This window comes from Wolffia australiana, chromosome 6, assembly GCF_029677425.1.
Source record: "Wolffia australiana isolate 7733 chromosome 6, ASM2967742v1".
Lineage (NCBI taxonomy): Eukaryota > Viridiplantae > Streptophyta > Magnoliopsida > Alismatales > Araceae > Wolffia > Wolffia australiana.
Genome location: NC_135840.1, coordinates 14,859,234 through 14,931,322, shown reverse-complemented (window position 1 = coordinate 14,931,322; position 72,089 = coordinate 14,859,234). Strand labels below are relative to the sequence as shown.

At 46.4% G+C, this 72,089-nt stretch overlaps 2 non-coding genes and 2 pseudogenes across 2 annotated transcripts; 3 read left to right on the top strand and 1 right to left on the bottom strand.

The window, feature by feature from the left end:
- The first annotated feature begins 17,151 nt into the window (after positions 1-17,151).
- Positions 17,152-20,575, top strand: LOC144704981 (nucleobase-ascorbate transporter 1 pseudogene; annotated as a pseudogene).
- On the top strand, positions 17,857-19,369 carry LOC144704405 (small ribosomal subunit protein uS13z/uS13y/uS13x pseudogene; annotated as a pseudogene).
- A 3,313-nt stretch (positions 20,576-23,888) lies between the features above and the next one.
- LOC144705077 (small nucleolar RNA R71) lies at positions 23,889-23,997 on the bottom strand. Its single transcript, XR_013581976.1, has one exon. It is a non-coding gene; the product is annotated as a small nucleolar RNA R71 (small nucleolar RNA).
- Positions 23,998-43,567: 19,570 nt separating this feature from the next.
- On the top strand, positions 43,568-43,676 carry LOC144705075 (small nucleolar RNA R71). Its single transcript, XR_013581974.1, has one exon. It is a non-coding gene; the product is annotated as a small nucleolar RNA R71 (small nucleolar RNA).
- The last annotated feature ends 28,413 nt before the right edge of the window (positions 43,677-72,089 follow it).

Sequence of the window (72,089 nt, the reverse complement as noted above, 5' to 3'; positions counted from 1 at the left end):
TACGCCGTAGATCAAGTGCACTTAGTTGAGGTAGAAGGCTGAGATAGATCCTAAATTTCTCCTGTGCTGGTCAAGTTCAATTGCTAAAAATACTCCTTGAAAAGAGCATGAATCAAAGCTATCGGAAGTCGAAAGTCAACTTGAGATCATCTTTTATTCTCACCTGCATTTCATTACTAAGGGACTAGTAATGATCTAAGTTGAGGGGTGTTTGATGACTCTCAAATATGTCATCAAATAATTAAACTTTTTAGTTTTCATTCATCAAAATTATAATGTTAATTCATGCTAATATCATGCATATGCATCATTTTATGAAATCACTAACCCCACTTGATCCTTCGAATCAAGTGGAGTATATTTAACATTTTATGGTTAGTAAACATTCAGAGACAGGTTAAGAAGATCAAGGAAAGAGACGAGGATCAAGAGGAGCGGGCAAAAATTCAAAGAAGCAAAAATTACGAAAATGCCCCTGGGCATGACTTAAGAGAAACCTATAAATACTCTCTTGAGAGTTGATTTTAGGTTGTCCAGAATTTCCACCTGAACAGGCTAGGGCTTGGAGAAGAGGGAGTTCTGCAGACCCTCCAAGGCTGTTGAGCCTTGGAGTTGGGGAGGAGAAGGAAGCTGAGGAATAGCTGAGCAAGAGGATCGCATTCTCGCCTGAAGGATCATGACACGGGGTATGTGAGATTGTGCAGCTTCAGTCTTGTGTAATCCTCCTCCTAAGACGATCTAAGTTGGGTGGGGAAGTGTTGCCAAACTTTCCCATAGTTCCAATTAGAATCGTTCATCGTTTTAGGTAATTTGATATTTCCAGTTGTTCAGAATTGTGTGTGTTCCTTCTCTGTATCTTCATTCAACCCCTCAGAGTTACAATCAACCACCAAGAAGTAAGCACAGCAGATGGCGATCCCGTGTGCAGAGATCGCCTGCGCGCAGCCAAGGAGCATGTAGGCATTTGCTGCGCATTACCGAGCAGCATACACGATCCCGTGCGCGCAGCCAACCCGCGCGTAGAGAACCGCTGCGCGCGCTCACGCACCGCGCAGCCCGCGTGCAAGAGCTGCGCACCGCGAGCCGCGCGCAGAAGCCACGCGTAGTGAGTAGTGCGCCGAGGTCCCCTGCGCGCAGCCAACCCGCGCGCAGAGAACCGCTGCTGCGCTGCCCACGCAGCGCAGCCCGCTGCAGCAAGAGCTGCGCACCGCGAGCCGCGGCGCAGAAGCCAGCGCGACAGCAGTGCGCTGTGACTTGCTTCGCGCGCCACGCCACACGCAGAGATCCTTCGTGCGCGCAGTCTTGCCGCGGCGCAGAAGTTCTCGCCATGCAAGTTACAGCGCACGCCGAATCGAGCTGAGAGCGTGAATTCCTCTTCTGAAGATTAGATTGTCTATATCTAATCTTCTGAAGTAGTTCTTTAAATCTATTTACTGAAGATCATTATACTCATTGCTTAACTATCTTTATATAAACTTTTGACTGAACTAAGTTGAAACACTATAGAAATCTTGCGGAAAGTCTTACCATCCTGAGTTGCTCAAGGAACATTTCAGGATTTTGCTGGCAGTACTTTAACTGATTGTTAGATCTGAATACAGAGATCTAATAATATAAATTGAATTGAAAGAAATTGCTATTGATTTATCTGCTCCCTGTGGATCGACACCCCACTTGCCCTAAGGCTGTGAGGTAAAAATTAGTGTTGAATAGCTCAATTCCTCACACGACTAACCCGTAAATAACCAGTAAAAAACCATATTTTGAGCTTATCACGCACGCGGGTGGCTCGGACAGCGGCGATGGAGGCTGGCGACATAGCTTCTCTTCCCTTCCCTTCTTCTCCCTCTTCTCTTTCTTCCTCCTCCTCCTTCCTCCTGGATCGTGACCGTACTTGTCTCTCGAGAGATTTATTTTGTTCAAAAAACAAGGGGTAAGTTTTTAGGGCATCCAACGTTCCCTTTTATAGGAGACGTGGATGAACCCCCTAAAACATAAGTAAAAAAAAACACATAGAAGGGAAGAGGGGAGGTGCAATCCCTTGGATGATGGAGGGGAAGATCCTTATAGTTTGGATCTCCCCTCACTACTACGTGATCATAATTGGTTCCAGATGACGAAAATGAACTAAACAAAAACAATGAACTAAAACGAAAACGATGAACTAAAACAAAAACAGCAAAGAAAATGATGAACTTAAAAATGGAAATAGAGTGCCCGTTACCCGGAGTACTTGAATCTGGGCATATGTACCGTCACCTTAGCTTGCCAGGCGGGCTGAACGTGTACCGTCAACGATGTCGATGATCAAGGTGACATTTCCAAAGATGTTTTAGGGGGCTCGGGCTATGCTGCGCCATCATTGAACCAATAGTATAGAAGGAACAGGTATCTAAACACAATAGGAAAATTGGTTTAGGGAAACACTATGCTCAGGAGAATTGAAAGATACGGATTTTATGGTTGAATGATTTAGATGTTAAATTTAGAAAGGAATGTCATAAAAGTATTACTATGGAACTCACCAAGGAAACCTTTTCACTAATGGTCATCTTTGTCTATGCATCCTGTCATACGTCAGTGAGAAAAAACCTATGGAATCATCTCATTTGTTACTTCAGTAACATACTTACTCCTTGGACCAAAGGGGGGATTTTAATATTATTCGGAATAAGTGGAAAAACTAGGGGGCAGTTATTCTAATCTAATAGCAATCGAGGCCTTTAATTCACCAATTACTTATCTGGATCTGATAGAACCTTCACACGAAGGAAACAGATTATCATGGTGTAATTGTAGACAAGGAGCCTACAAAATATATGAAAGATTGGATACAGTTTTAATCAACTCAGCTGCTCAATCCCTTTATCTGATAGAAATTAGATATCTACCCAAAAGACTATCAGATCATGCTCCCATGCTTCTAACATCTAAACAAGGAAAACCAAAAAATTCAAAAACTGTATTAAGATTCCAAGTGATGTGGACTAAATATCATGCTTTTATGGAGTTTATAGAAAACAAATGGAACACAATACAGGACTCAGACCATGATTGATCTACCTTGGAACTAGGCAACTTAATACGAGCCTTATGTAATTAGAATCAAAAAATATTTTGAAACATACATAATGAAAAAGATAGATTCCATGCAAAAGTAGAGTCTCTAGACAAGGAAATAGAAACGAGCTGGGATGAATAGAAAAATCTCCTGTGGTAGATAACTACAAATGGAGATCTTTTTTCCAATTCACAGGACATCGTCTATTCCAACTACGTAGGACCAATGCAAATGGAGAAGGGTGATTTGGATAACTACAAACAACTACTTCCATCTAAGACCGTATGTAGAGATCTATCATTATTTGACATTATCCAACATAAAGTAACACATGAGGATAATGTAATGTTCAGTTGCATCCCAGATTTCAAAGAAATACACTGTGCACTATAGACGAATAACCTAGATAGTGCCCTTGGGGCGGATGGATTGAAACCAAGGTTTTATTCTTGCTGATGGGACATTATCCAATACAATGTATATAATTACATAGAGCATGGAAAGCCACTTTCATTCAGTCATACCAAAATACCAAGCACCCACATCCCTTTCTAAAATGAGACCAATTAGTTTGTGTAATGTGAACGATAATATCATTAGCCAAATACTAAATCTGAGTCTAACGAAGACATTAACAAAACTTATATCCCATTGTATTTTTGCGAATGATTCGATTGTGTTTCTAACTTGCAAGAAGAGGTCAGTGGAGATTTTGATGCTTCTTCTATCAAATACTGAAAGTTTTTCAGGCCATTTTCACGCCCGCCTGTATTGCACTCAATCCGTCGATCCCTTGGGACGCCGTTTTCCCATTGGTCGTAATCTTCACCGCCGCTTCCGCCGGGGCCTTCTCTGGTCCGCACGAGAATTCCGCGGACTTCCCGGCGAGAAGAATCCTACTTACTCCGCGCGCCTGTCGGGTGTCTGTGCTCTTTGGCGGCCAATAACTCCCTGTGGCGCCTGCATTCAGCCTGGACTTCCGTGCCGCGAGACGTTGCCCAGCAGCCATCTTGCGCCCGACGCTCCCCTGTTTGCGCCTTTTGCGCCGTGCCCCTTGCGTGACGCCACAGTCCCCACTACACGCCCGGTCGTCGGCTCTAACCGCCCTACCATCCCCGCCTCCGTCCTGCTTCTGACCTCTCACCGACGCCGACCACCCCCCCGCGAGCTTCGTCGACACGAGGACAACCCCTTTTCGTGCGAGTCCCAGGTACGTCGTCCCCTATCATCTCGTCTCTTATTTCTTTCAGTACGTTTTTGGTGGCCTCCTCCGTGCTCGGGTTAGACGTAGGTGAGCGAGACAGGCGATTGAAAACTTACGTCATATTGAGCGTCTCACCTGGTTCTTGTACGAGTTGGTTCGCCCGTCGCGTGCGGGCAACCTCCGGTGGGAAATTCCTGTTCGACGACCTTGCAACTTTGTCCCCCTAGACGAGGGTCAGAATGTCCCCCCCGTCCCAGGTGACCCCGTCGACCCCGGTTATCGGTCTCTTTTGTTCGTCGGCAGCTGCGCGTACTACACCCCTACCCGGCCATCGTCATTCTAGCTCATCTCCGTAGGACTACCGTGCCCGACGAACCCCGGCTCTCATCACGCACTGACGCGCCATCGACACAGAGTACGAACCCTCGGTGATGGCAGTACTTCGTCTCAGACGTGGTCCTGCATGACAAGGGAGCGGTGAGGGTGATCGATGGCAGTCGCGGGAGCAGTGAGGGTCATGATGGGTGGCTATAGGGAGCCCAAGCGCGGCGCAGGGCGGTGACATGTAGTCGAAGGTGGCTGGGGCTGGGAGAGGGTATCCTAGGGCAGCAAAGGCGCATGCATGTAGTGCTAGGAGGACTGTGAGGTGGCCAATGGGCGGCCACGCGGGCGACCGAGGCAGGGCCACACATGCGGCAGATGGCGGCCGTGCAGGTGGTAGAGAGATGCTCGTGCATCCCACCGAGAGATGACCGTGCGACCAGCCAAGGGTGAGGCCACACGAGTGGCCAAGATGGGGCCAGGCGGACGCTAGAGAGTAGCCACACGGGCGTAAGGGTGCGGCCATGCAGGCAGCAAAGGGTGGCCGCGCGGTTAGGAGAGGGGCCACGGGCGACCACGTGGGCTGCCGAGACAAGGCCGCAAAGGCAGCCGTGGGAGACCGTGCGGCGGCCACCGGAGTCCGCAAGAGGCTCCGGGAGGATTTGGCGGCCGCGAAAGAGACAGTGGCGGTAGGGCTGCACGGGCGACCATGAGTGATGCCGGACGGGGATCGCCCTGCGCAGTTGTCGGTGGAGTGTCTTGGTATGGTCCTGTGCGAGGTCCTCATTTTGGTGAGCCAAAGGGTGTCTCTATCTTCGTGTGGGCGAAGATCCTCGGATAGTCGGCGATGCGCTGGTGGAGGCGTCGGTGAACGGCGTTAGCGAGCGGCGTCAGCAAGCAGCGTCGGCGAGCGACGTCGGCGAACGGCCTCGGCGAGCGGCATCGGCGAGCAGCGTCGGCGAGCGACAGCGGTGGCATCGAGCGGCGGCGGCGGCATCGAGCGGCGGCGGCGGCGGCGAACGACGGCAACGGCGACGCGTAAGCCGCGCGATGGAGAGGCGGCGGCGGTGGGCGGATCGCGCTGGGCCGCACGTCTGGACCAAGCTAGGCCACACGTCTGGACCGCGTGCTGGGCCACGACCTGGACCGCCGCTTGGACTGCGGTTTGGATCGCGGTCTGGGCCGCGGTTTGGGTCGCAGTTTGGGCCAGAGTCTGGGCCTGGGCTGGGCCACTTGCAGGACCGCGATCTGGGCCGACGGCCCAGCCAGAGGCACCCAATAACCCAAGCCAACAAGGGCTAGGGCTGACTTGGCAGACCCGGGTTGCGTGCCCACCCGTCAAAGAAACTGCGCCTCAGGACGCGAGCCGAGGCAGCTAAGCAGCTGGCGAGTGGCGCCTCGCAGCGCGGGAATTCGGCGCCTCAGTGCGCGACCTCGGCGGCTGGGCCTGGTGGGCCTTGCCGATTTGAACCGACCCATTAGGCCGAAGGGCCCATTGGGCCGATTGACTTGACCCGGGCGCGCGGTGGCGCTGGCAGTGTCCAGCGGCCGGACACGCCTGGGCGGCGCGGGCAGCGCAGAGGGTGGTGCCAGGCAACACGGGCGGCACCGGCGGCACGGGCAGCGCTGGGCAGCGCGGACCACTCCGGGTGGCGCAAGGGGGCGCGGAGCGACCCCAGGCAGCGCGGGGCGACCCGGGCAGCGCGGGGTGACTCCATGCGGCACGCGAAGGCGCGCGGGTGGCGCGGGCATCGCGGGGCGCCGCGAGGCGTGCGGGCGCCGAGGCCGACGTGGGGCAGCGCGGGTGCAGGGCTCGGCGAGGTGGCGCGGCGCGGCGAGGCGGCGCGCGGCGCGAGGCGACGCGGGCGCGACAGGCCAAATAGGACGGCGCGCAGCGCGGCGATGCAGGCAGGGCAGGCGGAGGAGGCGGCGCGGAGCGCGGCCAAGCAGCACGGGCAGACGAACGGGGCCGGCAGCGGCGGCGCCGCTAGCGGCGGCGGAGCCGCTCTAGGTCACTCGGACCTTCTTCCAAAAATCACTTTCTCAAATGAAAAAATCTGAAGTTCTCTTACACGAGGGGTTCCTTTTATAGGAATCTTGAGGAAAATAAGGGAAAAACAATTAACCTAAAAGATGAAAATTTATACTACGTACGAAAAAATGGTTGCAGATGCGTTGAGGGCTCCGCCATCAGTGAGGAAGGCTTGGGCGGCTGCTAGGGGGCCGTTGGGGGGCGTATGAGGCCGTAGGAGGCTACGCGAGAAGACAGCCAGAGCTTTGGTGAAGGGGGCAGCACCGACATTGGTTTTTAGCAAAGCGGACGCCAGTTTCAAGTGAACTCTAGGGTTTTCCTTCTATCTCCTAACTTTGTAGTGGCATTTTTTAAAATATGGCAAAAACTCAAAAAACACTTAAAAAATCAGGAAAAATTTAAAACAATCGCAGTTTTTCAATGTTTTCTTCTTTTTTCCGCCTTTTATTTGGGAAATATGGGCCTCCCCTTAGAAAAATGGAAGAAGGCCTAATTAAGAGTAATTAGGCCCCCCTAATAGGGGACAAAAACTCATTAACATGCCCACACATGGACTCACACACGTGCAAACAAACAAAAAATAGACACATACGAGGCTGACATACAAGGCCTACTTAGCAAATAAAACATAAGGAAAGATAACATCAAACCTTTGTGGCTTGTTGGTAAGGCCGGGTACTCTGAAAGCTGGGTCTCGCACATGAGTCCTCGCTCGATGAACTGGTTTGAAGGGGTCTTTCGAAGTTGGATGGTCCCCCATCATCTATGACGGATTGGAAACTACCCAATATTGTTATGACGGAGCTAAATATTATAGTCCTACAACTCCTAGATCAAGATTAGGGAAACTACTTACAACAATATATTATACTAACGTACTAAATTTCCTGAATGTACTTTGCTATTTAAAAGGTTACATGTTGTCCATATGATGGAATAACCATAAGTATTTATTAATATGTGATCACTAAATTCCATTTCATGCATCAATTCCCACATTCGTTAACTTTCTTATTTTGAATGACTTTGGCATGACTATTACATTGAATGTGACCTGATGAGTAAATTTTTGATGAAGTTGAAAAGAAACAAGATATAAATAAATAAAGAAGGTTGTGACCCCGAAGGAGCCCCCAAGGGCTATAACTACAATCGCAAGTGCAGCCCAAGCGCTAAGGGCCATGCAACTGCAAGCTGAAGCTGCATCAATAGCCATAAGAGTATACACAACATCCTTAAGGTATGCACACACGCATGCACAAGAGAACTTCCATCGTCTACGTTTGAGAAATTCTAATTCTTTTGTCATGGGATTAACAATTTAGAGTTTTCAGAAATTTTTTGGTTCGGCCAGGGCAGAAATATCAAATCCTTATCAGGCATGCGGGTAGCCATAGTAAAAATTCCCAGAGAGAGAGTCGTTCGGGCTTCATAGTGATACAGCCCAAAGCCCCAGCTGGGATGGGCTTTTCTTAAGTTTAATGATTTAATCCCAATCCGGTGATCTTCTTTTAGAATATCAAATGATTAGATACCATGTGTACTCTTTCATATACATATATATACATATATATCTGTTATGTGTGAAAATTGAACAGCATTGGGTGACATAGACAAATGAAAAGCAGACACTTGGAGTTGAGCAATGACGTAGACGATGCTGACAGTGAGTGGCCCTCCAGTTATTAGGATGATACACAACCATGATGCAATCGTAGCAGTTGAGCCCTATAAAGTGTAGATCAGACGGGTGGAGGAGGAAAACAGCCTTCTTCAACCTCTCGCTGCTTCTCTGTCATCATAGACTTCACTCCATGAATGAGAAGGCAAATCTCCGCCAACTTGCCAAGTATAAACTAAATCACAACATAAAATTCATATCGGGTAAGTATATAGTTATTTATATACTTTATATTCTTGGAAAATGAGTGCATTGTTAGGGGGACGTTTTGTCCCAAGAAAACCTTAAAAATAGAAAAGAAGAACATGGCACATACTAACACCATTTAAAAATTTGATGTAACTCAGTATGACTCTATAAGGAAAGTTTCACCTCTAAACAAAAATCAGACTATGATTCTACATTGAAATTTCTAACTATCAATTTAAAATTAATCTATTTCCCACTTATGGCAGTGTTTGAACGGAAAAACCTTGAAGGTGTATTAAAGGATTTGGGGAGTATGAATATTTCTGGAATTAAATTAGATATCCCAATTCAGGAAGGCCTCCTACAGTAATTATTTGCTATCTACATACCACAGCAAAGGGGGAGCTAGATAAATAATAGTAGAATTTCAATGAGCCGCCCTGATTTGGCTAGAGCAGCAGGGATTAATGGGAAGAAGTAGAGGCTTGATATAATATGAATCAAACTATATCAAGTTTGGAGCAACTAAAGGAAAATATCTGTCCTTTGTTGGAAAAATGAGACTAATTTACCTGTTATAGATGAATTCTCCCAAAGTGTTACTACATCAATCCAGGGGCATGGATATTCGGTGATGCTTACAATCATATATGCATCATATCACCATGAGGTGAGAGTAGAATTGTGAAAAAATCTAGTCAGTAAATTTAGTAATGTATCAATCCAATGGATGATAGGAGGTCATTTCAATATTATCAAGCACGTGGAAGAAAAGAAAGGAGGAAAGGTTCCCAATACTAGAGATATGGATAAGCCAATAATATTATTATGCAATTACAATTGTCTAAGGCCCCTAATGGAGGAAACCAATTATCTTGCTGCAATTGGGGTGTGGGGATACGTAGAATATATAAGAGGCTAGACCAAATACTAATGAATGTTCACATGCATAATCTTCCTGCATATGGCATTAACTATATTCGAAAAAGACTTTCAGACCATGCCCCAATGATTATTAGATTTCAACAAATTCCAGCCACACTACAAAAACCAGCATTCCGATTTCAGGCTATGTTCCCATCACACTATAAATCCTAAGTTTTATGAAATAATCGCTAACTAGGTAAGGTGGGTCATTCTAAGCCATACATAATTTAAGTGTTAACTTAGATTTGTAAAAGTGGTGCTGAAGCAACAAAATATAACAACCTTTGAAAATACTTATACTGAAAAAGAGAAACTGAAAAACAAAATTGGTATGTTGCAAATGGACCTACAAAACTTATGCGATAAAATTAAGCACACTCTTTGGAACACATTGAAAAAAAATTCACACTATGAGAGGACCAATTTGAAATGTTCTTAAAATAAAATTCAAATAAAAAATGGCTTTTAGAAGGGGTAAAATTACAAAGTACTTTCATCCATTGTAAATGCAAGGTCAAAAGTAGAAATTATAAGAACCCAAAACAATTGAAAGAAGGTGCGACAGAAATTTTACAAACATATGCTCTCATCACAACCTATCTGTAGTGATCCTACTTTCATTGAGATGATTCCAGCTGACTTGAGTCTAATGGACAATGAAATGCTTTGTAGCACACGACTACATTTGAAATTCAGAAATTGAAATCAATGAATACTGATAGTGTTCGTGGACCAGATGGCTTCACACCAGGATTTTTTGTTGACTGGTGGGCAATTATTTAGATTGATTTTTCTAATGCAATTCAACCTTTTTTTCACTTCAAGTACTTGCCAAGATCATAGAAAGCTACATTCATATCACTGATTCCCAAAAGTCAGACACCAAATTTCTTTCTGATCTTAGACCCATGAGTTTATGTAATGTTACATATTGAATCATTACAAAGCTTCTCAACCATAGATTAAGTAGCTTTCTTCGAGATAAATTTCAGGGGAACATTTTGGTTTTGTCAAAGGCAAATCCATTCACGAGAGTGTTACTTTAGCCCAAGAAGTTATGCAATCCATAAATCATAAAATTCCAGGAAAGCATATAATTCTTAAGTTGGATATGGAAAACGTTTCTGATCAAGCAGAACGAACTCGTACTTGATGTGTGAAAACAAATTTGTATTAGTGATTCATGAATTGAGATGAATCGTATGTGTGTGGAACATAACACATTCTCGGTGCTTGTGGATGGAAATTCTTCCCATTCTTCAGGGATCTCAAAGTCTTAGACAAGGAGGTCCAATCTCTCCCAGCTTATTCATGTTTGCAGAGGAAATACTTAGTAGAAATATAGAGAACTGTAATAATAATAGAAATTTAGAGACATATTTCACTAAACGCGGGGCTCTAATCATATCACGTAGTTTATTTGCCGATGATACAATTTTATTTCCATCAAGAACATGATGAAACTACTAGAGAGATATGAAATGGTGTCACGTCAAAGAAAAAAAAAACTTAAAGTGCATTTTACGTCTTTGAAAATGCCTACACATAAGAAAACCAAAATAAAGACTATATAGATATTCCTGTCAGATTGTTTCCATTTGCATACTTAGGACATCCTGTCTTTACCGGCCAAGTTAAATCTGCTTATTTTGATGGACTTCTTATGAAGACTAGATGAAAACTAGAAGGATGGAAGGGTAGCCTTTTGTCCCTTGAGAATGACTAACATTGATAAAGTTTGTTTTAAATGGTATGCCCATTCATGTTCTACCGTTTTATGATTTAGCACAAAATGTTTTTACATCAATTAATAGGACTTTAGTACAGTTTTTATGGGCCAATAGTGGAGGCCACCAAAACCATCATTGGAGATCTTGGGAAAAAACTTATTTTTCTAGAGATAAGAATGATTTGGGGACTCAAAATCTGGATGAGATTCTGAAAAGTCTTCGTACAAAAAGAGCTTGGTATTTTCATACGAAAGGCCCCGTTTGGACTAGATTGCTCAGAATCAAACTTGGAAGCTAGGATTTGAATGACATAGGGAGGTTGATGCCTAAAAGAATTCAAAATATGAGGTTCATAGGGCAATAAATGAATGAGGTTAATCAATGGAAGGTTGGGAAGGGCCACATCAACTCTTAATCAACAAATTGGTCCACTTTAGGATAGCTTGAGAGTTTCCTTGTCACCACATGTACAGATCCCCACTTAACTGTTCAATATTTTTTACAGCAAGGTAGGGAAGAATACCTTAGGGGTTAGGGTTTTTCAGACATGATCATTACAGAGATTAGAGATAGGAATATTAACCTTTCAAGGGAAAATGACAGTGCGATATGGAGTATTACAACGCACGGTATTTTCACAACCAATTCTGCTTGGCAATATTTTTGTACCAAAAACCTATAATATACTTTAACTGATGTAATGTGAAGAATGAAGGTGCCAACTAAAATCCAAATTTTTATGAGGAGATTGTTAAGGAATACATTACTGCTGGATACATCTGTTAAGAAATGAGGAATTTCTATGGCGTCCAAATGCTTTTGTTGCCTTAGGAAGCCACAAATTGATGATTGGGAAATCTATTTTTTTAAGGAGAATTGCCACACAAACTTGGAAATGGATTCTTAAATCTTGGGAAATTTCAAACATGTAAGAATTCTCACTCTTACATTGGATTCAGTATTTTCTAAAATTAGAGAGAAAGCAAAGCCACTCTTCTTCATCACTATACTTGGGTATTTTTATAGTGGGAGATATGGAAGAAACGAAATTCACCAAAGTGGGAAAATATAAATAGAGGACATTGGTCCATCATCGAATTTGTAAAGGTGTGGATTAAGACTCTAGATGAGATTATCAAACAGTTCAAAGTCATATCTTAGATAGAGATGGTAAGATTACAAAATGGAAATCTTCCCATTAGTCACGCCATGTATATTCATCAAGTTTTTTTTTTTTGATTGGCGTCCCCTATTAAATGTAGAAGAAGTTAAATGTAATCATATTATGATTATAGCTTTTTCACATTACTATTCTTGAATAACAAACATGGAAGCCAAATGCTGGGTGCTTTAGATGGCATGATCATCTGTGATGAAATGGGAATTGAGCATATGATAATAAAGCAAGTCTGTAAATCATAGACGTTACAATCGTGGTGGGTAAAAATAAATTCTTATTACCTGAAGATATTTAGCATTGAACATATATTTCGTGGTGGGCATTCTATAGCTGAAGGCTTACCTAATCATGTGATTAGACAACAAGGAAATCAGTTTTTTTTATTTTACTGGAATTACCACCCAATGCAAGATAAAGCTATCATAGTCGGTGTAACACGATGTGCTGGGATCGAACGGCTCTTGTCACACCACAGGGAACAGACAAGAATGCATGATGACGAGAATGAATGATGCGATTCGTTTAGGAAATTTAAGGACAAGTTTGATGGAAACCTACTGACCCAGAGCGTAAGCACAGATCACAACACAAGACGTCAGGGCACGGACAAGCTCCCTATGACCCGAGTGATTGGTTCCAAGGCCAACGGAGTGGGGGACATTCACCATCCAAGAGCGTCCACGCTTGTCACCGTGAGGGATGCCGACACAACACTAATGAAAGAAAATCCCTAACATGAGTTCGGTGACTAGTCCTATAGTGTACAAAATCTCTCAAGGAAGTGGAGCAAGCGAGCACGTCACTAAAACACGTAGTAATAATGAAAAATAAATAAGAATGGATGAGTGAACTGGGGCCCCGAGCCCTAGAAGTTGGTGATGGTCACAGGTCCCGTTGAAGGACAAAGTGGTGATGCTACCACGAGAGGAGTTGCTCGACGAGGCGGGAGGGCAAGGGAGCCGGGATGGACACGCAAAACAAGACCGGTCGACAGTTGATGGAGGACCATCTCGAGGATGACACCATGATGACTCGCAATAAGTCATCAAATATTTAGACTTTTAAGTATCAAAGCATCAAGAATATTTAGTTAATTCATGTGAGTTGCCATGCATATGCATTATTTTACAAAATTACTAACCCAACTTGATTCTTCGAATCAAGTGGATTATATTTGACATTTTTTGGTTAGTAAGTTCAGAAACAGGTTAAGACAACCAAAAGAGGACAACAAGAATCAAGAGGAGTTGGCAAAAATTCAAGAAGAAGAAAATTCCGAAAATGCCCCCGGGGCATGTGTTAAGAGAAACCTAAAAATACTCTCTTGAGAGTACATTTTCTCTAAGGAAGCTAGGACTTGGAGAAGAAGGTGTTCTGCAGACCCTCCAGTAGCTGATGAGCCATTGGAGCTGGGAGGAGAAGCAAGCTGAAGAGTATCCGCTCAAGAAGATCGCCGACTCGCCGGACAGGACGTGACACGAAGTCGGAGTGATTGAGCTGGTTCAGCTTTATATTCTTCTCCCTCTTGGACAATCTCTGTTGGGCTTGAAGCAAACTGCAAGGCTCTTCAGCATTCTCCAACCAGAGTTGTTTATGTTTTAGTTAATCGAAAGTTTTTTTTGGTTGTTCAATTCATCCTACTTCTTGTTTTCCCTCAAAAATCTACAGCTCTCTACTGAATTTGCACAAGAAATTCTCACACGCAGCCAGCAGCCAAACCGCCAGCGACCCAGGCCTCAGCCTAGGTCGCCAGCAGCTCAAGCTACTAGCAGCACTGCGTGCGCAGCAGCTGCCCACGCGCAAACGCCACCTACAGCAGCGTAGTGCACAGCACGCCTGCGCGCAGCAGTTGCCCGCGCTCAGCTGCCGCTTGCAGCAGTGTCACGCGCAGGCACGCCCGCGCGTAGCTGCAGCCCCTACGCAATTGCCGCTTGCAGCAGCGTCGCGCGCAGGCACGCCCGCGCGCAACCGCCGCTTGCAGCAGCGTCGCGCGTGGGCACGCCTGCGTGTAGTAGCTGCCTGCGCGCAGTAGCTGCCTGCGCGCACACGCCGCCAACAGCAGCCACGCGTAGGCACTAGCATGTGCACAAACACCCGCTGGGTGTTTGTGAAATTGCCCCAAGGGGCAAAAGCAAATCCTCAGTAAAGGAAATCCTTACTGAAGATTTGCTGCACCGAGACTTTTAAAGAAAACTCTATCGTTTGTACTGAAGATCATTTACCAGAGTTTATACTTGAGTATTGAGATTTAAAAGAACTGATTTGATAGAAAGAATTCTTCTGCTGTTTTTTGCCGTTTCCTTGTGGATCGACCCTCACTCGCCCTAAGCTGTGAGGTTATAAATTTTGTTGTATAAGCTCAATCCTCACACGCATTAACTGATAAATAACCAGTAAAAACCACTAAAATTGAGATTATCACACTACGATGATGAAGAACCATCTCGAGGATGACGTGACGGGACGTCGTCAGCCACGCCGAGCAGCTCGCGCCGACGCTCGCCACCCGGGGTTTAAGTACCCCGCCCGCGTAAGAACTTTTATCTTTTTACTTATGCTCATTTGCATGTGTGTTTGTATTTTCGGATTCGTGGACTGGGCCAATGTTGTTGGGCCCCGTCCTCGTCGTTTTTACTTTTTATGTTTGTATTTTGAATTTGTAAGGAGAGGCCGAAACACGTCTTGCGACAGTTCGTCCTTTCCCACGTTCACTTGGCACCCATCCTCACTATATAAGGGGATCGCATGCCCAAGGAACACCTTGGAGTCATTGTTGAAAAGTTTATTCACAATTCGTCTCCCCCTATCGTAGAGAGTAGTGTAGGGGGTTTGGCTAGCCCCACCCCACGTCGAGATCACTCCGTGGGTAGAGCTCACGTTTCTTCCGTCGAGATCACTCCGGGAGGATCGTGCTGAAGCGTGCCGTCGAGATCACTCCGGCACGGGTTAAACATTTTCAAGAAGTCGCTGTCCTTCAGGGCTGAGAAGAGTCCCCGTCGAGATCACTCCGGGAATTCTTGGAGGTTCCTGAACGTCATCGACACCGCGACCAAGCTGGGAATCCACTCCATCGAGGGAGCATTGTCCCGACCATGAAGAACCCGACGCCAACCAGGTTCTTGATCCCCTGCCCCTCTTCTTCTACATCCACCCCTCCCTTCTCCTTCATCCTGCCCCTCTCGCCCACCTCTCTTTGGACGCCACTCTCCTTTCCCCATCATTTCTTGATTCCCAACCGCCTCGTCTTGCCTTTCTTGATCGCCTATCCTCCTTTTCCCCATCGTTTCTTGATTCCCAACTGCCTCGTCTTACCTTTCTTGATCGCCCACCCCCCTTTCCCCATTGTTTCTTGATTCCCAACCGCCTCGTCTTGCCTTTCTTGATCGCCTACCCTCCTTTTCCCCATCGTTTCTTGATTCCCAACCACCTCGTCTTACCTTTCTTGATTTCTTGATTTCTTGATCTCACCATATCTCCTTGATTCCCCTTCGTCCTCCCCTTCGCCCTCCCCTCGCCCTCATCTTTCTTGATTACTTGATTCCCATCCTCTACGCCATAACCGATTACTTGGTTTTCTGCCCCACCCACACAACTATTCCCACGATACTTGGTTCGCTGTCTTGCCCGCCCACTCGACTACGCCGTGCGTCAGCCAAGCGCGCACCTTGTGCGCCCTCTGCTCCGACTCTTGCTGCACGCCACCCGTGGACTCAGCTCTCTGCTGGTACTTATGACTGCACCGTCCGCACCCGGTTTTGTCCTCGTCAACGACACTCGTCCGCACGACCCGACACTAAGCCTCCGCTCGACGACTTGGATGCCTTGGACTAAGCGATACAAAGGTCAGTCTCGTCTCCCCTCCATAAACTCCAGTATTATTATCTTCGACAATCTCGTCTTCCCCTATCGCGTCCGCTACCGTGATATTCTCGAACATCGTCAGATAGGACTAGCCACTTTGTCGAGCGTAGGGATTCTTGTGGTAGACGGATTGTCATCGGACTTGGACACCGAACGCTCCAGGGCTGTTAGACGCCCCTCACTTAGTAGACGTCTAGTAGGTCCAGCGGGTCATTGGGAGTTTGATCTTAAGATCACTCCTCTCTCGTTGATCGGTACGGCCGACGTCGCTATCTGTCAAGTCCTTATCTGCTCATTCGTATTTTCTCATCATTCGGCTTGCATCCCTTACATTCGCATCATAACCCTGTGACGTGAAACGCGCCGATCAATCCTGGCCGTCGTCATTTCACATCAATAGTCATCAGTGGTGCAACCACATCCTACGGGCCCCCAAGGACACCAACCACTTGGATTATTGTGGGAGGAATGCGACACTGGACGCGATCCGTAGTGATAATTATAGGTGGTGGGGGGGGGGGGGAGATGAGGATAGCATGTAGGAGGGAACCAGGTGCAAGAAGGGGGGGGAGGGAAGAGCACGAGGCCCCTCCCACCATCAGGGCATTGATTTTTTTTTTTTAACATTGGGGAACCACTTGAAGTGCTAGTATAAACTTGACATAGCTCTTCCGAGTATCAGGTGCTAGGGGAGAGCACTAGTGGGAAATGGAGAGAAGATTCAACAGAGAGTAGAGAATGGACATGGCAATGGGCGGAGCCGCCGCCTTGGGAGACATAATAGAGTAAGAAAAGCCTCATTGAACAAATGCACTACATAGGTATTTATATCCGTCAATATGACCGTTGAATGGTTGATGTGGTTCCATTGTCGGGACATGAACCTTGGTCTCTCGAGTGGGAGTCGAGTATCCAAACCAACTAGACTACAACAAAGATGCCAATTATTGAAATGCCGATTTTTGATGTATGCCTTAATTTTGACTACGGGAGGAGCATACAAGGACAAATCGCAAATAACACAAGATTGTTGTCGCACAGACATGGCCAATCTCATAACATCTGCTCCTTGGTTTAAGTTTCCATATGCTTTGCAATGGGGGCCACCAATGTTTAATGCTGGTTATAGTGTCGCAATGATGGCTGCCATCCTAGTTTCACTTATAGAGCCAACGGGTGCCTACCTGGTGGCTTCTAGATTGGCTATGGCAATGCCTCCGCTAGTGTATGCCTTAAGTAGAGGCATTGGGTGCAAGGAATAGGTGTTTTGCTTGATGGTCTTTTTGACACAGCTATAGTTCAGGGACGCATATGAGACAAATTTTTCATCTTGGGACAAAAAAATCGTCCCATCCAAGGATACAAACAGAATGGATGAAAATTTGTCTAGGGGACAACCGGATTGAGCAGTTTTCATCTTGTGGAACAAAAAAACTCTCCGTTCGGAGGTCTCGGATGATGGACAAACAAACCTGGACTAATAACAGCCAGACTCACATTCAACGGCTAAGATGTAGCCACATGGCCTCACTTTGACAATTCATATTCTCTCTCCTATATAATTCCCTAAAAAATTAGAAAATATATATTAATACACTAATATTAAAATATGGGCTCAACTCGTGAGGATGGCAGTGACTGGTAACGAGGAAACTCAATCTGCCAATGCAATGTCTCTCATCACCAATGAAGATTTCCAGCATATTCTCTGCTGACTCAATACAAATGTCGATGACAAAAAGAAGGTCATGTTCGCTCTGACTTCCATCAAGGGTGTTGGGCACCGTTTCACCAATATCGTGTGCAAGAAGGCCGATGTGTACATGAACAAGAGGCTGGCAAGCTCTCTAAGGATGAGATCGAGAATCTGATGACCGTCATTGCAATCCTCGTCAATTCAAGACCCCTGACTGGTTTTTGAACAGAAAGAAGGATTACAAGGATTGCAGGTACTTCAAGGTCATGTATAACTTCCTGGACATGAATCTTAGGAATGATCTTGAGCGCCTAAAGAAGATTAGAGACCACCGTGGTCTGAGACACTACTTGGGCCTCGATGTTTGTGGAGAGCACACCAAGACAACCGGGCACAAAGGGAAGACTGGCAATGTCTCCAGCAAGCCAATCACACATTCCACATCTCGTTCCATATTTATTAATAGAACATATTCATTATAGTGCACGTGTGATGCTTATAATGAAGTCCATGAATACATGATCGGACATAGTGAATTATGATGAGATCATAATGCGGAGATCACTAGTCTTTAAGCATGTGTTCTAAATACTCCTATTCAAAGGATACGCGAGAAGGACATCGAAGTATCCGAATAGAATAGCACTACCTCACTCGTATGATGAGTATGGCCGGTCTCGTAGCCCTTAGTGTGGCGACACTAAGGATAGATAGTGGGTGCTCTTTGTGGAAAGACTTCACTGAATTTATTCGTACGAATCCCTGAATGGTATTATACTGAACTGTCAATCAGGTTGATTCATGTCACGGTTGCGTAAGTGGTTCTTAGACCTGAGACACCAAAGACGTCTTGTGGATGGACGGTTGTAATTTGGCTATGGCCAATAAGTCTCTAGTCATGGGATTCTAAACGGTCTTAGTTCGAGTGCATCAAGAAGTACACAAAGGCGATTGAGGGGTTAAGATGGGATCGTCCACCCTCGGTATTAGAGGCGATAGATGGTGATCTAATATCCTTATTAAATCTCTTGCGTGTGTTCCTTTTTTTGTCAACGAGCCGGGTCGTAGAATTATTATTCTTGCTTTTTTTTAATCCATCATATTTAGTTAGACTTTGAATCTGGGTTTTGAAGTAACTTGAGGTTCCTTAAAAAACAAATACTAAAATTAAAGCCAGATGGCCTTCTTCTTTTGTCCAGCGATGGCGCTCCACTGGGACGACAGATTATCTCCACTGAAGGTTGTGCTACGGGTTGCCCCCCGACCACTACCTTCTCGGCGCAGCTCTCCGCCACTAGACCGGCCAGCTTCTAATATGTGGCGAGCAGGAGCTCCTCACCCTCACCTTCAAATATTGCTTTGCCGCTTTCACCTTCGTCATTGCTGACCTCGTCAACTTCTTCTCCAAGTGTGGCCTCCCCACTATAGCCCTGCACCTCTTCCACACCCTCCCTCCTCCTCAGCGCACCTCCAAGTCTGTCCTCTAGCATTTATTGGCAGCTGGGCTGGCATGCAATGGTGACCCTATTGGTGCCCTCCACCTCTTCCTTGATATGGCGTCCAATGGCATTCTTCCCAATGGCTTGTCCTTCCCCATCGTGCTCACCTCCGTCACTGCCTCCTCCCTGACTATTGTTCTTCAGCTCCAAGCCTCCCTCCTATGATCCGACCATGGTGGCTGCCTCTTCGTTTGAAGCTCCCTCATTGATGCCTACGCCAAGCGTGCAGACCTCCCCTCCGCTGAGCTCGCCCTGCACAAGGGTGATGGCCCCGTCGCCTAGGGCTGGAACTCTATACAAAATGGGTTTTTTTCCATCTCAAATGAGGGACGCGATGGGTTTTCCCTGGATAGGACAAAAATTCATCCCACGAGGACTGGAAAGAACAACTTTCTAACCGTTAGATGAAAATTTGTCCCGTCCTTCATCCCCGTACTAAATCTAGATGTTGGACATGATGAAATTTGTCCCATCCTTCATCCCTGTACTAAATCTGGATGTTGGGCGGGATGAAGTTTGTCCTGTCCTGTCCATTGTCCACGTCTAGGATGATCTGGGACTGTAGGCACAGCCTCAGGCTCTACAGTCTCTATAGAGAATATTGGGCTTCTTGGAATTACACGAGTTGGTAGTCAAAGGGTCCTCCAGATCTTTGGTGGCTTTATGATCTTCTTCTCCATTACGGGGAAGTTTGGCACTATTTTGGGGTCAATTCCTCTCCCTATTTTTTCTGGTTTCTACTGCATGTTCTTTTGACTGGTGGCTTTCGTCGGTTTATCCTTTCTCTAGTTCACTAACATCAATTCCATGAGGAATCTCATCGTCACTGGTCTATCTCTCTTCCTTGGTATATCTATCCCTCAGTCCTTCAACAATTCATTGGTTTCTTCTGGCCACAACCCAGTCAACTCGCATTAAGGATGGTTCAACGTGTTTCTGAACACCATTTTCTTGTGGACGTGGACTGTTGGGCTGATAGTTGATGACTTCTTGGATAATGCAATGGAGGTAGAGAAATAAAAAAAAGACAGGGGAATGCCTTGATTGGTCAAATTCAGGAACTTTAAAGGAGACAATAGGAATGAAGAATTCTACTCTTTGCCCTTCAATCTCAACAGGTTCTTCCCTCAACTTAGCCTAAACTGCACTTCTAGTAACTCAATCAACAATGCCCTGGGAGACATAATAAAGTAAGAAAAGCCTCATTGAACAAATGCATTACACGGGGATTAATATCCGTCAATATGACCGTTGAATGGTTGATGCACTAACCATCGTTGTCCATCCTCTGTGCAAATATAAGCAATTGTCGTTGAAGCCCTCTTTTGAAATGTCAGAAGCAATGGTTGTCTATTCTTTGAGCGAGGTCGACCGTTACTTCCTTATCAGCTGAATTTTCGCAGTGTCTCTTGAATAAAGATTTACAGTATTCTCATTAATAGGGCGGATGGGCCCAACTAGTACCATTAGCCAAGACGTGCAATGATCGTACCGGCGACAAGCCGGAGACCATGTACACAAAGGACAAAGGGGCCCGTCGAGTTGGTGTGGAGTCGTGAAGCTAGTGCGAGGGGATCTGAAATCTACAACAATCATGATTTCAATGTCGCTAATTCAGTGAAAGAGCAGGCGCAAGGGGTGTCGACCTTTATCCATGCAGGTTTGGATGGAAGAGCGGCCAATGATGGACAGCTCTGGGCGGTCGTGGTTCACGGTCGATGTTGGATGAGCTCTCTTCACGTCCAGTGATTCTACTCTCACAACAAAGTGATTCTGTATGGAGGAGAAGGATGAAACCCTAGAGAACTGTCCAAAAAAATGCTTCTTTTTTATTTCAAAAGGTCTCTCTAACATAAAGTTCACCCCCCCTTCTTCTTATACAGAAGGGGAAGGTATGGGTGCCCTAATGGGCCACCTTTCGGGAGGGTACAAGGCCTTCCCCCTAAGGAACAAAACAAAATAAAGGAAAACACACACAACATCGGAGGAGGCCAAAGATGATTGGGAGGGCCCGCCATAGTGAACAAGGGATGATAGAGGTAAGACCCAAAATGAAATGAAAACTCGAATAGTTCTCTATACAACCACAATGACCAAAAAGGCACAAAAATGCCATAATACATAAAACTCAGAAGTCATCAAAATGTGTACCAAAATGTATAGTTCCGTACGTCGGCTCGTGCTCTGCGACGTGGCTGATGATGAGTCTGGACGTGCTCAACTAGATGGTCCTTTATCAATATGGAGAAGATGGAAATCCTATACATGATACATTAACAAGCCTTATCGGACTCAAAACCAGAATACATGACATAATGATGACTCTCAATATGTCATAAATTAGTAAGGGTTTTTTTATCATCATAGTGTCGGTTGCATACATTTAGTCCATATTAGTCACGTTTCATGTGCATTATTTTTCCTACTTACTAACCCCACTTGATTCTCTGAATCAAGTGGATTAGATCTCACTTATTGGATTAATGAGTTCAGATGTGGATGAAGCACAAAGAAGAATGCATTTGACCAGGAGGAGCTGGCGAAAATTATGAAGAAGAAAAGCCCTAAAAAAATTCCAAGAAGCACAAAATTAGAGAAACCTATAAATAGCCTCTTGAGAGAGCATTTTTGGTTGTCCAGAATTTCCACCTGAACAGGCTAGGGCTTGGAGAAGAAGAACTCTGCACCCTCCAAGTGCTGATGAGCATTGGAGTTGGAGAGAAGGAGCAAGCTGAGGAGTAGCTTGGGCTAGACGACCTCCACCTCGCCGCAAGGATCGTGACACAAGGTTGGAGTGATTTCCCAAGTTTCAGTAACTGTGTAATTCTCTCCTTCAGACAATCTAGGTTGGGTTGGTAGATTCACACCAGTGATCTTCCAACAATTCCAACTGATGTTGTTCTCGTTTTAGTTTGATTGAAAGTTCAGTGCTTTGTTCAAATCATTCTTCCTCTGGTTTTCCCCAAAATCCATAGTTTTTTCATAACAATCACGCTTGAAGTTTTTCCCTATAGCAGCTGCAAGGTTGTGCACAACCAAGGTTGTGCACAACCAAGGCCCCCAGCAGCAAAGGCCGCACACAGCAAGGCTGCACACAACCTAGGCTGCCAGCAGCCATAGCCACACGCAGACGCCGCGCTGCGAGCAGCCATAGCTACACGCAGACGCCGCGCTGCGAGCAGGCGTGCCCGCTCGCAGGCAGCAACCGCGCGCAGACGCCGCGCTGCGTACAAGCACCCCCGCGTGCAGGCAGTAGCCCGCGCGCAGACGCCAGGTGCAGCTGCTTAGCGCGCAGGCACGCCCGCACATAGGCAGCAGCCGCGCGCAGACGCCGCGCTGCAAGCATCCATGCCAGCGCGCAGGCAGCAGCCGGGCGCAGACGTCGCGCTGCGAGCAAGCACACCCGCGCGCAGGCAGCATCTCGCGCGCAGGCAGCATCCCGCGCGCAGTTGTTTAGCATGCGAGGCTCGCCCGCGCGTAGGCAGCAGCCCCGCAGCAGGCGCGCGCAGCGCGCGCGCCTGCGCACGCACGATGCGCAGGAACACCGCGGGTGTTTGTGCATTTGCCCCAAAGGGCAGGGGTGAATAGTTCAGTAAAGAAATTCGGTACTGAAGATTCTATTGAGTTGAATTTTCTAAAGAATATTTTGTAGGATTTTACTGTAGACAATTTAGCTGATCGTTGTAACTGAATATTGAGATCTACAATTATAAATTGAATTGAACACAATTGCTACTGTCTAATCTGCTCCCTGTGGATCGACACCTTACTCGCCCTAAGGCTGTGAGGTAAAAAATATCGTTGCATAAGCTCAAATCCTCACACGATTAACCAGTCAATAACCAGTAAAAATACCCATAATTTGAGTTTATCAACTAGCGCCGTTGTCGGGAGCACGGTATTACAGTAGTAATTTCATTCTTTTTAGTTATTGTTGATTCATTCTCCTAAAGCTGCAGGACTTGAAAATCCTCAGCTTATTGTCCTTCTAACATTCTTCTGAAGTTTATGGTAGTGACAAGGTCCAAAGCTGGTGAGAGATCTGCAGAGAACGCTGCGCGTGCGAGAGACTCCACTCCAGATTCTATAGTCACACAACCGGAAAATCGGCAGGAAAACATGGTAGAAGAAGGACGTCAACAGCATGAGAGAAGAAGAACCATGTTGGACAGATCAACATCCTCAGGAAGTTTGAGGCAAAGTGACGTGAATCTGAACATAGGTGAGGGTATAATGTTCAGGTATGACAATGCTCTCATACAGTTTTTACCTGAATTTAATGGACATTCTGCACAAAACCCTTTAGAATTTTTAGATGATTTGCACATTAGGTGCTCTTCCCAAAACGTTCCAGGATTGTCTACAGAAATTCTAAAAATGAAATATTTTCCTCTAACTTTAAAAGATAAAGCCTTCTCTTGGTATCGTAATTTAGGAATCACGTTCAATTCTTGGGATGAGATGTAGGGAAAATTTCTGCAGAAATTTTACCCTCTCTCCGAAACTCATTTCTATAGAAGGGAAATTCATAATTTCCATCCCCATGAAGGCGAAGCATTTAGTGAGGCCTGGGAGAGATTCAATGACTTGTTCAGGAAATGCCCTCATCATGGAATTGAAAACTGTCAACTAGCCCAAATTTTTTATGAATCTCTTTCAGACTTCATGAAAAATAAGGTGAATTTAGCCACCGGGGAAACATTTCATACTGCATATGAAGATGAGGTCTTTGACATTTTGGAGAGAGTTGCACAAACTGATCTGCAGGAAATTGGAGCAAACCAGAATGGAAGGAATCTGCAGCCAAAGAGGGCAGGATTACTGCAGGTCAATGAAAAGGAGGTGGAGCTGCATGCAGGCCTCAAGGAGACAAATCAGAACTTGGAGGAGCTCACCTCTACGTTGAGAAACATTTTCCTCAACAACTCTCCAATCATTAAGGCTAAAATTTGCTCTCTCTGTTTCAGCAGAGATCATGAAGATGGAGCTTGCCAACCCATGGAGGAGGAGGTGAAGGCATTCAACCAACAACATCAACCATGGGCTGGACAAAAGAAGACTAATTTCCAAAGTGGAGAGGGCTTCCACCAAAGCAATAAGCCTGCATTTCAGTCTCAATTTCAGCAGAAGCAGCAGTTCCAACCTAGACCTCAGCAACCTTACTAGGTTCCATCTCAAACGCAACCAGATTTTTCTGCATTAACCCCGGTTATCTCAGACATGATAGAGAAGCAGAATCAGAAATTGAGGGCGGAGATGGAGATGCGAATGTAGGTGATGATGGAGTTCCAAACAAGGCAAATGCTGGAGTCACAAGAACAAATGAGAAAGCTGTTGGAGAGCCTAAAGCCTGGAACTGCTGAACCTCAAGGTACACATTTAGAACCTAACTGTCAATCTAATAGATTCCCTACTCAACCCATGATAAATCCATGCAACTTACTTCATGTACAGCATTCTATTCATGAAGAGATAAATGAGGAAGATCCTGAAGTTCTAGCAATCTCCAAACTGAGAAGTGGGAAAGAACTTCAGGATCCTTATCAGAATTCTGCAGAGGATTCAAGAAAGGAAAACGAGCAAAGTAGGGAAGAAGGGGAACCTTCCTATGCGAAGGAGCCTATACCTTCCACCCATGCTCAAGACGTTCCTTACCCCTCTGCCCTAAATAGGAGAAAACCTGTCCATGAGTATGAAAGCAGGTTGCTAGAAAACTTTAAACAAGCCACCATGACTGTTATTGTAGAAGATATGCTTAGGTGTGCACCCTCCTCAAAAAAATACCTTAAGGATTCTTGCACTAGTAGAAAGCCTAAGGAAGTGGTTAAGCTTTCAGAAAATGCCTCTAGCATTCTGAATGCCATCCCTATCAAAATGAGGGATCTAGGAGCTCCGTTCATTACATGTGAAATTGGAGGAAAAACTTTCTCCAAAGTTTTACTAGATACCGGAGCGAGCATAAGCATCATTCCGACAGCTTTATATGAGGAATATGGATTTGGGGAATTAGAGGAAATCCATATGGACTTACTCTTGGCTGATGGAACAGTTAGGCAACCTGAAGGGAGGTTGACTGATGTTATGATCACTATAGAGAACTGTGAAATCCCTGTAGATTTCATAGTGACTGATAAATATCAGGGAACATTAGTTTAGCTCCTATCATTCTAGGAAGACCGTTCTTAGTAAAGGCAAGGACGATCATGGATTGGAAAAAGGGGACTGTAGAATTCAAGATTGGAAAAGGGAGATTTCAAATTGATATATCAAAAATGATGAAGTGCCTCTTAGGGTGTAATGAAGAACTGAAACTGTGTACAGAGGATGAAGGAGAGGTGGAAGTTATGAAGGAATATTTATCGCGTGTAGAAGAGCGAAAGTTAGATGATGAAGTTAGGGACCCTCGTTCAGTTGAGGTAGGCCCAGGGTTAAAGCCTCTACCCTCTTCCCTTAAATATGCATATTTGGATAACCTGAAAACTTTACCAGTAATCGTCTCTTCATCACTTACCCAAGAACAAGAAGATGAACTACTAAAGGTACTTAGAGAGCATAAGAAAGCCCTGGGTTGGACTTTTGATGACATAAGGGGAATTCCATCTTCGATTTGTGAACATAGGATCCTTTTGGAGGAGTCTAGACCCTGTAGAGAGCATCAAAGGAGGCTCAACCCCTACATCAGAGAAGTCCTTGAGAAGGAAATACTGAAGTGGTTAAATGCAGGAATAATATATGCTATTTCCGATAGTAGATGGGTGAGTCCTGTACACATGGTTCCCAAGAAGTCCAGAGTGACGGTAGAAGTGAATGAAAAAGGAGAAGAAGTGCAGAAACGCTTAACCACTGGATGGAGAGTGTGCATCGACTATCGGAAGCTCAACAAGGCAACCAAGAAGGATCACTACCCACTACCTTCATGGACCAAATATTGGAAAAACTGTCAGGGCAACAATTTTTTTGTTTTCCTGATGGATATTCACGATACAACCGAGTGAACATTCATCCTAAAGATCAAGAGAAGATGACATTCACCAGTCCCGTGGGCACATACGCCTTTAGGCGTATGCCTTCCGGGTTATGCAATGCACCCGCAACATTCTAGCAATGCATGAATGCACTATTCTCCGATCTAGTGGGAGAATGTTTAGAAATCTTCATGGATGATTTTTCTGTCTTTGGATCTACATACGAGAACTGCCTCCTAAGTCTCACCAAAGTATTAAAGAGATGCATTGAATCCAACCTTGTACTAAGTTAGGAAAAATCTCATTTCATGGTGCAGGAGGGAGTGGTGCAAGGTCACGTGTTAAGCAACCGTGGATTGGAAGTGGACAAGGCCAAGATCAAAATCATCCAGGACCTTCCACCTCCAACCAACCTAAAAACCCTTAGAGGTTTTCTTGGTCACGCTGGTTTCTATAGACGTTTTATTTTGGATTTTGCGAAGATTTCTAAACCACTTACTAATCTTTTGTCGTCTACGAATAACGATTTTGAACTAACACTAGAAGCTAAGAATGCGTTTTACACTTTGAAAAAAGCCTTAGTGAATGCGCCTATCTTGCAAGGGCCTGATTCGACCCTTCCTTTTGAACTGACGTGTGATGCTTCTGATTATGGTGTAGGAGCAGTGTTAGGTCAACAAATTGATAAGAAACTAGTGGTCATATACTAGGCCAGCAGAACTTTAGTCGACGCACAATTGAATTACACAACTATAGAAAAAGAACTGCTGGCAATCATCTTTGCATTACAGAAGTTTAGGTCTTATTTACTAGGTAGTAAAATTACTGTTTTTTCTGATCATGCAGCTATTCGATGCTTATTAGCGAAGAAGGAGGCGAAGCCTAGGCTAATTAGATGGGTGCTCTTATTACAGGAATTTGATTTAGAGATTAAGGATAAGAGAGGATGTGAAAATGTAGTTGCAGATCACCTATCAAGAATTTCAGGCACCCAACCTGAGTTGATAAATGATGAATTTCCTGATGAACATGTTCTAACGGCACAAGGAACATCGGTTCCTTGGTTCGCACATATTGTCAATTTTCTGGTTTCAGGAAAAATTCCTACAGATTGGACATCTCATGAGAAGAAGAAACTACTGAAGGACAGCAGGTTTTATTTTTGGGAAGACCAAGAATTATTCCACCAAGGGCTGGACCAAATATTGAGGCAGTGCGTACCCGAGATCGAGCAACGGAGCATCTTGGAATTCTGCCATGCAAAACTAGGAGGGCACTACTCAGCTAAGGTAACAGCTCATAAAATTGTAGAATCTGGTTTTTTCTGGCCTACTCTATTTCAAGATGCACAAAAATTTTATAACAATTGTCTAGCTTGCCAAGCCTCAATTAACATTAATAAGAGAGATCGTATGCCCTTACAACCCATCCTAGAGGTAGAGATCTTTGATTTATGGGGCATAGATTTTATGGGATCCTTTCCTAACTCTCATGGGTATGAATATATTTTGATGGCGGTCGACTATGTGTCCAAATGGGTAGAAGCCATTCCCACAAAGACCAATGACAGCAAAGTAGTGACCAACTTCATTTCTATCGATATGGATGCCCAAGAGCCATAATTAGTGATGGAGGTTCTCATTTCACCAATTACAATTTTCGAACCCTCCTAAAGAAATTTGGTGTCCATCATCGAGTCACTACCCCTTATCATCCTCAAGCTAATGGTCAAGTAGAATTGTGCAATAGAGAGGTCAAGAAAATCCTAAGGAAGATAGTGCATCCTGATGGGAAGGATTGGTCTAGGAAACTACACGAAGCATTATGGGCCTATAGGACAGCCTACAAAACCCCTCTAGGAATGTCCCCATTTAGATTAATTTTTGGGAAAGCCTGTCACCTACCCCTAGAATTAGAACACAAGGCACTATGGGCAATTAGGAAACTTAATTTGGCTTTAGATCAAGCAGGCAAACAACGAATCCTTCAATTGCATGAGTTGGAAGAACTCCAGAATGAGGCCTATGAGAATTCAAAGATCTATAAAGCCAAAATGAAGACATTCCATGATAAAAGTCTGAGGAGAAGGATATTTGTAGAGAATCAAAAAGTTTGGCTTTACAATTCGAGGTTGAAATTATTTCTGGGCAAGTTGAAAACTAGGTGGGATGGCCCCTTCATCGTACAACAAGTCTTTGAAAATGGAGCAGTCACGATTCTCGATCCTCAATCTCAATAACGTTTTACTGTTAATGGACAAAGACTTAAGCCATATTTACAGGATGAAGACTTGCATGGACCTATGAATATCTCTCTAGAAAAACCTCCTAATGACAGTAGCATGATCTGAACACTAGTTTCGTTTTGTTTGCTTGTTTTCTTTCTCTTGCATTTTGTTTTGTTTTTGCTTTCTTCGTTATGTTGCAGCCTCGCCCTTCAAAGCCGCCTACACCACACTATGGACAAGTCAAGTCGCCAATCACTACTCTCCATTCCTTGGTTTGGTTTCTCTTTCTCTTTGCTCCAGTTTACTTCCCGTCATGTAGGAACATGCCATTTTTATGGGGGGGGGATCGAGTCTCGTAAAAAATATTTTTGTCATCCATGAAATTTTTTTCGTTTTTGCATGCACCAAACCAAGGATATTTGATGATCTTAGGAGACATTCAAGCAATGATAGACATGACATTGGAATTCTTTTCAAGGGTGAGTGGAGTTGAACGACTTGCCAGCCAAGGATACCCAAGGTGAACCAAGCCTAGCTAGGTGCACGGACGTTCATACTAGCTGAAATCCACCACTCCTATCATGATATTTCTCTCCTCTCATCATACACCTCGGGTTGAGTTAATACTTACATGCATGAAACCTTTAGCTTTAGTGGAGGGTAGGGCTAGTGTTGGTTCAATGGCATTATTACTTATTGATGTGAGTGAAACTCCTTGAACCAAGAGGGATACAAAACTTCTTCGAGGGAATAAGCTGCCGATCTACTAGGGACGGCACATGGGTAGTGGATAAGCACCATCAAATGCAAAGTAAAAAAAGCTACAGCAAGTACCACGAGCTTAAAGCTTGCATATTAGAAATTAAGTTGATTGTCATCAAATATGACCAACATGCAGCAAACGTAATTCGAAAAAAATAGGTGGAAAAGCTGTCTCCCATGTGTTTGAGCCGATGGTATTATAGCCATTAGTAGTGAGCCAGCATTAGCACCGCTCTCTACTCCTTGTTCAGTAATGCGCTTGGGGTGTTAACTCAACCTTAACTCATATAATATATATTTACCTATATGTAATCCATAGATCAGAAGTGCACTTAGTTTTGGTTGATGGCTGAAATAGATCCTTAGGAATCTCCCTAAGCTGGCCATGGTCGATTGACAAAGACATTCCTTGACGAGAACAATAATAAAAGCTATAAAAAACAAGGAGTCCACTAGTGATCATCATTCATTCTCACTGGTATTTCATTACTAAGGGACTAGTAATGATCTAAGTTGGGGGGTGTTTGATGACTCTCAATATGTCATAAATAAGTAAGGATTTTTTTAGCATCAAAGTGTCGTTTGCATACATTTAGTCCATATTAGTCACGTTTCATGTGCATTATTTTTCCTACTTACTAACCCCACTTGATTCTCTGAATCAAGTGGATTAGATCTCACTTATTGGATTAATGAGTTCAGATGTGGATGAAGCACAAAGAAGAATGCATTTGACCAGGAGGAGCTGGCGAAAATTATGAAGAAGAAAAGCCCTAAAAAAATTCCAAGAAGCACAAAATTAGAGAAACCTATAAATAGCCTCTTGAGAGAGCATTTTTGGTTGTCCAGAATTTCCACCTGAACAGGCTAGGGCTTGGAGAAGAAGAACTCTGCACCCTCCAAGTGCTGATGAGCATTGGAGTTGGAGAGAAGGAGCAAGCTGAGGAGTAGCTTGGGCTAGACGACCTCCACCTCGCCGCAAGGATCGTGACACAAGGTTGGAGTGATTTCCCAAGTTTCAGTAACTGTGTAATTCTCTCCTTCAGACAATCTAGGTTGGGTTGGTAGATTCACACCAGTGATCTTCCAACAATTCCAACTGATGTTGTTCTCGTTTTAGTTTGATTGAAAGTTCAGTGCTTTGTTCAAATCATTCTTCCTCTGGTTTTCCCCAAAATCCATAGTTTTTTCATAACAATCACGCTTGAAGTTTTTCCCTATAGCAGCAGAAGGCCGTTAGCAGCCAAGGCCATGCATAGTAGGGCTGCGCACAACCTAGGCCGCCAGCAGCCAAGGACGCGCGTAGACGCCGCGCTGCGAGCAGGCGCGCCCGCTGGTAGGCAGCAGCTGCGCGCAGACGCTGAACTACGTGCAAGCACGCCCGCGCGCAGGCAGTAGCCCGCGCGCAGACGCTGCGTGCAGCTGCTTAGCGCGCAGGCAGCAGCCACGCTCAGACGCCGCGCTGCGAGCATCCACGCCCGCTCGCAGGCAGCAGCGCCGCGGCAGCAGCGCGTAGGCAGCAGCCCGCGCGCAGGCAGCAGCCGTAGGCAGACGCCGCGCTGCGAGCAAGCATGCCGGCGCGAGGCAGCAGCCCGCGCTCAGGCAGCATCCCACACGCAGCTGTTTAGTACGCGAGGCTCGCCCGCGCGCAGTCAGCAGCTCGCGCGTAGTAGGTGCCGTGCGCAGGCCGCGCACTCGCGCAGGCACGCTCGCGTGCAGGAACACCCACGGGCTGTTTGTGCATTTTCCCCAAAGGGCAGGGGTGAATAGTTCAGTAAAGAAATTCGTTACTGAAGATCCTGCTGAGTTGAATTTTCTAAAGAATACTCTGTAGGATTTTAATGTAGACAATTTAGCTGATCGTTATAACTGAATATTGAGATCTACAATTATAAATTGAATTGAACGGAACTGCTACTATCTAATCTGCTCCCTGTGGATCGACACCTTACTCGCCCTAAGGCTGTGAGGTAAATAATATCGTTGCATAAGCTCAAATCCTCACACAATTAACCAGTCAATAACTAGTAAAAGTACCCATAATTTGAGTTTATCACATAACTAGCTGCAATTGTTTCATGCAAAGATCTCTTATGTGCATGTGTTAATATACAGTGCTAATATATAATTTTCCTGATACATTATGTCTCAATTAGATCTATTATTTCACATTATTATGAATCATCCGAACCATGACATCATCTTGTACTGTATATTTAACACCTCGGAGTTAACTTGAGTGAATGTTTCCTGACTAGCCATACTGATCAAGTATCCAATATAAAAGAAGTGAGATCATTTAAGTATAAAATAAACTGTCTTATTTTTCATAATAAACATTTTCCAGCATTTAATAAATAAAAAAAATTCAGGAAAATGAGGAAAATTAAGAGAAAATATTTCTGCATTTAAAATTTTTAAAAAACCATGAAAAATCCCTGAAATTAATATACTTTATTTCTATTGATTTTAACATCGAATAAATTCTAAAAATCTTTAACTATTATTTATAATATTTTCAGTGATTTTTTGGTGTAAATTAAATACCAGAAAATTATAAAATATTTATTTCTGATTTAAAATTAGACTTTAGTATAAAAATTTTCTATCCCCTTTATTTATTTATCTATTTCATTTTAACTCATAGGAAACTATATAAACCAAATAAATTACAACAAATTATATTTCTCACTTTTAAGCTCATTTCCTTTACTTTGATGCTTAAAAAATATAAAATTAAATTTCTGCCTCTTTATGGATTGACGTGTTACTTGCGATGTATTAACTATAGAGTATTTAAGTGGAAATTTTAATAAATGTTGTTAGTAAGGTCTGAAATAAAACAGTAACATAAAACCCCAAAATTTTGGTTTATCAAGGGGCTTAGTAAACTAATTTACTCAGACACACCACAAAAGCTAATCATACCCAGATGCACTAGGTAATCTTCGATGGAATAATTATGCACACTAACATCAAATAAGGAATTTCCGAATTCGCCTTTTTAGCAACATTGCTCTCACCAAACATGAGAGTGTTTGAGGTAATATAAAATCCCCATCACGTTCTACACTCCTATATTCACGGTGGTTGCCCAAAAGGTATTTTATAAACTGTCAAAAAACCTAAATAGCAGTGTGAAAAGTAAATTAAAAAAAAAATCAAAAAGCCTTAGGTAGATAGGTAGTCAGATAGGTAGCTATATAAAGAAATTGGTAAATAGATAGATAAATCGATCAGTAGATAGATATACTAATAAAAAGATAGATAGATAGAACTATAGATAAACTGATAAATAGATCGATAGATAGAGAGAGAGATAGAAAGATAGACAGATACATACATACATACATACATACATACATAGATACATACATACATACATACATACATGCATGCATACATGCATACATACATACATACATACATACATACATACATACATACATACATACATACATACATACATACATACATACATACATGCATGCATACATGCATACATACATACATACATACATACATACATACATACATACATACATACATACATACATACATACATACATACATACATACATACATACATACATACATACATACATACATACATACATACATACATACATACATACATACATACATACATACATACATGCATACAAACATACATACATGCACACATACATACATACATGCATACCTGCATACATACATGCATACATGCATACATGCATACATACATACATACATACATACATACATACATAAATATATATATACACACATAGATAGATAGATAGATAGGTAGACATATAGATATATAGATAGATAGTCAGAATGTCACCTTCACCATGTCACCTTCTTTAAATTCGCAAAAATGACGGTGTTGCTATTTATGATGCGTGTATGAATTTCCTCATGCAGACGTCTAATATGACTAGCAAACTCATGACCATCATCTCAGACTCTAGTATGCGGTAACATCGGTATAAGGTTAGTAGGTTTACGAGGTAGATGACCGTGTACTATCTCAAATGGACTCATGACAGTAGTTTGGTTGACTAACGCGTTGTAGGCAAACTCGGCATGCGGAATGACAGAATCCCAAGACTTAAGGTTGTCCCCAACCAATGATCGTAATAGATTGCCAAGGCTTCTATTAACGACCTCAGTTTGACCATCTGTTTGGGGGTGAAAAGGCATGGAAAACTCGAGCTTTGTCCCCAAGAGATGCCAAGGAGTCTTCAAAAAGTAGCTAGTGAATCGGACATCTCTGTCCGATACTATACTTTTTGGAAGTCCATGGAGACGGACAACTTCATTGAAATAAAGCCGAGCGACATGAGAAGGATCAGAAGTTTTAAAGCACAGAATGAAATGGGCCATCTTCGAAAAACGATCCACAACCACCATGATAGAATCATAACGTTTGTTTGTTCTCAAAAGCCCTAACATAAAGTCGATGCTCACGTCATCCTAGGGTTTTTGAGGGACCGGTAGAGGGGTATATAGGCCGGTGTTTTGCTTAACCTGCTTGGCGATAGCACATTCACGACATTGGGAGATAATATTAACTACGTCTCGCTTGAGGGATGGCCAAAATAACCTGTGCTCAACCATGGCGATCGTTTTATCTCTCTCAAAATGACCACTAAGGCCTCCGGCATGCGTTTCCCATACAAGAAAATCCCTAAGAGAGGACTGTGGGATGCATAGGCGACGATCATAAAATAAAAATCCATTTTCTAAGATATAATCTTGGTTTTCAGGATTCGTCTAATTGCCTAAGGTCTGTAGAATGGGAGCAAAGTCCGGGTAATCGGGATATAGGTCCTTCATCTGTTCAAAGTCAATAACCTCTACCTTCATTACATTCAAGAGGTGGACACGTCTGCTAAGGGCATCGGCTACTCGGTTCTCGACTCCCCTCTTATGTTTAAGGAGGAAGGTATATGACTAGATGAATTCAACACACTTAACATGTCTAGAATTCCCTAGAGAGCAAAGCTTCATGATCAGAGTAAAGAACGAATTCCCTAGAGAGCAAGTAATGACACCAATGACGTAAGGATTGGCCAATTGCGTAGAACTCTTTGCAATAGGTGGAATTTTTGAGTTTAGCGTCATTCAAATTCTCACTAAAGAAAGCTATGGGATGATTCTCTTGACTCAGGACTCCACTCAGGCATCCTCAACTACTTTATCGAAATCGGGTAAATGGAGAATAGGGGCCTCAGTCATTCTAAGTTTGATCTCATCAAAGGACTTCTGCGCAGCTGCAGTCCATTCAAAATGATTTCCTTTAAGACATTCAGTCAGGGGCGCCATGATGGTACTAAAGTTGGAAATGAATTGCCTATAGAAAGTTGCTAACCCGTGAAAACTACGAACATCATGGACATTTTGGGTGTCGGCCATTGTATGATGGCATCTATTTTGGCCGGATCGACAGAAACTCCTCGTGCTGACAGGATAAAACCTAGGAAGGAGACATGATCAACAAGAAACGAACACTTCTTGGGATGTGCATATAACTGTTTGTTTTGCATGAATTCACACTCTAGACATAGGTGATGGACATGGTCGGGTCTGGACTTGTTGTAAATAAGAATATCGTCAAAATAAACTACGACAAAGTTTCCTATGAATGGTCTAAGGATGTGGTTCATCAACCGCTAGAAAGTACTGGGTGCGTTCGATAGACCAAAGGGCATGACCTTCCATTCATATAATCCATCCTTGATTTCGAAGGCAGTTTTCCATTCATCTCCCCGATGGATACGAACTTGGTGATAACCACTTTTAAGATCAATTTTGGAGAAAATCGGCAAACCAGCCATCATATCAAACACATCATCAATGTGAGGAATGGGGAACCTATATTTGACGGTAATCTTATTGATGGCTCTACTATCAATGCACATGTGCCAACTCCCGTCCTTTTTGGCAGGTAGTAGTGCAGGGACGACGCATGGGCTGAGGCTCTCCTGAATGAATCCCTTGTCCAAGAGTTCTTGGACTTGCCGCTGAAGATCCTTGTACTGCGTGGGATCCATACGATAGTGGGAAGATTCGGCAAGGAGGATCCGGGAATGAAATCAATGGCATGCTAGATTTGACGCATAGGAGGTAATTCATTTGGTAGATTTGACGCTCTCGAATTCAGCCAGTAGTTTGGAAACCTCTGGCAGTGGCGACGGGGAATCCTCAGACGATTGATGAGGAATTATAGCTAAATAAATAGATATTTCACTATCTATCTCCTCCTGAAATTGACGACCATTAAGAATACATAGACCTAAGGAAGGAGATTTTGGTGAAGATCTTTGAGGGGTTTGGGTATATGGATGCCATGTAATCTTCTTGCCCTGATGGATGAACGAGCAGGTATTGCTCCTACCATATAGATGTACATCATTATCATACAGCCAAGGGCGGCCAAGGATAATGCTGCCCACCTTCATGCGTAAAACATCACATAATATCTCGTCTTCATCGACTGAACCTTCAAAGGAAGACGACATTGATTTTTCATGGGAATGGAAGTAGCATCGATCCAAGATACAAAATACGGGTGAGGATGGTCAATCAACGGTAATCCCAAACGTGAAGTCATGACATCAGATACGGCATTGATACAACTACTGTTGTCAACGATCATCTTACACATCTTATCACCGATCTTAAAATACGTGTAAAATATGGATGTCCTTAATGCAGCATTATCACTAGAGGGTTGGGTAAGAGTACATTGAATGACTCCCCTAACAGATGTGGAAGGATCCCGACGAAGAAGGGATGGTGGGCAATCAATGATACCAATGAAACCCACCAAATCTTCTTCGTGCACGAATTCACATTCTACGTAACTATCCACTCTATATTATTCCTCGTCAATAGGCTGATCATCTTTGAGAGGGGTGTTATCAGAGGGCTCTTGACCTATATGTAGGGCTCGTGATGGACATTGGGAAGCTCTATGACCACGTCCTTAGAATTTAAAGCAACTCAAGCAAGAGGGACCAATTTGTGCCTGATTGGGTTGAGGAGGAGCTCTAGCAGTGGAATTGAGGGAAGACGACGTATGGGGGTTTGGAGTAGCGGAAAACGGTGTCTGAGCTAGGGGGCGGTGCTCGGTGGGAGTGCGAGTAGGAGTGGGAGCTAGGGGTGGTGTGATAAACTCAATTTTTGTGGTGTTTTTTTACTGGTTATTTAGCAGTTAATACGTGTGAGGATTGAGCTTATACAATGAAATTTATAACCTCACAGCTTAGGGTGAGTGAGGGTCGATCCACAGGGAGACGGCAAAAAACAGCAGAAGAATTCTTTCTATCAAATCAGTTCTTTTAGATCTCAATACTCAAGTATAAACTCTGGTAAACGATCTTCAGTACAAATGACAGAGCTTTCTTTAAAAGTCTCGGTGCAGCAAATCTTCAGTAAGGCTTTCATCGAGGATTTGCCTTTGCCCTTTGGGGCAATTTCACAAACACCCAGCGGTGTTTGTGCACGCCATGGCGCGGCGTGGCGAGCCTACTCATGCGTTGCGCCCGCTGGCGAAGCGACGCAGCGTTGCTGCGTGCGGCGTTGTTCCCCGCGGCTTGGATTGCTGGCAACCTAGGCTGTTGCCTGGGTTGGTAGCAGTTTCAAAGTTCTGCAGGGATGGATTTCACTATCTGATGCGAGAACAATGGAATTTTTGCTAGAACAGAATGGGAAACGATTCAATCAACTATGAAATTCGAAATCAAGCGTAACCAAAGGAACAATAGAAATTGGAAATGCTGAAGACACAGCTTGTGATCTTCAACCCAATTCTGATTGTCTTAGAAGGGAGAAGATGATTGTACTAAAATTGAAACGCTCACGCCTCCTCGTGTCACTCCTTCCGGGCAAGGCGACGATCGTCGTGCTCCAGCTACTCCTCAGCTTGCTTCTCTCCCAGCTCCAATGCTCATCAGCCTTGGAGGGTCTGCAGAAATCCTTTCTCTCCAAGCCCTAGCTTCCTTGAGAGAAATTCTGGACAACCTAAAATCAACTCTCAAGAGGGTATTTATAGGTTTCTCTTAAGTCATGCCCAGGGGCATTTTCGTAATTTTTGCGTCTTTGAATTTTCGCCCGCTCCTCTTGATCCTCGTCTCTTTCCTTGATCTTCTTAACCTGTCTCTGAATGTTTACTAACCATAAAATGTTAAATATATTCCACTTGATTCAAAGGATCAAGTGGGGTTAGTAATTTCATAAAATGATGCATATGCATGATATTAGCATGAATTAACATTATAATTTTGATGAATGAAAGCTAAAAAGTTTAATTATTTGATGACATATTTGAGAGTCATCAAACACCCCCCATTTTAGATCATTACTAGTCCCTTAGTAATGAAATGCAGGTGAGAATAAAAGATGATCTCAAGTTGACTTTCGACTTCCGATAGCTTTGATTCATGCTCTTTTCATGGAGTATTTTCAGCAATTGAACTTGACCAGCACAGGAGAAATTTAGGATCTATCTCAGCCTTCTACCTCAACTAAGTGCACTTGATCTACGGCGTACATATAGTAAGTACATAGTATATGGAGTAAGATCGAGTTAACACCCCAAGCGCACTACTGAACGAGGCGTAGAGAGTGGTGCTAAGGCTAGCTCAATACTATGGCTATAGTAGCATCGGCTCAAGCACATGGGAGACAGCTTTTCCACCTTTATTTTCTTTGGCATTTGCTGCTTGTTGGTCATTTTTGATGACAATCAACTTTAGTACTATGATGCAAGCTTTTGCTCGTTTATGCGCAGTGCAGCTTTCACTTTATAGTTTGGTGGCGCTTATCCACTACCCATGTGCCGTCCTAAGTAGACTGGCAGCTTATTCCCCCGACGAAGTTTTGTATCCTTCTTGGTTCAGGGAGCTTCACTCACATCATAATAATATTGCCGATGAGCTAACACTAACCCTACTCTCCACTAAAGCTAAAAATTTTCGTGCATGTAAGTGCTAACTCAACCCTAGGTGGATGGTGAGGTGAGATATGTATAATGGTCAGATATATGGCTGTAATAGTATGGATCATAGTGCACCTTGCTAGGCTTACTTCACCTAGGATTTCCTAGCTGGCCACTCTTGCACTTCTACCCTTTTGAAAAGAATCGAATTATCATGCATATCATTGGACAAGCATCTCCTAGGATCATCAAATATCCATGGTTTGTGAATGCAAAACGAAAAAAAAATAAAAAAATTAATGGATGATGCATGCAACTGTACTCTCCTCCCCCCCAATAAAAAGGCATGTTCCTACATGACAAATCATAATTAAGAGAAAGGAGAAAGAGAGATCAAACCATGGAAGGAAACGCGGCGATCAGCATTCGTGTTGTCCAGTGACGGTGTACCTAGCTTGGATAGGAGTTGCTGCACACGAAGACAGAAACAAAAACGAAGAAAACAAAAACAAAACACGGCAAAATAACAAAACAGAGAAAATAGAAAATGGAAGCAAAAACTAATCAGATCATGCGCGCTCGTGCGGTGGCTTTTCTAAAATAATATTCATGGGGCTATTAAGATCCTCTTCTTCTAAGTAGGGTTTGAGCCGTTGCCCATTCACAGTGAATTGTCTTTGAGATGTAGGATCAAAAATGGTAACCGCTCCATTCTCAAAAACCTGCTGAACAAGGAAGGGGCCATCCCATCGCGTTTTCAATTTTCCTGGAAAGAGTTTTAATCTAGAGTTGTAAAGCCATACTTTTTGATTCTCTACAAAAATTCTTCTCCTCAAGCTCTTATCATGAAACATCTTCATCTTGGCTTTATAAATCTTCGAACTCTCATAAGCCTCATTTCTTAACTCTTCCAGCTCATTCAATTGAAGAAGTCTATGCTTGCCGGCTCTATCCAAATCTAGGTTGAGTTTCCTAATAGCCCAAAGGGCTTTGTGTTCTAACTCAAGTGGTAGGTGACAAGCTTTCCCGAAAATCAAGCGAAAGGGAGACATGCCGAGAGGAGTTTTGTAAGCAGTTCTATAGGCCGATAATGCCTCATCTAGTTTCCTAGACCAATCTTTCCCATTCGGACGCACTATTTTCCTCAAATTTTTTTTCACCTCTCTATTGCACAATTCAACTTGTCCATTGGCTTGAGGATGATATGGAGTAGTGACACGATGATGGACACCAAACTTCTTGAGGAGAGTTCTAAAGTTGTAATTTGTGAAATGGGAACCTCCGTCACTTATAATGGCTCGTGGGCATCCATCACGGTAAAAAATATTTTTCTCGATGAAATTGGTCACTACTTTGCTATCATTTGTTTTTGTGGGAATGGCTTCTACCCATTTGGATACATAGTCAACTGCCATCAATATGTATTCATATCCATGAGAAATAGGAAAAGGACCCATAAAATCTATTCCCCATAAATCAAATATTTCAACTTCTAGGATGGGTTGTAGGGGCATTCTATCCTTCCTATTTATGTTGATGGATGCTTGGCATGCTAAACAAGTATTATAAGATTTCTGGGCGTCATGAAATAATGTAGGCCAAAAGAAACCCGATTCAACAACCTTATGAGCTGTTACCTTGGCCGAGTAGTGCCCCCCTCCTAGTTTCACGTGGCAGAATTCTAGGATGCTTCGTTGCTCGCTCTCGGGGACGCATCGTCGTAAAATTTGATCTTGCCCTTGGTGAAACAGCTCAGGATCTTCCCAGAAGTAAAAACGCGCATCTTTTAGTAGCTTTTTCCTCTCGTGAGACGTCCAACCTGTAGGAATTTGTCCTGAAACAAGAAAGTTGACGATATGCGCATACCAAGGAACTGATGTTCCTTGCGCAGTTAGAACAAATTCATCAGGAAATGCATCATTAATTTGCTCAGGTGGGGCGCCTATGATTCGGGAGAGGTGGTCGGCTACTACATTTTCACACCCTTTCTTATCTTTGATCTCTAAATCAAATTCCTGTAATAACAGCACCCATCTAATTAACCTAGGTTTAGCCTCTTTCTTCGTTAACAAGTATCTAATAGCTGCATGATCAGAAAAAAAAGTTATTTTACTACCTAGTAAATAAGATCTAAATTTTTCTAAAGCGAAGATAATTGCCAACAGCTCTTTTTCGGTAGTAGTGTAATTCAGCTGCGCATCCACTAGAGTTCTGCTGGCGTAGTAAATGACCACGGGTTTCTTGTCAATTCGCTGACCTAACACTGCACCTACTGCAAAATCAGAAGCATCACACATTAGTTCAAAAGGAAGGGTCCAATCGTGCCCTTGCAAGATAGGCGCATTAACTAAAGCTTCTTTCAATATATCAAATGCGTTCTTAGCCTTTAGTGTTAGTTCAAAATCATTATTTTTAGACGATAGAAGATTTGTAAGAGTTTTAGAAATTTTAGCAAAATCTAGGATAAAACGTCTATAGAAATCCGCGTGGCCGAGGAAACCCCTAAGGGTTTTTAGGTTGGTTGGAGGTGGAAGGCCCTGGATGATTTCGATTTTGGCCTTGTCCACTTCCAATCCACGATTGCTGACCGTGTGTCCCAGCACTACTCCCTCCTGCACCATGAAATGAGATTTTTCCCAGCTTAGGACAAGGTTGGACTCAATGCACCTCTTCAATACTTTGGTGAGGCTTAGGAGGCAGTTTTCAAAGGTAGATCCAAATACTAAAAAATCATCCATAAAGATTTCTAGACATTCTCCTACTAAATCAGAAAAAAGGGCATTCATACATCGCTGAAATGTGGTGGGGGCATTGCATAGCCCGAAGGGCATACGCCTAAAGGCATATGTCCCTACGGGACTCATAAATGTTGTTTTCTCTTGATCATCAGGATGGATGTTCACTTGGTTGTATCCTGAATAACCATCAAGAAAACAAAAATGTTGCTGCCCTGACAGTTTTTCTAGTATTTGATCCATAAAGGGTAGAGGGTAATGGTCCTTCTTGGTCGCCTTGTTTAGCTTCCTATAATCTATACATACTCTCCATCCAGTGGTCAATCTCTTCTGCACCTCTTCCCCTTTTTCATTCACTTCTACTGTAACTCCAGACTTTTTTGGCACCATGTGTACGGGGCTAACCCATCAACTATCAGATATGGCATAAATTATTCCTGCATTCAACCACTTTATTATTTCTTTCTCAAGAACTTCTCTCATGTAATGGTTGAGTCTCCTTTGATGCTCTCTACAAGGTCTGGATTCCTCTTCTAAAAATATCCTATGCTTACAGATTGCAGATGGAATTCCTCTAATATCATCAAATGTCCAACCTATGGCATTCTTATGCTCCCTAAGTACTTTGAGCAATTCATTTTCTTGTTTGGGAGTGAGTGATGAGGAGATGATTACAGGTAAGGTTTTCTTCTCATTTAAATATGCATATTTGAGGGATGAAGGTAGAGGTTTGAGTTCTAGGCCCATCTCGACTAAAGGGAAGTCCATGATCTCATCATCTAGCTCTCTACCCTCGACATGTGATAAGTACTCTTTAATCACGTCCTCTGCCTCATCCTCTGTACACAATTTTAACTCCTCATTGCTTCCTAAGGGACACTTCATCATTTTTGATATATCAAGTTGAACTCTCTCCTTTCCAATTCAAACTCCACCGTCCCCTTCTCCCAATCCATAATCGTTTTTGCCGTAACTAAAAATGGTCTTCCTAAGATAATAGGAGCTAAGCTAATGTTTCCTGATATCTTTACATCAGTCACTATAAAATCTACCGGTATTTCACAATTCTCGACAGTGATCATGACATCGGTTAACCTTCCCTCGGGTTGCCTAACAGTTCCATCAGCTAGGAGTAAATCCATATGTATTTCCTCCAATTCTCCAAACCCACATGGCTCATATAATGCCGTTGGAATGATGCTTATGCTTGCTCCCGTATCTAATAAAACTTTAGAGAATGTGTTTCCTCCAATTTCACATGTGATAAAAGGGGCTCCGGGGTCTCTCATTTTGATAGGGATGGCATTAAGGATGCTAGAGGCATTTTCAGATAATTTAACTACTTCCCTAGGCTTCCTAATGGTGCAAGAGTCCTTAAGGTACTTCTTTAGGGAGGGTGCACACCTAAGCATGTCTTCTACAGTAACAGTCATCGTGGCCTTTTTAAAATTCTCTAGCAATCGGTTTTCATAATCAAGGATAGGTTTTTTTCTATTTAAAGCGGAAGGGTAGGGAACATGCTGCCCACTCGTAGAAGGTAGAGGCTCCTCCACGTAGGGAGAATCCTCTCCTTCTTCCTCTCGTGGTTTATTCCCCTTCTTAGAATTCTCTACAGAATTCTGATAGGGATCCTGAAGTTCTTTTCCATTTCTCAATTTTGAGATTGCTAGAACTTCCGGATTGTCTCCATTCGTCTCATCGTGAATGGAGTGCTGTACATGATGCAAGTTGCATGGATTTACTAATGGTTTCGTGGGAAGTTTATACGATGTGCACGGGAATTCTGGAGTTATACCTTGGTGTTCAGGTGGTGCAGGTCTGAAGCTCTCTAATAGCTTCCTCATCTGCTCTTGAGATTCCAACACTTGCTTTGTTTGAAATTCCATCATCATTTGCATCTTCATCTCCATCTCCGCCCGCAACTTTTGGTTTTGCTTCTCTATCATATCTGAAATGACGGGAGTAAGTGAAGAAAAATCAGGTTGATCCTGAGATGGAACCTGATACTGCTGTGGAGGCCTGTGCTGGAATGGTTGTCTCTGCTGGAACGGAGGTTGAGCTGCCGGCTTGTTCCCTTGGTGGAAGGTCTCTCCGTTTTGGAAATTTGGCCTCTTTTGACCTGCCCACGGTTGTTGCGGCTGGTTGAAGGCCTTCACCTCTTCTTCCATGGCTTGGCAGGCTCCATCTTCATGTTCCCTGCTGAAGCAGAGAGAGCAGATCTTAGCTTTAATGATAGGAGAGTTACCTAAAAAGACATTCTTCAAGGTGGAGGTGAGCTCCTCCAATTTCTGGTTAGTCTCCCTTAGGCCCGCTTGTAGCTCTCCCTCCTTGGCGTTAACCTGCAGAACTCCTGCTCTTTTTGGCTGCAGGTTTCTCCCATTCTGATTGGCCCGAATCTCCTGCAAGTCAGTTTCTGCAACTCTCTCCAAAATATCGAAAACTTCATCCTCATATGCGGTATAAAACGTTCCACCCATAGCGAGATTTACTTTGTTTTTCATAAAATCAGAGAGAGATTCATAAAATATTTGGGCTAGTTGACATTGCTCAATGCCATGGTGAGGACATTTCCTCAACAAATCATTGAATCTCTCCCATGACTCACTAAAGGCTTCTCCGTCATGAGGATGGAAATTGTGAATTTCTCTTCTATAAAAATTCGTTTTGGAGCGAGGGTAAAATTTCTGCAGAAATTTTCCTTGCATCTCTTCCCAAGAATTAAAAGTGATTCCTAGATTACGATACCATGCAAACGCTTTATCTTTAAGAGTTCGAGGAAAATATTTCATTTTTAACATCTCTGTAGATATTCCATGAACATTTTGAGAAGAGCATCTAATATGAAAATCATCAAGGAATTCTAAAGGATTCTGTGCAGGTAATCCGTTAAATTCAGGTAGAGAATTGATCAATGCATTATCGTATCGAAACAAGATACCTTCACCGATGTTCAGATTTACATCGGTTTGTCGTAAGCTTCCGGACGGTGTAGACCTATCCAATATAGTTCTTCTCCTTTCATTCTGCTGATGTATCTCTTCAGCCATATTTCTCTGGTGAATTTCTGGTTCTGTGACTGTAGAATCCGGGGTGGCGTCTCTACTAATTTTTTCTGTAGACTTCTCACCAGCTCCTGAGCGTGTAACTACCATAGATCTTCAGCACAAATGTTAGCAGAACAATGAGCTGAGGATTTTTAAGTCCTGCAGCTTCAGGAGAATCAAGAAAAGATTACTGAACAATTAAAAAATAAATTCCTACTGTAATACCGTGCTCCCCGGCAACGGCGCCAGTTGATAAACTCAATTTTTGGGGTGTTTTTTTACTGGTTATTTAGCAGTTAATACGTGTGAGGATTGAGCTGATACAATGAAATTTATAGCCTCACAGCTTAGGGTGAGTGAGGGTCGATCCACAAGGAGACGGCAAAAAACAGCACAAGAATTCTTTCTATCAAATCAGTTCTTTTAGATCTCAATACTCAAGTATAAACTCTGGTAAACGATCTTCAGTACAAACGACAGAGCTTTCTTTAAAAGTATCGGTGCAGCAAATCTTCAGTAAGGCTTTCCTTACTGAGGATTTGCCTTTGCCCTTTGGGGCAATTTCACAAACACCCAGCGGGTGTTTGTGCACGCGTGAGCGCCTGCTCCCAGCGGTGCCGCGCGCGGGCGAGCCTGCTCGTGGCGCAGCCGCGCGCGAGCGAGCCTGCTCGCGGCGCTGTTGCGAGTGGGCGACCCTGCGCGCGACGCTACTGCGCGCGGGCGAGCTTGCTGCACGCAGCGCTGCTGCGTGTGGCGTTGTTCCCCGCGGCTTGGATTGCTCGCAACCTAGGCTGTTGCCTGGGTTGCTAGCAGTTTGGAAGTTCTGCAGGGATGGATTTCACGATCTGATGCGAGAACAATGGAACTTTTGCTAGAACAGAATGGGAAACGATTCAATCAACTATGAAATTCGAAATCAAGCGTAACCAAAGGAACAATAGAAATTGGAAATGCTGAAGACACAGCTTGTGATCTTCAACCCAATTCTGATTGTCTTAGAAGGGAGAAGATGATTGTACTAAAATTGAAACGCTCACGCCTCCTCGTGTCACTCCTTCTGGGCAAGGCGACGATCGTCGTGCTCCAGCTACTCCTCAGCTTGCTTCTCTCCCAGCTCTAATGCTCATCAGCCTTGGAGGGTCTGCAGAAATCCTTTCTCTCCAAGCCCTAGCTTCCTTGAGAGAAATTCTGGACAACCTAAAATCAACTCTCAAGAGGGTATTTATAGGTTTCTCTTAAGTCATGCCCAGGGGCATTTTCGTAATTTTTGCGTCTTTGAATTTTCGCCCGCTCCTCTTGATCCTCGTCTCTTTCCTTGATCTTCTTAACCTGTCTCTGAATGTTTACTAACCATAAAATGTTAAATATATTCCACTTGATTCAAAGGATCAAGTGGGGTTAGTAATTTCATAAAATGATGCATATGCATGATATTAGCATGAATTAACATTATAATTTTGATGAATGAAAGCTAAAAAGTTTAATTATTTGATGACATATTTGAGAGTCATCATGGTGCCGGGAGAGCTAATGGGGCCTTGCGCGTGGTCACACGGTTGGAATATGAGGGATTGGAAGAATGAGTACAATCGGTAAGTGCAAGAGGATTGTAGATGGGAGTATGGTATAGGTTTTGACATAGCTCGAGGTCTTCTACAATCTGATAGGCCTGCTCTAGTGTCGTGGCCTTGCGGACAAGCAGTTCTGTCTCCAAATAAGGATTAAGACCGGTTCTAAATTTGGAAATAACAACTCAGGGGTTCTCTTCAACATGACACCTCATAAAATTCCTTGAATTGAGTAATATATTTGGAGACGGGACGTCTACCCTGCTGTAGTTTGTGCCACTAGTCAAGAAGGTTATCTAAATAAGCAAGTGGGACGTATTTCTCATGCAGTTTGTCCTTCATTTGGGGCCAAGTATCTATGGGTGCCTCACGACGGTTATAAATCGAAAATTCAAGATTCTCCCAAAATATTTTCGCTTGTCCACCTAGTTTCATCTCGGTGTATTGGACCATCTGCCACTCAAGCATATTGTACCATTTGAAATAACTGTTTAATTTAGACTCCCACCCAAGGTACTCTTTAGGGTTCCTAGATCCCTCATAGTACGGAACATTGACTTTGACACTACGTTGGATTTGTTGCCACTGATTGTCGTGATGTGCATGGCAGTGATCGCGAGGGGGTGCCACATCCTCGGGTGGATAAGGATCGTTCCTATCCGGACGATTCCCGTTCGACCCACGGTGTCTATCATTTGGCGGGTAAGGATCATTTTGAGGGAAATGATTCCTATCATGCTCCAGGATCCTCCCCTCCGGTGGATGGTAACCGTCTCGTGGCGGACGATTTCCATCGTCTACTGGGTCTCTATCCACAGGTGGATAGGGATCGTTCCTTGGGGGACGATTCCTATCTTGAACTAGGGTTTTAGGCTCCGTTAGATAGTAATCATCTCGACAATTCCTATCACGGACTGGAGTTCGAGTCATGGAGGACAACGTTGAGGACGAGGTCCGGCCGTCACCGAGGGGGATCGTACTTGGTGTCGAGGCATCGGTGCGCATCGTCTACTCAAGGGGAGGCGTACGGCACGGGTCTCCTATGGGAAGACCTACGATGAGTGGCACGGGTGGGGGTGTCGTACGTTGAGTCGCCGACAAGCAGAGGGAAGCCGACGTCCGGAGGTCGGCGGGGTCGCCCGGAGATGGGTAAGTAGACCTCCTGACCCTCGTCCGGAAGGATGAGGTTGTTACGATGCCGAACGAGATGACTCCCGCCGGAGGTTGCCCGCACGTGACAGGCAAACCGACTCGTACCAATACCAGGTAAGACACTCAATAGTACTTAGTTTTCACTCGACCTCACACACTCACCTACATCTAACCCGAGCGCGGTGGAGGCAAAAGAAAGCGTACTGCAAGAAATAAAAGACGGGTTAGGAACGGTGCACCTGGTTGTCGGCTTAGCTCGGGGCGTCGTCTTGAGCTGGCTGATTGACCGAGGCCCCAGTAGCTGAGAGGTATAGCGTCGACGGCTGACTTGGTACGTCGGGTCGACTGGGCGTGATCAGTATGCCACTCAATCAGAAGGGTGTGGCGCGGACTAGCAGGGCCAGGTAGTGGCGCAGCACAGTGACAAGGCACTTCAAGTGTGGCGCCGGGTGTACTCGGAGGCACCGCGTGTCTGTAGGGTGTCCGGTCGTGGGGAAGGAAGCCTGTGGCGCTAACTTGATCAATGCAGAGAGCCCACGTGGGTACGGTGGGGCACACGCAGTTTGGCCAGCGGATTGTGGTCTCAAGCGGCGCAGGTAGGTGGGATATTTCGTAGCACAGCGCGGCACTGGGGCACACCGTAGACACTAGGAGGGACTTCTCACTAGGAGTGCGGCAGAGGGCGTGGTGCAAGCCGGGGCTTTCTCACTAGGAGGGACGGAAGATTCGCACAGGCCGGAATGAGTCCGAGTCGGAGGCGTCGATGAAGCACAGCCGATGAGGAAGCCAAAGAAAGTAGTAAACGGGAACGGCTGTCAGACGGCGGTCTCCCGATTTAGTATCGGTTGGGGGGTACTTCACCCGAACAGGACGGGGCCGGCGTGTTGCACTGTCATATCTGCGTAGGTCGGTGAAACGCTTGCTGGCCTGGCGGACAAGGTAAGGAGATGACCGGGGGCTCAAGCGGGGCGACCAAACGTGACCGTGGTTGCATGTGAGCCGCGGGGGGCTGGTGCAGCGCCACGGAACGACATCCGCGGTGAGAGTCGGCACAGGTCGCGGGCCGACGGTGTGGCAGATTCTGCAGTGCGGCGTTCGTCCCGAACGGTGGAAAAGGATGACCCGGGACTGAGCAGATGTCGCAGTGGCGTCGGTTTGCTCCTCTTTCCCTCCACTAAACCTTCTTCTCCTTCTTCCTCCCACGCTTCTTCTCCAAGGGGTCGAAACCCTAATCTTCAACGGGAACCAGTCTCTCTTCTTCAACGCAAGACAAGTTACTCAAAATTCCAATTTCAACGATAGATAGTCTGTCCAGTTTAGGGCAACTCTCTTCCCTTATATAGGGGAAGGGAAGTTGGCCCATTAGACCCAAAAATCAAATGAAAAAAACAGGCTATCAGCCTACGACCTTGAAGAAACAAAACAACGACGAAGGATGAAGACAAGGGAGGGGAGATCCTTATAGAATGAACCTCCCTCCTTACACATGACCACGACGGGTTGGAAAATGACGAACGACGGCGACTAAAATCAAAATGACGAGTAAAATAAAGACGTAAAGGTAACGATGCAGTGTCCATTACCCGAGATATTTGAATCCGGCTGTGCGTACCGTCGCCTTGGCTTGCCGAACAGGCTGAACACGAACGGCCTGTGTTATCGAGGGCGACGGTAATGTCTCTAAAGACGTATCCGGGGCTGTGTCTGATGCTGCGCCATCAATCCTCCCGGGGTCGGGAAAACTCAGCTTCGGTGAGTAAGGGGTGTCGAACGGTAGCGGCTGAAGTAGATCTGGTCAAAGGCGGCGAAGCTCTGCCTCTGATATCCACGTGTCGTCTGCGCTGGTCCGTCCCAGCCATAGTACCAAAAACCTCCTCGACACCTCTTTCCCTGCATAGTCAATTATCTCATGCAGTACACAATCGATTGCTTCGTGCCTATCGGGTGAAACAAACGGGGGAGTGGTCGCGGCAAGCTCACTCACACTGAATGGGTCTAGTGAGGCTGGGGTGTGGGGGTGAGAAGGGGTCCGGTATGGAGCCAAATTTGCCACGTTGAACGTGGAGCTTATTCCGCACGTAAGAGGAATCTCGACGACGTTGGCATTTTTGCCCACCCTTCGGAGGATCGAGAACGGGCCGGCACTACGAGCATGTAGTTCGTAGTTGTCTCGGGAGAGTATCTCTCCGGTCTAAGCCTAACCATCACTAGGTCTCCCACATCGAAGACTCGGGGTCGGCGGTGCAAGTCGGCAGACTGCTTGTACAATGCATTTTGGCTCGTGATCTTATCATGAATATGCTGATGCAATGCAGAAATATGCTGGGCGAATGCAATGCCATCCTCGGATACCCTAAAATGCGGGTCAACAGGTGCTAAGTCTAGTGGGCGACGAGGGGCTTGGCCATAGACGATCTCAAACGGGCTCAACCCGGTGGTGCGGTTCACCGAGGAGTTGTATGCGAACTCAGCGCGCGGGATGATCAAATCCCAAGTTGCGAGGAGTTCACCCACTAAAGAACGTAGTAGGTTGCCCAAACTTTGATTAACGACCTCCGTTTGACCGTCAGTCTGTGGGTGGTAGGCAGTCAAGAATTTGAGCCATGTACCGAGGAGACTCCATAAGGTCTTCCAGAAATAGCTCATGAGGCACACAATTTCTTAGAAGAACAGTTGTACGACCTTCGTGGCGTCAGATGTCTTCGGGCAGGCCACGAAGTGCACCATCTTCGAGAACCTGTCAACAATGACCATGACACAGTCGTGTGGTCGTACTGTTCGGGGCAGTCCTAGGATGAAGTCCATGCTAACGTCATCCCAGGGACGTTTGGGCACCGGTAGCGGGGTGTATAACCCGGCACTCTGCTTGACCTGTTTGGCCAAGGCACATACGCGGCACTGGGCAACGATGTTGCCGACGTCGCGTTTCAGCCACGGCCAGTAGAATTGGTATTCTACGGCAGAGATGGTCTTGTCGCATACGAAGTGACCGCTAAGACCTCCGGCGTGACATTCCCATGTGAGGAAGCCGCACAAGGACGTGCGTGACACGCAGAGTCTGTTATGATAGAACAGGTAGTCGTCTGTAACGACGTAGTCCCGGTAGTCACAGGATGGTCTGATGGCGCGGCACCGCCGGATACCATAGAGCCGTCACACGAGGAGCCACTACCATCACCGAGCCCGCCACCGACACGTGTTCAGCCAACATGACGAGCCGCTGCATCGACGCGCGACCGTGGGTTCAGATACTCCGCATGACGTCGCGCCTCCTTCATCTTTGGATCGTTTCACTTATGCGTTCTTATTCCCTTTCCCGTTCTTCGTCTTTCCCTTGTTCGATGTAGTGAGGGGAAGAGCCCATATGTGGACATCTTCCCCTCCCACATACTTTGATGGGCCTGACGAGCCCCTTATCTTCTTTTATTTTCATTTTCATTTTCTTTTTGTTTTTGTTGTTTAAAGGGGGCCCATCTTCATCCATCCTATATAAGGAGGGGTGGGCGCCCAAGACTCTTACTCTTGAATTTGGAAGTTTTTATCGTGGAAGTTGAAGAGTCATATCGTGAGCGGAAGGAAGAAGAAGAAAGAAGAAGAAGAAGAAGAAGAAGAAGAGGGAGGAGAAGAGAGAAGGAGAATAGAGGAGAAAGGAAGGAGGAAACTCGCCCGACCGACCGTCGCCCCTGCCGGAGCTCCGCCGCGCTGACGCCAACCTCGAACGCCCAGTTCCGCCTCCGACGGCCGTTTTCACCGCCGGCGGCTGTCCTCGGCGCCAGTAACCATCCGCGCTGCCACTCCAACGGCTGTCGCCCGCCCTCGCTGCCCCGCGCGGCTGCCAGCTCGCGTGACCCATTCCGTCGTGTGGCCACGCCATGCCAGGTCGCCTGCACGCCACCGCTGGTCCGCATGCGGCTTCTGACCCTCCGCCCGACGCCGACGTCTAATGGCGCCGCCCACGCGGCCGATTGCTCACACGACGCTGGCAACCACGTGGCCACGCCGTGCTCGTGCCGCCCGCACGCGCACCGCCGCCGGCCTACGCCACCGCCGTTGACACTGAGGCACGCCATGCTCACCACTTATCATTGGCTGCCTGAGCCACACCGCTGCCCACGCGTCCGATTGCTCGCGTGACGCCGCCAACCACGTGGCTGCGCCGTGCCTGTGCCGCCCGCACGTGCACCGCCGCCGGCCCGCGCCACCGCCGTCAACACTGAGGCACACCGCGCTCATTACTCGTCAGCGGCCGCTTGAGCCACACTGTCGCCCGCACGCAGCAGCCAGCGCGCGCTCCCGTTGCGCACCGCGCACGATGTTGCACATACCCGAGCGGCAGTCGCTCTCTGCGGAGCGTCCGTCATCGCTGCACCCGCTGTGGATCAAGGCCGTCTGCACTCTGCAAGCTTACCTACGGGTGGATTGTTCACTCGCGCGCGTGTTGCTGATTAGTCCTAACTAAGGGGTACAATTTGATTGAGAGTCGTTTGTAAGGATAGTTAAGTACCAATCAACAATTTAATTTCCCTACTAGTAGTATTTTAGTAAGGGTCGATCCCTTAGGGAGCTAGGTAGTTAGTTAGAAAGATTTTCAACAAGTATTGCAAGTTCAAGATTCATAGAACCTTTTTTGTAAAGCTTTTAGTGATTATGAAGGTAAATGTTCAATTAAGAAGGATGATATGAATTTCACCAAGTGTAAAAAATTTCCGTAGAAAGTTTAGATTGAAAATGATTTTTGAGAATTTTTTCAGAATTTTTTATCGTCTCTAGAGAGAGGTAAAAAATTCTGGATTAATTGAATGGAAAAAAAAAAGAGGAGGAGAGAGATAGCGCACAAGCCTGGGCGCTTCCGCCACTGCTTGTGCGCTGGGCTTCGCCGCTCCGCCGCGCAGAGGTCCTCTCACGTGCTATGGACCAAAACAACGATATCTGGAGTTCCAGATATCGGTTTGACACGTGTGAGTAGGCGTTGGAAAGCTTGAGACGTTGGCCATCTGCCTAAATATATCCAAGAAGCTTAAGAGAATTATAAAAGGAGATAGGGTGGAAAGAACAGCGTAACCTTTTTGTCACATCACAAATGCCCCAAGATTGTTGCTCCAACTCCCTACCAACTGGCTTCCAGATCCAGGACACTTCTAGAAGACTCCTTGCACCTTCTGAATGAAGATGGACCCAGGAACAAGCTCAAGAAAGACACAAAGTAAACAAAACAATACTCAGTTCTTGGATGCCCTCAAAGAGGGTGAGGGGGGCCCTTTTATAGGGGTACATGTGTTTGTTTCAGTCATTCTTGGTGGTTGGATCATGGATGAACGTCCAGGATTGATTTCTTGAAGCTTCAATCCAGGTGAACAGACCCCAACCAACCAGATTCTTTCCCTCCAGGTCGAATTTGGAGGGAACAGAACAAGTTGGTTAGAGTTGGTTAGAGTTTGTTACAAATCATCTCTAGCCCTTGGATTTGGGCTGGAATGGATGGATGGATGGGTTCCACCTCATGGATCCTGGCCTGGATCTCAACCTTGGGCTCTCATCCAACCAGGATCTGCCATCTGGAGTCACCCCCATATGTCTTGATCAACCTGGAAGCCTCCAAGGACATTCTAGAAGGTCTCCTTCAAGCTCCTTTGCACCAAGCCTATCAATTGAGTCAGCTCCACTGGTCAGCGTGTATCTTTTTGATCTTTGCTCCTTTTGACTTGAATTTTTGTCCCAAGCTTTCAGACTACTTTCTTGACTTTCCCATAAAATTTTGTAATTTTATGACCATGAAAAGTCAACCTTGACCTGTAAAGACAACACACTAGGGAAATCGTTAGATTCATATCCCACTTGAGTCAATGAGTCAAGTGGGGGTTAGAAATATCCCTCAAATCCAAATAAGAGTAAATCCAGAACTGTTTAACTTGTGAAATTCATGTCAAATCATTGATGGAAACACTAATTAAGTAGAAATGTAAGTTTTTTCATCTTTAGGGTAGTGAAAAGGCATGATCTCATTACTATGCAAAAACAAGCAGTTTTGGCAATGATGTACTTACTTTTAGAAGATATAAGATGATTAATGCATGGAAATAACTACCCTTATTTGAGTTTATCAGTTGCACATACCACATCGAGTCCACCTGTGGCGTCCACATCCCGCCTAACTCCTCCCGCATCTATCAGCTTTCAGCGTCATCCACTTCCTAATATTTCTGGGTTCTCCTCTAACTCGTGATATCCGTCGCCAGCGCCACGAAGGTAGTCCCTTACCCTGCTCTTACGTCTCCTACTTTCTTCAGTGCACTTTCATATTTGCCTCCTCCGCACTTGGGATAGATAGGTGAGGGCGAGACAGGTTGAGAAAATGACGAATATTCTTTGAGAGTCTTACCTGCCCGGTACGAGTCGGGTCCTCCCGACGTGTGTGAGCACTTTAGCGGGGCTTCCCCGTTCGGCGACATACTCGCCCTCGACCTTCTCGGGCGAGGTTTAGGAGGTATGTCTGACCTCACTTAGAGCGATCCCGTCAACTCTGAAACGGCTCCCTTCCCGCTCGTCGGCGCATGCACGTACTATACCTAGGCACTCTCGCATTACATGTCATCATCTTTACCTGTCTACTAGCATTCTTAGACGACACTACCCGTCGTCGTCCGATTGAGAACCAGATTCAATACCAACCCGTTACCCTCGGTGTCGACCGGACGACGTTTTGACGACGTGCGGCATCACGATCCATGTCGGACTCGTGTGATAATCGGCCCAAAGTCAGGGCAGCTGTCGTATCCCTCTCGGATGGTCTCAAATCCGAGGACCTTCACCCTCATGATCTTGAGCACGTGGGCTTGCACCTAAGTGCGTCGGTGACGACGTTGTCCTTGCATTTCTTGTGCTTGACGACAAAGGAATAGTCCTGCAAGTACTCGATCCATCTCGTGTGTTGGTCGCTCAACTTTTGCTGGGAGTGCAGGTATTTGAGCGCCTCGTGATCCGAGAAAAGTACGAACTCCTTGGAGAGGAGATAGTGTCGCCAGTGTCGTAGTGCTTGAACGATTGCGTAGAACTCCTTGTCATACGTCGAGTAGCGTAGTCTCGCGTCGTTCAGCTTTTCCTTGAAAAACTCAACGGGGTGACCCTCCTGGCTGAGGACACCACCGATCCCGACACCCGAGGTCCTCGGGGTGACCCGAGGTCGCAGGTAACCTCAAACACCTTCCCGAAGTTGGGTAGGCAGAGGACAGGCGCCTGCGTCATCTAGAGCTTCACGTGCTGGAAAGCTCACTCGGCGGCCGGTGTCCAAGAGAACGGCTCTACTTTGAGGCAGTCAGTGATAGGAGCCGTGACAGAACTGAAGTTCTGTACGAAGCATCGGTAGAAGGTAGCAAGGCCAATAAAGCTCCGTACATCGTGGAGGCTAGCAGGTGACGGCCAGGATGTGATGGCCCAGACCTTTTCCGGGTAAGCGGCAACGCACTGGGCGGATACGATGAACCCGAGGAAGGCGACTTTTGATGTGAGGAAGCTGCACTTCTTGGGGTGCGCATAGAGCTGTTCGCGCCGAAGGACGGTGCAGACCTGTTGAAGATGGTCGAGGTGCTCCTCCCTCGACTGCCTATAGATAAGGATGTCGTCAAAGTAGAGGATGATGAATCTCTCGATAAAGGCGCGCAGTACCTCGTTCGTGAGGCGGTGAAAGGTACTCAACGCGTTGGAGAGGCCGAAGGGCATGACTCTCCACTCGTATAACCCGTCCTTTATCTTAAAGGCGGTCTTCCATTCGTATACGGGACGAATCCGAACCTGGTGGTAGCCACAGCATAGGTCTATTTTCGAGAAGATAGTGGCTCCAGCCATCATGTAGAAGAGGTCCTGGACGCGGGGAATGGGAAAACGGTATCGTACCATTATCTTGTTGATGGCGCAGCTGTCGTAGCACATCTGCCATGTGCCATCCTTCTTCGGAGCTAGGAGGGAGGGTACCGCGCATGGGCTAAGGCTTTCTTGGATGAGGCCCTTCGCGAGTAGGTCGCGGACCTGTCGTAGCAGCTCCTCGTATCTCTACGGCTCCATCCGATAGTGTGGTAGGTTCGGCAATGAGGTGCCAGGAACGAAATCGATCGCATGTTGGATGCCACGCATCGGCAGTAGTTCACCAGGTAGCTCCTTGGGGAACACATCGCCAAACTCTGATAGTATGGCCTCGACCTCAGGGGGTCGGTGCTCTACGGGTGGATCGGCAGGGACGTCAAGGGTGACGGCGAGGCACAAGGGCGTGTCGTCTCCCTCGTGGCCCAAATCTCGAGCGAACAAGGGGCCTCGGACAACCATAAGCCTTATGGGCTTGGTCGGGACCAGCTTGTTCGTTGGTTTCGTCGTATACGGGTGCCAAGTGAACCGTCGTCCCTGGTATAAGAATGAACACGTGTTCGTCCTTTCGGCTAGCGTGACGTCGTGGTCATATAGCCAGGGACGGCCCAAGATGATGCTTCCCACTTTCATGGGAAGTACGTCACAGAGGACGCTCTCATCATAGGCGCTCACCTTCAACGGTACGCGGCACTAGCTCTTCACCGGTAGCGTTGATGCGTTGATCCATGACACGTCGTAGGGAGTCAGATGTGGGATTGGGGTTAACCCGATTCGGGTAACCATCATATCGGATATGGCATTGATGCAACTCCCGTTGTTGACGATCAGTTTACACACCTTGTCGTTGATCTTGACATAAGTGTAAAAGATCGAAGTGCGGAGCGTCGCGTCCGCCATAGGGTACGGTCGGGGCTCTACGGGAGCAGTCCGAACAGGTGGGGCAACTCGAGATGGTGGTCGCGTCCAGCTAGCACTAGGTTGGTCAACGACTATGTTGGCTAGCGGGCGATTCGTGACTCATGGCGCCAATGTCGGAGACGTGCGAGGAACCGTGATCTGGATTTACCTGATCTGTCCGTCGGATTCCTCGTACTAAATGGAAAACTCCTTGTCTCCATGGTAGTGATCATCCAAAGGCGCGTCCATGTCCTCCGTATAGCCGGGGTCAACGTCTCCAACGTTGATCAATAGTGGCGAAGACGGGCATTGGCTTGCCCGGTGCCCTCTACCTTGGCACTTGAAGCACGTTAAGTGTGCTTGGCTGACGGTGATGCTACAGGTCGGCGTGTCGTTCATGACGACCCGAGCAGGTGGGTTAGAACCCACGAAAGTGGCGGGGGCGGTTCCTTGCACCCCAATGGTCTGAGTAGCCCGTATGACCGTGGGCGGGGTAGTCCGAGTAGGGACAGGTCGAACCGGTGCGGTTCAGGGTGCGGTGGTCGCGCTCGGTGGTGTCGCCTTGTCAATCGGAGGATCCATGTGCTCGACGAGGTGATACGCCTCGTCAACCTCAGCCGGGTTGCACTTGAGAACCTCATTGCGCAGGGCTGGTCGGAGCCCGTGGGCGAACAGTTCGATAATGACTCGCGGGTCCTCCACGAATCTGCAACGCATACAACATTCCTCGAACGCCTCAATATATTCCGTCACAGAGAGTCGACCTTGCTTAAGGTCGAGCCAGGTGAGGAACAGCGACATCTGGCACTGTTGAGGAACATACTTGCTCCGTAGCTTTTGTGCCATGTCGACCCAGGACATGATGGGTCGTCATCGTCGCTTGGCGGCGACTCGCTCATTCTCCCAGAAAATCTTGGCTTGTCCGCGAAGTCTCGTTTCCGCGTATTCGACGCAAAGGTCATCGTCCATGCGATACCACAGAAAGTAGAAGTTCATGCTCGACTCCCAGTCGATGAACTCCTTGGGTTTCCGTGAACCCTCGAAGATGGTGACGTCGGCACGTACGCTCCTCTGGATGCGGGAGCGGTGCTCCTTCCATCGTCGCTCCTCATCATCCAAGTGCCGATCGGGCACTAGGAAGCCCTCGTGATGCGGGTCGACGCGTCGTTGAGGCAGGGTCAGCTCGCGGTCACGTTCGTCCCGAGGGTGGGGACTACTATCGTGAGGGGCGCGGCCCTAGGGCATCGTGCGGGGCGGGTGACGTGGGACATTGTCATCCCTATCATACCGGCGGTGTGGGGGCCGGTAGAGGTTGTCACGGCGGGCAGGTATGTCCGCTACCTGCTGGTGATCGCGAGGCCGGACGGGTTTGTCTTGGTGCCCCGGGTGGTCGGCGTCCAAGTCCCGATCTCGTCGTCGGACGTAGTGGTCCGTTCGGGCCGGACGGTCGGCCATGTAGTCGCGGGCGTAGTCATCCCGCTGGTATCGTCTATTCCCAGCACGGGCGCCACGTGGGCCTCGTAGGAGGTCTAGATCAGGACGTCCATGGTATGGGACATCGTCGTACCGGCGGTCGTAGTCCTCGTGCGTACCGTCACCTTGGCTTGCCGAATGCGCTGAACGCGAACGACCTGTATTGTCGGGGCCGACGGTGACGTCTCGGAAGACCTATCTGGGGCTGCGTGTGATACTGCGCCATCATCGAGAATCTGGAGGAATTAGATTGTCTCGTTCGGGACGATTCTGATTTCGACTATCGGATATATTCTCGGGTTGAATAGGATCATCGTAATCATGATGATTCCTATCTCGATTTCGAGATCTGGGCTGAGGCGGGTTGTGGTGTTCACGATCACGTCTATTTTGATCACGACCTCGATTCTCGAGTTGGTAAGTTCGTTCCCTAACAGCATAGATCACACAGGTTAAATGGTTGTCCATGTTGGTAAGTCGGGTATTCACGTCACGAAACCCTATTTGGAAAGCGTCTAACACGCGATCGATGTCCCCGTGTGAGGAGGTCAATGGAACTGATGAGGACAACTCGTGGGTGGGGATAGACACCTCACGACCATCTTGGGGTGGGTCTGTCATTGGAGCAAGTCTTGTTTGCCATAACAAAGATGCATGCAATGGGACTGATAAAATGACAACGTCTATGATGGCGGAAGCGGCAGGGCTGACACAGGTTAGGCTCTGATACCAAGTTGCTGGAGGACAGCTAGGGATAAGGGTGACTAAGAGGATAGATAGAACAAGACGGGGAATAGACGGGTTCGGAAGGAGGGATAAAATAGACCACAGAAATCCACACGATCAAATTTGGTATTTAAAACCGATGAAATGCTGGTGGTGCAGCGCTGTTCCTCGTCGAGGGCGGGAGTACTGTCTTCAACCACGGCAACGATGCCGAAGCACCAAAATTAATATCTGAATTCGCGTCACGAGGGAAACTCACGAAAGAGAGGGAATTTGGGAAATCTAAACCGAATCAAATCTGATGGTGGTCGAGAATTCACCGGGAGTACTGGACAAGGAACACTTCGACACCAAATAGTCCAGGCGTACCTTGTCACCCTAGTGCGTGAAGAAGCTACGCAGAATTCTGATCGTGACAAGACTGGGCGAATAAGGGCGTTGAACGGCCCACTAGTCGACAGAGTCTGGGCGTTCCTAGCGTTGTACGGCCCTGGTAGAGAGCGAGACTGACGAGTGCGAACTTGGGCGAAACGGGCGCGCACGCGTAGGCTGGGGATGGTCATCCTTGGACAGCCTTGGGGTGGCCTTGGGCTGCCCTGGATGGGGGGGCCTTTGGACAACCTTGGGCGGGCAGCCGGGGTGGCCTTTGGGCAACCCTGGGCAGGCAGCTTGGGCGGTCTGGGGGCGGCTTGGGGGGGGCCTTGGTCTGCCTTGGCTGGGCGGCCTAGGCTGCATTTGGGCGGCCCTAGGCAGGTGGCCTGGGGTGACTTGGGGGCGGCCTTGGGCAGCCCTGCTTGGGTGGCCTGGGCAGTCTTTGGGTGGCCTTGGGCTGACAGCCTGGGCAGCCTTTGGGCAGCCTTGGGCAAGGCGGCCTGGGGCGGCTTTGGGCAGCCCTGGTTGGGCGGCCATGGGCGACCCTTGGGTGGCCTAGGGTGGGTGGCCTAGGCGGGCCTTTGGGCGGCCCGGGGCAAGGCGGCTTGGGGCAGCCTAGGGGCGGCCTTGGGCAGCCCTAGTTGGGCATCCTAGGCGGCCCTTGGGCGGCCCAGCGTGGGCAGCCCAGGGCAGCTTTTGGGCGGCCCTGGGAAGGCGGCCTAGGGCAACCTGGGGGCTGCCTAAGGGCAGCCCTGATTGGGGGGGCTGGGCGGCCTTTAGGCGGCCCTAGGCGGGCGGCTTGGGCCGGCCCTTGGGTGACCCTGGGTTGGCAACCTAGGGTGGTCCTTGGGCAGTCCTGAACGGCAGCCCTGGGTGGCCAAGGGCGGGCAGCCTTGGCAGTCCTGGGAGGTGGAGAGAGAGGGAAGAGAGGGAAGAAAGAATGAGAGAAGGAAAAGAGAGAGATGGAGAGGAAGATGGCCGGCGACGCAAGATGGCGGCGGCGGAGGCGGGGGTGACGGTGGTAGGGTTGGAGAAGGGGTAAGGGAGTCTGGGCAACCCTCGAAGAAGAGTTAGAAACAAAATCAATTCCTGAATAATGATTGCCTAACTCTTTCTTGAAATAATGGCCTATACATATAGGCCTTGAAAGAAAGAGAAAATACAACCGAACAACGAGAAATTAAAGATGAGAAATTAAAGATGAGAGACGTGCTTCGTGTCACGTCAAGGGGCAGTTGTTGATCTGTCGTTGGCGACGTGTCATGATGCTTGAAGGAGCGTGCGTGGATGGAGACGTGCGTGATGCCGGTGTGTTGACTTCATCCGATGATGGTGGCGGCGTGTCCGTAGCGGCGGCATTGACTTTGGTTGACGATGGTGACGCGTCCAATGTTGATGTGTTGGCGTCCACGCCATCAGATAGATAGTTAGATACATAGATACATAGATAGACAGGTAGATATATAGATAGATAGATATACAGATATATAGATAGATACATAGAGAGATACACAGATAGACAGATAGACAGATAGACAGATAGATAGATAGATAGATAGACATCTTGGTTAAAACATCCTGGTTGGTTTTAGTGTGGCTTGTTGCATGATGAAACTTCTGCTTAATGAACTTCATCAAATGAGAGGGAAAGGATGTGGAACATTTCTTCCTCTTTATCAAGTCCCTTTTCACAAATTTGTTTACTGATTTTGTTTGAGTCTGGAATAGCACATAAAGACCAACCAGAGATGAGACAGAACTAGAGTAGGTGATGGAGGACTATTCGCAAGATCAAGCCCTGACTCGTCAACAGCCACCTTGTAGAGCTCAAACCAAGATGACGAACCTGAAATCGCGATATCAGGTTTGAGATAGTGATGCAATGATGCACAAAGAGGTTCACATTCCACTAAAGAAGCTTGGTCAGGGATACAAAGAAATCCAATGTAATGATGCAAATGTTTGATAAAAGTCAACGAGAAGTATGATAGAACCCCGTTGATCCTAGATGAGATTTCAATTAGACATTAATGGATGGGTTATGACACAGTGAAGGCTCCCGATGATCCGCGTGTTCGGGTTGCAAGTCGATGTAATAGGGAACGTTCACAATCCGTGAGCGTCCTCACCTCCTCCGTGAACAAAATGATAGGATACTGACAAAAAAATTATTAATTTGATTTAGATGGCTATCCTATATGTCGTATCAAGCTCTTTCGACGCAAACGAGCAGTCATAAATCCGTATTGAAAGATGCAATCAATGCATTTAAATTAAAGAAGGAGGGAGTAATGACATGATGCTTTCGCTCCCGGTAGGCGGCCATCACAATCGTCGGAGAAGGGGGCAAGATCCAAGATAGGGCAAGAGTTCTCGATCCTGAATGATTGGCCAAGGGTCACAATCGGACCAAAGAAAAGGAGTGTTTGCAGCTGCCGACGTTGGGCGAGAATCACTTTAGTGGAAAGGGATCGTGGGTAATCGCCAATGGACTGCCCATTTGATTCAGCTGATAATCAGAAGTGACAATAAGAGGTCTCCTTTCTCCTGAAGGGTGGTCGGAGATACCGACCGAGAAAAATCTTCGTTGACTGGAGGATCGTCTACAAAGCTTTCAACTAGACCCGACGATGGAGCATTAAGGGAACCGAGGACTATAGAGTGTCCGGCAGCTAGGAACTCTGCAATCCTTTTGAGAGCTCCCTAAGCAGGGTCCGGCGTGGTTGCAAGGCAGAGGAGATTGATAGCACCCTAAATTTGGACTTTATTTCATGCTATTAGCACAATTTTACGCAGTTAAAGAGCTTAAAATAGGGTTCTTATCATTGATTTACATGAAAATACCATTTTTAAGTGATTTCTGATTTTTACCTAATTATCTGTTAATTCTATGAATTTTAAGAGATTGATTTGAGCTTGAAATGATCATTTTGGAATGAAAATGGCAGGTTTAATATTTAATTTCGTTATTTATCAGTACATGGATGAATCAGGAAGTTTTCTAGAATTTTCTTGGATTTTTAGGATTTTTATTTATTTTTCTGAGATTTACCTGAAGAAGAAATACTTTTTTTTAGAAAAAAAGATATATCTATAAGAAAAAAAGAGTATGAACATTATTTTTGAAATTTGAAGGGCCTTTTTGTTAAGTTTTGTTGCAATGATACCCTCAAAACAGCTATCGGTCTTGGTTGCAGGCGTAAAGATATGATTTAAAATGTTATAGGGTTTTATTGCTATTGTTTAATATATATTTTCAATGTTTTTAAGAGAAACCAGAGGAGAGAGAGTGCGCAAGGGGCATATACACAATTACTTTTGGGCTGCGTCCACCAGCAATTCCAGGCTTTTTCAGGACTTTTCTGCAAAAAGGAGGATTCAAAATACGCCAGCCAATGAGAGAGCGACATGTCATGGCGTGTTTAAAAATGAAATAAATAAATAAATTAATATAAATCCAATGGATTGAATTGGTTTAAAATTGATTTATTAATAACTTTTCATCCTAAAGTCCGATCCAGGTGATTTTTTTATGGATCTGTTCGTCTTGATCCCCTCTTTCTATCTGTATCATTGAATCATTCAGATCCACTCTACATTGATAGATAAAAATTAATTACTAAATGAGGGTAAAATAGGGATTTTTACCATGTAACCTAGGTATAAAAGCTAAAGTTCGAGGGGGGGAGCTCATTCTTGATAGTTCTCTATCACAGCTGCAAGACAGAGAGGAGCCCCAGCCTAGATCAACCTGTTTGGTACATTTCCCTTCATTGTATTTTAATTTTGGTGCATTTTGAATGAAATTAGTTCAATTTCTTGTTTGTTCTTCTTGATTGTGATCTGAAATTCTAAATTCGCTTGGCTTGATCGGCATGTACAAGCCCTGATTAGGATTGAGAGGAGAAATTGAGAGATTTAACTAGATATTCAATTGCATTCCCAAAGAAAACTCTAAAAAACTTTAAATTCTAGGGTATTAAAAATTTGTTTTCTTTATTTATAATCTAATATTGTAGTTAGTTCAGAATTATCAAATCTACAAAAAAAACAAACCAACCAAATCAAAACTTTCTTCTTAATCCCTCTAAAGTGAATTCCTTGATTCTTTCATTTGGATCAATTAATACAACTTAGAGTTCCCTAATTTCTTCTACTTTTCTCATCTCTCTTACCTCCCCGATGGCGAGGCCCTCAACTTATCTGAACTTTTTCTCTTAGGTATATGTGAATTTTCATCCTTTTTTTTAGGTTAAATTGTTTTTCCCTTATTTTTCTCAAGGTTCCTATAAAAGGAACCCTACATGTAATAGAACGTAGACTTTTCCTTTTGAGAAAGAAATTTTTGGAAGAAGGTCCGAGTGACCTAGAGCGGCTCCCCCACCGCCGGTCTCGTTCGCCTGCCCGTGCTGCCTGGCCGCGCTTCACGCCGCCTCGTTCGCCTGCCAACCTGCATCGCCGCACCCGCGCCGCCCTCGCCGCGCCAGCGCCACCTCGTCCGCCTGCCCTGCCCGCCGCTCGCCGCGCCGCACGCCTGCCGCCGCGCTTCGCCGCTCACCGCGCGCCGCTGCCGCTGCCGCTTGCGGCGCCCGCCGCCAGTGGCGCCGCCACCCAGCGGTGCCCCGCACCCTCCCGCGGCCCCCAACGCCGCACCGCGCCACCGCGCGACGCCGCGCCATCCGCGCGCCTTCGCTTGACACCCGACATCGCCCACACCGCCTTGCGCCGCCCGGAGTCACCCCATGCCGCCCGGAGTCAAGAGCGTACCAGGAACGGTAGTGATACAGGACCACGTCCGAGACGAAGTCGTGCCGTCACCAAGGGTTCGTACGTGGTAACGATGGCGCGTCGGTGCGCGACGAATGCCGGGATTCGTCGGCACGGGAGTCCTGCGAAGAGGAGCTAGATTGAAGGTGGCCCGGAAGGGGTGTAGTACGTGCAGCTGCCGAGGAACAAAGAGGGGGGCCGATGACCGGGGTCGATGGGGGTCGCCCGGAGATGGGAGGGGACCTTCCGACCCTCGTCCAAACGGACGAGGGTTCTAGGTCGCCGAACGGGAATTTCCTGCGGGAGGTTACCCGCCAGCGACGGGCAAACCAACTCGTACGCAAACCAGGAGTGACGCTCAAATAGTCGATGTTTTCACTCGTCCTGTCTCGCTCACCTACGTCTAACCCGAGTGTGGTGGAGGCAACGGAAAGTGCACTGTAGGAAATAAAAGAGGGGCAGGAGGAGGGGGTGGCGTACCGGAGCGACGTGGCGCAACGGCCGCAATCAGTGTGGCGCTAGGGAACGGCGCAGGTGGCAGTCTCCCCGCCCGATCAAGGCACGGCGGGGCGCGCAGTGGGTGCGCGCGGGCGCAGCAGCAGGTAGCTACCCCCCCCGGGAAGGTGCGGGAACGAGCGCGCAACAGCAAGTGATGTGAAACGACGACGGCCGGGATCGATCGGCGCGTTTCACGTCACAGGGTTATGATGCGAATGTATGGGATGTAAGCCGAATGATGAGAAAATACGAATGAGCAGATAAGGACTTGACGGATAACGACGTCGGCCGTACCGATCAATGAGAGACGAGTGATCCTAAGATCAAACTCCCAATGACCCGCTGGACCTACTAGACGTCTACTAGGTGAGGGGCATCTAACAGCCCTGGAGCGCTCAAGCGTCCAAGTCGGATGACAGTCCGTCTACCACAAGAATCCCTATGCTCGAGCAGGTGGCTAGTCCTATCCGATGATGTTCGAGAATATCACGGTAGCGGACGCGATAGGGGAAGACGAGACTGTCAAGATAATAATACTGGAGTTTATAGAGGGGAGACGACTGACCTTTGTATCGCTTAGTCCAAGGCGCCCAAGTCGCCGAGCGGATGCTTAGTGTCGGGTCGCGGACGAGTGTCGCTGACGAGACAAACCGGGTGCGGACGGTGCGGTCGTAACTACCAGCAGAGAGCTGAGTCCACTGGTGGCGTGCAACAAAAGTCGGAGCAGAGGGCGCACAAGGCGCGCGCTTGGCTGGCGCACGGCGTAGTCGTGTGGGCGGGCAAGACAGCGAACCAAGTATCGTGGGAATAGTCGTGGGGGTGGGGCAGAAAACCAAGTAATCGGTTATGGCGTAGAGGGTGGGAATCAAGAAATCAAGAAAGATGAGGGCGAAGGGGAGAACGAAGGGGAATCAAGGAGATATGGTGAGATCAAGAAATCAAGAAATCATGAAATCAAGAATTCAAGAAATCAAGAAATCAAGAAATCAAGGGGAAAGAAAGTGGGCGATCAAGAAAGACAAGAGGATGCGGTTGGGGATCAAGAAACGATGGGGAAAGGAGGGTGGGCGATCAAGAAAGGCAAGACGAGGCGGTTGGGAATCAAGAAATGATGGGAGAAAGGAGGGTAGGCGATCAAGAAAGGCAAGACGAGGCGGTTGGGAATCAAGAAACGATGGGGAAAGGGGGGTGGGCGATCAAGAAAGGCAAGAGGAGGCGGTTGGGAATCAAGAAACGATGGGGAAAGGAGGGTGGGCGATCAAGAAAGGCAAGACGAGGCGGTTGGGAATCAAGAAACGATGGGGAAAGGAGGAAAGAGGGGAAATTCAAGAAATGTGGGAGGGTGTTCAAGAACGGTGGTGGGGTGGATCAAGAACGAAGAGAAGGGGGGGTATGGATCAGGAATGGTGGAAGGGTGGAAAAAAGGGTACCAAGAAATGGCTTTCTTGAACTGTAACAACCAAGAACCCTCCAAGAAATAGGAGTTCTTGATGGATCTGGGGTGTGCTCCCTCGGCGGAGCAGATTTCCCAGGTTGATGACGTGTCGGCGACGCTTCTTGAATCTCCCAAGACCCCCGGAGTAATCTCGACGAAGGCCTCTTTCGATTCTTGATGGCGGCGACTTCTTGAAACTCTTTCCTCGCACCGGAGTGAACTCGACGGCGCGCTTTAACACGTCTCCCTCGGAGTGATCTCGACGGGAGAGACATGGGCTCTACCCACGGAGTGATCTCGACGTGGGGTGGGGCTAGCCAAACCCCCTACACTACTCTCTACGATAGGGGGGGAGACGAATTGTGAATAAACTTTTCAACAATGACTCCAAGGTGTTCCTTGGGCATGCCATCCCCTTATATAGTGAGGATGGGTGCCAAGTGAACGTGGGAGAGGACGAACCGTCGCGAGACGTGGTTCGGCCTCCCTTACAAATTCAAAATACAAACATAAGAAATAAAAATGACGAGGACGGGGCCCAACAACATTGGCCCAGTCCACGAATCCAAAAATACAAACACACATGAAAATGAGCATAAGTAAAAAGATAAAAGTTCTTACGCGGGGTACTTAAACCCCGGGTGGCGAGCGTCGGCGCGAGCTGCTTGGCGCGGCTGACGACATCCCGTCGTATCATCCTCGAGATGGTTCTTCATCATCGTGGCGTCGTCCTCGAGATGGTCCTCCATCAGCAAGCCAGCCACGCACGCGGCAAGAGGCGCTCAACGCGCAGGGCGATGGGGGGCGCGGAGTAGTGTGAATACGTCGTCAGCTGGTGAGTGCGGTGATTCGAGGCCAGCGGGCGCAGCACACGGCGCGACGCGACAGCCTGACACGGAGGAGACTGCACAGGGCACGGCTCGTTCTCGGCAAAGGGGCCGAGGCCGGGCGAGGCGGGCAGTCGGTGCAAGGGTAGCAGCGGCCTGGTGCACGGGGGTACCGAGTCGAGGAACTCTGGTTGGACTGGACGAAGGCGGCACGGGCCGTTGTCAGTGATCCTGGGGCGGAGGCAATGGAAGTGGCTCGAGGTGGGTCGTTCGCGTCTGGCGAGATGTAGGCAATCCACCGTGGTGCAACTACAGCAGAAGTGAGAGATGTTTCCTCGGCGAAGACGACGGGGACGATGCAGTTGGCAGCGTCACGTGCAGCAGCACGACCCCACACTGGGCGCGGACTAACAAAGGAGACGGGAGGGGTCGCGGTGCAAGAGCAGCTACCCCGCGGGGGTGGAGGTGACGGAAAGGAGGGGCGGCCTAGGCCACGACAACTACGACCGTCTGCCGCCGCCCTGGCGGTGCTCTCACCACGGGGCAGTGCAAGCGCGACAGGGGGGAAGGCCGACGGAGCTGAAGGGGCGACATCCGGTAGGCACTTTCATAGTTCACCTCGTTGCTCTTCCTTCTCGTCTTCTCCTCAGCGGCAACTTCTTCTCCCGTCGACTTCTCTGCGTTCTCCTTCTTTTTCCTCAGCGCCTTCTTCTTCTCCTCCCTGCCTGCAATCTTCAGCTGGTTGAAACCCTAACCTCTCAAGAACAAGATTTCATCTTCTCAAACCCAACATGGGGAAACTTCATTTCATCAAAAAAAACAGTGTAAGTCTCTTTAGGGCAACTCTCTTCCCTTATATAGGGGAGGGAGAAGGTTGGCCCATTAGGTCCAAAACACAAAACAAAAGTGAAAATAAGAAAGCATAACGGACAAATCCAAGGACCTTGACGAAAACAGAACCGACGATGAGCGAAGGTGGGGGGAAGGAGATCCTTATAGGATGAACCTCCATCCACTACATACGATCATGACGAGTCTGTAAACTACGTACGGAGATGACTGAAACAAAGAAGAGTAAAAAAAACAAAGATGTAAACTATAACGATATGGTGTCCATTACCCAGAATACTTGAATTCGGGCGTGCGTGTCGACGCCTTGGCTTGCCGGGCGGGCTGAACGCGGACGCCCGGGGCTGTTGAGGGCGGTGGTGATGTCTTCGAAGACGTATCCGGGGTTGGAGCAGGCTCTGTTGGGGACGATGGTGATGACTCTGACGGCGTGTCCGGGGCTGCGCCATCGGGTAGGCTTGGGGGGTGTCTTCTTTGGCAACTATGGAAGGCGAGCAACAAGGTGCGGCGGTCACAGGGCAAGGATGTACGATCGGCACCACGATCAGCCGAGATTGGATGTGGGGTTGACTGAGACGCTGCCACGGGGGCAGCCGCAAGGCGTTCAAAGGGAGACTGTGGGGCGGCCATAGGATTGGACGGGCGCGTCCGAGAGAATGGCGGTAGGATGGCCCACGGGCGGCCTCCGGTCGGCGACAGGCGGCGGAGCAGCGGCCTTTGGGAGATGGTGGGATGACGGCCTCTAGGCGATGGCGGACCACACGGTGGCCTCTGATTGGCCGCAGGTCGCCGCGGAGCAAACACGGGCCCGACGCCCTAGGAACGGGGCCCGTAGTCGGCTTGGGCGGCGACGATTGGCCACTGGCGGCCACGGTCGGCCTAGGCGCCCGCGATCGGCCCTAGCGGCTGCGTTCAGCCTGGGCCACTACGGTCGGCTGGGGCGGCCACGGTCGACCCTGGCGGCCGCGAGGGGCCTTGGCGGCCGCGAGCGGCCCTGGCGGCTACGAGCGGCCCTAGCGCCCTTTACGGCCGCTGGCGGCCTCTTCGGCCGCTGGTCCTCTACAGCCGCTGGCCGCCCTCTACGGCCGCTAGCGACGGTCGGCGGCCTCTGGCGGCGGTCGGCGGCTGCTGGCGGCGGCCGGCGGTTGCAGGTGGTGCTGGACGGCGCTGGACGGCGCTGAGCGACGGTGGGCGGCCTTAGGAACAATGGCCAGAACTCCGGCGAGCACGGCGGAGATGGCGGTTTCCGGCGATGGTGGCGGCGGTTTCCGGCAAACTTTACGGTTTCCTTTCTCCCTCCTAACTTCATAGTGGCATTTTTGTTAATATGTGGGAAAAAAAAACAAAAAAATCACTAAAAATCACTTTTTCTTCATTACTTTTCTCTTCTCTCTTCCTATGGGCGGGCCCCACCTTTTATAGGGGCAAATATGGCCTTGTCCCCTAAAAAATTAAGGAGAAAAGGCCCAATTAAAAATTAGGACCCCCTAAAAGGAGAGAGAGAGAGAGCGCCACACGACTACACCTACACATGCGCTAACACACGCGCAATGTGCAGGTTTGTACAGCGGTTCGGACACGTGCGAATAAACAAAAACAAACAAATAATTTGCCGATGTACATGGCCTACTAAACAAGGAAATGCAAGTAAAAGATAACGTCAAACCTTGTTGGGCCGTTGACGAGGCTAGGTACACCGAAGGCTGGGTCTTATGTGTGAGCCTTCGCGTGACGAACTGGATGGACAAGGGATTCGAAGTTGGATGGTCCCCCATCAAGTAGTCAAGAAGATTTTTATATGTGCTCCTTAGATGAGGGAGAAGATGAATGCAATGCTATGGAGAAAATGACGTACGATGTGTGGGCAGTGAATGGGAGTGTTTATGAAGAGGAGGATGACGGAGAAGAAATGAAGTGTGAGAGCATGCATAAACACATATCTATGCCTACTGATGAATTAGAGTTGAAACCTCTTCCTTCTCATCTGAAATATGCTTTCCTAGGTCCAGGAAAAATGTACCTAGTGATTATTTCCTCTAAACCCACCATGGAGCAGGAAACTAATCTCTTGAATCTATTATTAAAACATAAAAGTTCCATTGGATGGACCATAGAAGACATCAAAGGAATCAGCCCGGATGTCTGCCAACATAGAATTTTTATCGTAGAGGGGTCTAAGCCATCGGTACAACATCAACGTCGCCTAAACTCGTATCTATATGATGTAGTGTCCAGAGAGATTACCAAGTGGCTAAAAGTGGGTTTCAATTATCCTATTTCAGATAGTAAGTGGTGAGTCCAATTCATGTAGTACCCAAAAAAACAGGAATTACTGTTCAAAAAAATCAGGATGGAGAAGAGATCCAAACTAGGGTAACGTCAAGTTGGAGGGTGTGCATAGATTATAGGAAGTTAAATTTAGCAACCAAAAAAGACCATTACCCCTTGCCCTTTATTGATCAAATCCTTGAAAAATTAGCGGGCCAAAGTTTTTATTGTTTCTTAGATGGTTATTCAGGACACAAACAGATTGGAATTCATGAAAGGGATCAAGATAAGACTACATTCACATGCTCTTTAGGCACATTTGCCTTTAGCAAAATGCCATTTGGACTTTGTAATGCACCAGCAACTTTTCAAAGGTGCATAAGTGCTATGTTTTTTGATCTTATTGGTACATGCTTAGAGATTTTCATGGATGACTTTTCTGTGTTTGGCGAATCTTTTGAGTGCTGCTTGTCTAACTTGGATAAGGTGTTACAGATTTGCAAGGAAAACAAATTAGTGCTCAGTTGGGAGAAATCCATTTTATGGTGGATAGGGGGATCGTTCTAGGCCACCATATCAGCAAGGAGGGGCTGGCGGTGGACAAGGCAAAGATCGAGATCATCAAGGAGCTTCCACTGCCCTCAACACTAAAGCAGCTTAGAGGCTTTTTGGGCCATGCTGGATTTTATTGTCTTTTTATTAAAGATTTTGCCAAAGTGGCTAAACCCCTAACTTTGCTTCTTTCTAAAGAAAAAGAACTCATTTTGAATGAAGAATGCAAGTTGGCTTTTGATTTGATCAAAGATGCATTAGTGACAGCTCACATCTTACAAGCTCCAAATTGGAGTGTTCCTTTTGAAATTTTTTGTGATGCCTCAGATTATGCAGTGGGAGCAGTTTTGGGACAACGCAAAGACAAGAAGCCTACGGCTCTTTATTATGCAAGTAAGACCCTCGACGCCGCACAGGTAAACTACTCTACCACGGAAAAGGAGCTACTTGCCATTGTTTTTGCTTTAGATAAATTTAGATCTTATCTTATAGGCATTAAGATTATACTCTTTTCAGATCATGCTGCCCTTAAACATTTGCTAAGCAAGAAGGAAACCAAACCTATATTAATGCGATGGATTCTATTGATGCAAGAGTTTGACATTGAAATTCGAGATAGACGGGGAGTGGATAACGGGGCAGCCGATCACCTCTCCCGCTTATCGATGCCCTCTCCAATTCCCATAGTAGATTCCTTTCCTGATGAGCAGATCTTAGAAATTTCTACTAGAAAATTACCTTGGTATGCTCATATAGTAAATTACTTGGTCACTGGTCAATTACCGCATAGTTGGGATTATGATGATCGGAAAACGTTTTTCAAGGATATTAAGTATTATTATTTGGATGAGCCTGAATTATTCAAATTGGGAGTGTATCAAATTTTTAGACAGTGTGTACGAAAAGAAGAACAATGGAGAGTTTGGGAGTCATATCACTCATCTTTGTGTGGTGGACATTACTCCTCCAAGATCACCGCGCATAAGGTCTTACAATGTGGCTTTTGTTGGCCTCATCTTCATCGAGATGCATACAAATTCTGTAAGAGATGCATTCGTTGCCAAGCAGTGGTGAATGTAGGTCGCAACGATAAAATGCCTCTACACCCTATTCTTGAAGTTGAATTGTTTGATCTTTGGGGTATTGATTTTATGGGACCCTCTCCTCCATCTTTTGGATATGAATATATTTTGGTAGGTGTCGATTATGTCTCTAAGTGGGTAGAAGTCATACCAACACGAAACAATGATCACAAAGTAGTTGTAAAATTTGTCAAAGATTTTATCTTCTCCCTGTTTGGATGCCCACAAGCTATTATTAGTGATGGTGGAACTCATTTCAATAAAAAATTCTTTAAGGAGTTGTTAAAACGATATGGAGTTCATTAGCGGCTTACCACCCCCTATCATCCTCAAGCCAATGGCCAAGTGGAAGTCTCAAACAGAGAGATTAAGAAAATATTGAAAAAAATTATTAACCCTAATGGGAAGGATTGGTCGAGCAGGTTGCCGGATGCGTTATGGCCATATAGGACTGCATATAAAACCCCATTAGGAATGTCGCCATTCAGGTTAGTTTTTGGAAAAGCTTGTTATCGTCCCTCAGAAATCGAACATCGCGCTTTATGGGCTATTAAGAAACTTAATATCTCTCTAGATGATGCACGTGAACACCGTTTATTGCAGTTACATGAATTGGAGGAGTTGCGAAACGAAGCATATGAGAACTCTCCCATCTACAAAGCCAAAATGATGGCATTCCATGATCAACACATACAGAGGAAAGTTTTTATCCCTGATAATTCAGATTTTGGGGTAATTAGTGATGAGCTAACTTCACTAATTAGTGTCGTTGGTTTATCCGAATTAAAACAACAAAAATTTATAATAACCCTACTAGCGTAGGGAGAGTAAGAGTCGATCCACAGGGAGCAAGGGTTTTTTTTTATTAAAAATTTGTGCTTTAGTTATGTATTTTTTAATAATTTTAGAGGTAGGTTTACTACATATGAGGATAAATAACTAATTAAATAAAAATATATAACAAAGAAAAATAAAATATTATTATAATATTAATAGGCAGAAAATAATTTTTTTGTACTTTTTAGGAGTATTTGAAAGCTAAAATAAAATAGGAAATGAAACAGTTTGGTGCTCTAGACATTGTCAAAATTTGGCTAAGTCCGGATGCCAAATGGGGAAGGTGCCTTGGTGGAGGAGAGAGAAAAAATGGACTGTACTAAAATCACTCTAGAATGATTTCTAGAACGAATTGTAGAGCGTGGTTGGATGCACTCAAACCGTCTGGATATTGGCTAGCTGATCCAAGACTAACTAAAAGACAAAAGACGAACAGAAAAGAATGAAAAAGGAGAAATAAGAAGGTAACCTCTTTGTCACACCCGCTAAGGTCCAATGGACTTCTTCTTCTCCTTTCCACCAGCCCTGGATGCTTCCTGCTCAGCCTGGCACTCACTGAGGTGAATGGATCTATGACTCAATTACACTTAGGCCACCAAACATTACTTTGGATTGAATCACAAGATGAATTTTACAATAGGGTGAAGGGGTTTATATAGGGAGAGAGAGCAAAGGAGAGCCATTGGATTTTTAATACAATGGATGACCAGATCTTCTTTTCAGGGTCATGATCCACGTCCATTATGGTCCTCCAATCAGCATTGAGACCTTTGAAATACCCCCTGGACGTTCAAGGCTTCTTTCCTTAATTAGCATTAAAGGTGCTATCTTTAAGTCTCCACCCTTGGATGTTTTGTGGATTGAATGG